This window comes from Rhamphochromis sp. 'chilingali' (genome assembly GCF_963969265.1).
Source record: "Rhamphochromis sp. 'chilingali' genome assembly, chromosome: 8".
NCBI classification, from domain to species: domain Eukaryota; kingdom Metazoa; phylum Chordata; class Actinopteri; order Cichliformes; family Cichlidae; genus Rhamphochromis; species Rhamphochromis sp. 'chilingali'.
This window is the reverse complement of record NC_137935.1, coordinates 5,001,838-5,073,267: the sequence shown is the minus strand read 5'-3', so window position 1 is coordinate 5,073,267 and position 71,430 is coordinate 5,001,838. Positions and strand designations below refer to the sequence as shown.

Here is a 71,430-nt window from a genome sequence, read left to right as displayed (position 1 = left end):
CACCGAACACAAATGAAAGAGGGCAAAGTACACCTACACGCACCTTTTCACACATGCTGCCATTTGGGCTCCGGCAGAGGTCTGGAACCAGTTTATCTCAGGAAGTGTGTGCGTGCAATGTTAGTGATTTGGAGATAAAGGTTTGGTTGCTGTGGCGATTGCTTTCGGTTTCGGCGTGAAGAAAGTTTTGTATCGGCGCCGTCAGATGGCGGCGGTGGTCGATATGGCCACTGTTGAAACCGTAAACAGTGGGAGGTGGTAGTTTCAGAATGGATCACCTGAAAGGTTGAAGTCAGGCCATGCTGTCTTGGTTAAAGGTTTGATGGGAAGATGGTGAAATAAAGTAGGGTGTGTGTCTCTTTTAGAGTAGCTCTGCATGATTCTGAGTCCAAAATAATCTTTATTTGAACTGTACTGAGCATCAGTGCAGATCCTCAGTTCCTCCTCTGACTGAAACAAGCAGTCAAACTTTCTTCTGATTGGCTGTACCTCACAAACAGAAGGTCTGAAAAGCTGGTGGGCGAATTTTTATCTGATTATTTTTGCAGAAAACTTCTGCTCAGCCATCATCAGCAAAATCCACGTTTTACTGTTACTTTGCTGCATTTCCAGTAGAAGCAAATAAAAGTGTGTGACTGTTTGGCATTTTAACACAGAGCTGTGATATAACGTGTGGCTGACGCTGCTTTGTGACAAAGTGACAAACAGATGCTACACGATTATTCAGTTACTCCATTGGCTCTCAAACCTCCTTCAGAGGCTGGAGAAACTCCCCAGTACTTCCAAACATTAGACAAAGATCCTGGTGGGTTATAATCTTAAACATCTTCATCATTGTTGCTTCTCTGCATTTTAAAAGCAGCTTTCTGAGTTAAATGTGGCTGAAAATGGCAGGTTTTATGCTGCAGACAGAGGGGAGGACGTGGGGCTTTAAATCTTATGTTTTGTGTTTAAAAATCAGAGCGAGGTTCTTTGTCGCTGCAGCTGCAGCTACTTGGTGAGCAGAGGGTGTGGTGGTGATCAGCAGCTGACAGGTGTGGATGAAGACAACAGCTGGCTCGCTCTGTAGGTGTTCTCTGAAAAATAAGGCGGACAGGCTGGTTCACAGCTGACAAAAGCAGGGTGAAGGTGTTTGCGTTCACAGCTGGGGTGTCGTTTTAATCAGAAAGGTTTTGGCAGGTGGGGGGACTTCTTCCTGGTGACCGTCCGTTACCTGTGTGTGTGTGTGTGTGTGTGTGTGTGTGTGTGTGTGTGTGTGTGAGAGAGTGTGAAGATGGCCGCTGGCATGTTTGTGTGTGCTTTCTCCTCCTCTGACTCTCTGTTGTGTCACCAGGAAGTCCGGTTTGATGTCGGCCTCAGTCCTCTCTCCATGGCCGTGTGGACCCGTCAGTCTGGTCTGTGGACTCTTCCTGCTGGCCTCCTCACCACTCCTCATTGCAGGTACGACCTCTGACCCCAACAGGGTCGCTTTTAAAACACACAGCAATCTCCACTCAACCTTTTTGAAAGAACTCAAGCAAAAACTCTGAGCTGATGGCAGAGAAATGACACACACTTTGATTCAGTGTTTGAATATTAGAGAACTAACAAAGTGCTCATTCATCTCATCGTGGTGGTTTTACATTTTGGACTGAAAGAAGAAGTAGGGAAAAAGATTGCCAGTGTCAGCTCTGCCACTTCCTCTTAACCCCTTTATGACAGAAATTGCTCTCAGATGATCCAAAAGATACGAGGGGTGAAGAACCTAAACAGAAAGTGATTATTTCTGCCTGCTTCACACATCAGAGTTTAGTTTTCACAACTGTTATGAGTAGTGTGCATGCAGGCCAGTTCACTTTGCACATAAATGTTCATCTAAAGCAGTGGTGTCAAACATAAGGCCCAGGGACCAGAATTGGACATTGAAACATGTAATGACTTAACTTTTTTTCAGATTTTTTTATTTTTTTTTTTGGCTTGTCCTACTGATAAACACCTCCCCCCCAACATTCATACTACACCAAAGTAATGAAGTGATGGATCAACATTTAAATGACAGAAAATTCCCATTATTTTTCTTTCAAAAGTCTTTTTATTAGACAAAGGTTCCAATACAATGTATACAATAACACAAAATGCTTCAGAATATTCCAAAATTTCAATCTTGTTCCCACCCCAACCCTTAAAACAACAAATTGGCAGCCTGCTGCCCAACTAAACAAAAAAACAAACAAAAAAACAGAAAAAACAAACAAAAGCAAAAAACAACAAACAAATTCCCATTATTTTTATTTGAATTAACAAAACTTTCAACTTTATAATTAAAAGCAATGAGAAACCAGAACTTTTGCACATTTCTTATGCTGAGATAAATGTGCAGTTAAACCACTTTACCGTGACCGAAAGGGAATTTTTACTGCCCACTTAAGATCAAAGTGGGTATGTGTGTGTGGCCTTTGATGTAAAGTGAGTTTGACATCCTTGATCTAAAGCGTGCTGATTGGTCAGTTTGATGACGGTGCTGTGATGTCCCTGAAATTCACAGACATGTAAATCTGTTGCCTCAATAAATTTGATTAAAAATATGGAAGGAGATGGGCCAGAGCTCCACCGAGCCCCATTTATTCTGGACTGTTTCAAAGCGCTCTATGAACCAGGGAGCCCTCAGCCTGACACATCATAATGCAGCTTTGTCAGGCGCCTCCTGTGTTTCCCCTTCATGCAAAAGGCATCATTGAGCGTCAGTTGTTCCAGCCGCAGCTCTATCGGTACCTGACAGGTCACAGTCCTGTTTTTGCAGGACTTTTTTTGTTTTGCCCAAAGACTGGGCTTGGTTTAAAGCTTGTCTCTTCACAACAGGAACCCTGGTATTTGAGAAATGACGAGTTGGGAGTTGCCGATTATTCTCACGAATGTCGTAAAACCCTGTGTCTTTGTATTGCTTCAATTCCCACAATCCTTCTGCAACCAAAGAGCTCCAAACACAGACGCATGGCGACCCCGGCTTGAGTTGCATAAGCGGTTAAATAAACTGATATAATCCTATTTTATTCAGCTCACCTTATGTGTACCAGCAGGAGTGAAACTGGAAACCACTTTTTAGTGAAAGTTTTTAAAAGATAACTTTATTTGGAAATTCAGATTTCCACCTGATCTTACCTGAAGAGAAATTTAACATGATATTTATTAAAGCCACACAAACACTACAAGATTAAAAAGTCACCCTTATTTAAAAAAAAAAAAAAAAAAAAAAATTCACTGAAAAGGCCACATAAAGCCTCTGCAGCAGTTTGGACTGAAACACACTTATATGACACCTTTACCATGACTGATTTTGAAACACTACATGAACTTTAGGCAGGATGTCTGCAGTTTCTCTTCAGGTCACTGTGTTCAGTCTGTTTTGGAGGTTTGAAACTAGCTGTCTGGCTCCTCCTGTCCTAATAAGAACCGTCTTGTCACGCTCTTTAGCTCGTATAGGAACCAGCTGCGTTTCGTAACACTGCAGTGCAACTTTGTGGCTCAGATGCGTCTAAATATCTGTTTCTTTGATTTTTAGAAGGCGAGTGAAATCCCTTGAAAGTGTCTTACTTTATTCATTCAGGTGTCATTTTGCGCTCTCAGCTTCACACTTGCCCTACTCTCAGCACGTTAACGCTGAAGAGGTGGAGGAAACCATAATTCTGCAGACATACGTTTTTAAGGTGAAAGATGAAGAAATAGAGGAAGTTGGGAACACAGCTGGGTTTCTGGTAAAGCTGCCTGCTGTGGGCGAGTAAATAAAGATCATTAAAAAAAAACGGAACCACATCTCTGTGGAGCCTTTTAGCCACATATCAGCTCTTGTTTGCTGTAATAATATCCCCTCGCTGTGCTTTCATGTGGACACAGCTTGTGTTGCACTCTTCATCCATCACCCCTCACCATGAAACCTCGCCTGCATGCTTATCTTCTTCGAGTGTGTTGGAATAGCAACTTGCACTCCAGGCCGACTTATTGCCCTTTGGTTTCTTTTTTTGTTTAGTTATTTAAAATCCAGACAAAGGATGCATGCAGGTCCTCTTTCATTATCCATAAATTCAGTGAACCACACAAGTGTTTGCACAATGACACATTTAAGAACAGTGCAAATACAAAGGGGGCAGAAAGCTGCAAAATCATTGGCTAGCACTGTGAAACCAAAGGACACTGTGGAAATAACTCTAAAGCAATGCAAGCCTGCAGGAGATATAAACCCCCCCCTGAATATTTATGTAATGGGGGGGAAAAAAAACCCTCCTCAATCCAAACAGAGCTAAATCTCTCTTAGTTTCAGCTGATGGCAGCTGGTGGAAGGAAGGAGTGAGAAAAACACCTCCACAATGTTTATCCTGTTCTTTAAAGCCAAAAGCAAACAAACGCACATGGAGGAGTGCTGCAAAAATGGAGGAGGGCCGAGGGAGAACATAAACAATATCCAGCAACAGTGATGGATCCTGAACAAATGTCCAGGTCTAGGGCCACAGGACCGTAGTCTAACAATGGATGTCCAGAGCTTTCTCTCAGGACCCACCTCCTTCAGCTCTTCTGGAGCTGCACTGAGATGCTCCCAAGTGGCCATCTACTCTCAGCTGGATATGGCCGAATGTCTAACTTAGGAGGTGTCGAGGAGGTCTGGTGCTTGGAGAAACATGGCCCCTTCTCATCACTGTTTTGTTTTTCTGCAGGCAAAATGAACTGCACTCACCCTCTGGTGCCAGAATATGGAGGTTTTCGCTGCGATCCCTCCCCGTGCCAAGGCTTCCCTCACAAGACCACCATCCGCCTCTTCTGTGAATCAGGATACCAGATGAGGACCTCACTGTCCAGGTGCCGCAACGGGAAGTGGGGTCCTCCCATATCTGCCTGCATCCCCATGAAAGGTGAGAGTTTGACGGCCTCCAGTCAGAGTTATAGCGTGTTGTGTTTTTGTTTGCGCTCCAGCAAAGTGATCAGGGCGTGGTGTTGATGTTTGTGTGTTTTGTTAAGTGCAAAGAGCAGTGGTACATTAAACTCACACTCTTAGATGTGTTTAATGGAGCTGATAAGCCAGTTTGAGTTTCCATGCTTACGAGTTTTGCTCATGCATATTGTCAGCAGGTTGTTAGTTTCGATTCGAGCCATCCAATCGCCTCTGAGGCTTCTGGAGTTACTCAGTTTAGAAGTCGTATGATATGAAACTTTCCTTCTTTAATAATAAGATTTTCTTAGACAACTCTTAACATTTCCCAGCAGTAGCGAGCATCACAGCGTTGCTTAGAGATTATTACTTAAGTTTATAATCTACCTGTGACTCATCTCCCCGTCAGCCCAGCCAGTCTAAAGGCTGGTTAGTCATTTTAGTCACCGCTCATTTCTTGTTTTAAGCATTCAGGAAGTAGATGGCGTGTGTACCAAGTACTTGTCGACAGCATACAAATATGTGTTAATGCTAATTTCCGATATGAAGAAAGTAATATGAAGCTTCATCTCATCATCTTCATCTAATTTCCATCTCATCATTAATACCAATGAGTATCAGCCACTGTTACATTTTTTCTTTTAATTTACAGCCGCTGACTTTATGGCACTATTGAAAATGATTAAGAAAACAAATTGTACTTGCGTGGCTTTTTAAAGTGTGCAGTACTCAAAGAGCTTGAGTCACATGAAATCAATACAGCATACCACGCGTTCAGCAAATTATGAACTCAAATTTCCCAGATTTTACAATATTTAAAACAGATAGCCGAGATCACGTGCCCCATACACCGCACAGTTTCAGAAACACTGGTTTCATGAGGAACTGGATGACAGCCTGATAACAACCCTGGACACAAGCACGGACTAGGACTCAGTAACCACTCCAGGAGTTAAAGCTAAACCAGCGCTCTTGGTCAATGAAACACTGACAGCAGCATCACACGGCCGCAAGACTCAAAGTCTCAGCAGAATAAAAGAAAACTATGATCATAACACACTAAGTTAAGCATTAACAATCTAGTGAGACTGTGCATGTGCCACTGCAGATGTATCCCTTAAAAATAATTAAATAACACACTTGTGGATGACTGTGCTTCTCAATATTCACGAATAGGTAGTTATAACTAGACTAATATAAATGTATTAAATTCAACATCTTTTTAAAGATAATATTATAATGGAAAGCTCATAAAATGGAACCAACGAGCATAGATTTCTTTTAGAAAATGTACAGTATTTACATTATGTGTTAAGAGACATCTTAGTTTTGGCCACATGTTGGTGCCCCATACACCACACACTTACCAAAACACCCATTTCATTAACTTCTGAAACAACAACAAGGGGGGGGGGGGGAAACGAGTCTCTGTCGTAGTTTTCTGTTAATGTGTAAACTTTCATGTTTGTGGCTACATTATTGCTGGAAACCACATTATTCATTCACAAGAATCAACACCCACCAGCAGTGCCACTGAACTGTTGTACTCTTAGTCTCACAATGCCGCCAGTGCTGCAGTGTGACCCGATATATTTACTCTTAGATTCTGCTGAAGTACACTTTTATTGGGCTTGTATTGAAACTTCAAATCTCTACTTCCTTTTCCTTTTTTTTTAATTTATATTATTTCACATTTCAATGATGTGTGATTCTGCACAATGACTTTTATTTTAAGTACTTTTTAACTATATTTTGATGCTCAGAATCTTAACTTTACTGCAGTAAAGAGTCTGAATACACATTTCACTGCTTTGCTGAATAACTATGCAAAACAAAAGGACTTTTAGTTTTGTTTTTGTGCACAGGGCTGCGCATGAACCTGAAAATCATCCCCAATGTTTTCTACACTGACACAAAATGTAGATAATTCAGTACCGATGTAAGTTAAATGCATCAATTATGCAGAAACAGCAGACGCAGCAGCTTTATCGTCTTTATCTTATGACCTACTTAAGAGGTGAACACAGACACACTCTACAGAGGAAGTAACAGCTTTACTTTCCTCAGACCAGTTCCAACTTCCTCTGTCGCCATTCAGTCGAATGTGCTGCAACAGGAAGTCAAAGTGCAGAAAGAGGAAGCGGGCAAAGCCACCATAATAACCATTAAACATTTCCTCTCTGATGCTGTCAGTCTCATGGAAAGCTGCTGCCGTGTTGTCACGGGCACAAACAAACCACACAGCTTGAAAATCTCTCCTCTCGCAAAGATCTTGAGATAGATAATTAATTTCTGCTCAGAGCTTCTACTCAGAACACACAACCTTTCCCAGGGTTATGCATTTAGGTTCAGTTTACCTGTCTTATTGTGGTGACAAAAACACCAAATGCACATCTGGCATTCAGGCACAATTTTGGAAATAATCAGATCTCCTCAAAGAACCTGGATTTTAGTTTTGGAAGCCTGTTCTGCTGAAAACAATCCTGTTAAGTTCAAACCTGCTGCAGAATGTTCTGGTGGCTCTGCTGCATATGCATGGTCTCATGCATAAATGCGACCACACCCAAAATGGCCCAAGATGTTCAGTGTGCACACACACAAAGTCAGGAAAAGGCAACAAAATGTGAAGGTTTTGGTATTTTCAGCATCTGTAATGTCTGTCTTTTTCTTCCTCAGGCAATCCTATCCCAAAACCCGACGACTCAATGCCCAGCATGGCCACGACTGCAGTGGGTGTGTCCATCTTCCTGCTCACCACCACCGCCTGCCTGGTCCTCAAGTCCCGGCTCTACCCCTGTCAATCACAAAGGTAAGAAGAAACGTCTATTGACTTTTTATCCATGTATTTGTTTCTGAGCACCTATTTTTACAGGTGTGACATCTTATGTGTATTTATATGCACATGATATAAATAAACTAATAGCTGTACAGGACAGACACCACTTCAAACACTCTGAGTGTGATCAGCCTATCAAAGCTGTTGCCACATGTTCTTATTATTATAATAAATAACTTCTTAATTAGGTCAACTCCACCTTGTAGTAAGGCAAGAGGGTTAGTAGTATCCATTCTGGTTACTGATAAATACTGATACTGAAATGTGTGTTAGCATCACGTGCTGCCTTGTCTGAGTGTGGGGAGCTGGAAACACAGGCTGAACTTTAGTTACTTTATATTCAGTGCTGTAGTTTCAGGTCAGAGGTCAGGAGCACTTCATTTGTCATCTGAGCATTAACCTCTTACTTTTCCTTCCTCCCTGCAGCCGTCGCTCCTCAGACCAGCTGGACCTGATGGTGGACGGGCTTCCAGTTTCCCTTCCCTCCTATGAGGAGGCGGTGTACGGCAGCTGGGGGCAGCGCATCCCTGCCTGCTCAGCTCCCGGGCCCACGCAGCTCCTCCTGGCTCAGGAGGCCCCGGGCTGTCAGCAGTCTTCCCCGAGCAGCCAGTCAGACGGCAGCCACTGCCCGCTCCTATCGGGCCAAAGCCCTGACAACCCTCCACCGCCTTACGAAGAGGTCCAGTCGCCACATGCCAGAGACAGGATGAATGACGGGGACGTCCTGCAGCTCCGCGTTGCACTTTCAGACGATAAGGACACATGATGACGGACGGAGAGACTCAGAAGTAGTTTATGATTTTGACAGGTGCAGTGTTCACTCTGCAGATAACTGCTCAAAAAACATAAAAACAGGGGCTCACGGCAGACTCCTGTACTGCCCGCACTTTTCCTGGTTGGCTCACCAGCATCAGGACCTATCACATGGTATTTTAGACGATAAGCTCTGATTGGCCAGTTGTTGGGTCAAAAAAGACCCGAATGAAGAGGACTGAAGTGCATTTATAGCTGAAACGTTGATTGTATAGTGTGTTTGTATAAACGTTGATTGTATAGCAAATGTATGTGACACAGGGAGGGGGTGTGTTGTGCGGTATCATCGCTGTCTTGTGAAATCCTGAGAGTGTGAAAACAGGAAGGCTTTTACCAGACAGCGGTGACATGAAGGTGTGTGTGTGTGTGTGTGTGTGTGTGTGTGTTTTCAGTGTGTTTCTGGAGACGTCGTCTACCTTTTCCCCTCAGTGACGGGGCTCATTAAGGCTTCGTTTGTGAAGTCAGTGGCGTGTTGTTTCTTTTCACTTCTGCATTTGTGTCTGAGACTTTTGCACAGTGTTTCTATTAAAGTCCAAACGGGCCGAGGCGCACGGGCTGCTGATTTAAAAGCACACACACTCGGGTCGTGGATGGTGATTTTGTTTTTTTTAAATAAAATGTTAATTTCATGTACGGCAAAGTGCTTGGAAACCAAATGTTCTCTCAAAGTGTTTCTGCTGTGTTCATTCAATGCTGATGGAGGAAAAACTATTTAATATTTAATCGCTTTCAATCTACAGTTATGAGTCGATTGGTTTACTAAATGAAATCAATATATTTAGTAAATCATTGGAGATTTATGTAGGCACTTTAAAAAAAAAATCAATTTAAAATAAAATAAAAAGAAGATTTTAGGTGCAAATCTCTGAGATGACCCGGATGCCTTTGAGGATCATCTTCATGTCCTTACTGGGTTCCTCGAATGACTGACGCCTTCAGACCTTGAATGTATTTAATGTTTTTGTTTTGTGCAGACAGATCTGAACTAATATATATATATAAATATGTGTATATAAATTGTAATATTTACAAAATCATTATTTCTATATTGTGTTATTGCACAGAACTATGTGATTAATAAATGTTGAAGTGTTTCTTTATTTGCACGTCTCCGTCTCATTTGTTGCTGTTGTAAACACCGCTGATATTTTGTGCAGCATTTGTCTTTAGCTGCTAGTTTTTACATAAATCTGAAAGTTTTCACACAACTGTTTGAGATGCTCTGCTAAAAACAGCAGGAACTCTTTTTATGGGGTTGCAGGGTTTTAAATTCCTGGTGGTGAACTTTTTTTCTTCTTGCTGAACAGTTTTTCCTGGCTGGATGAACCTTTTACCCCTACATGCTGCAGGTTAGCCCACAACAACAGCTGTCAGCAGTAAAGTTGATGATTGTGTTCCCAGAAAGTGACTGAGAAACAGTGTAACTCAAGCACGGTGAAGAAACAGCACAGCGAGTTGTACTGTTTGAAGTTGTGAAAACAAATGACACAAAATCTGGTCTTTCCCTTTTAGGAGACTGCAGGTTAGCTGGCATGAGAACTTTGCCCATGATGCAACACAACAATCAGACATCTGATGTCACGTCGCACAGCCAAATCAGGTCAATTTGTTTACAAGGATGGTTAAAAGAAAAAGCTAGACATTGATCATGCACAGCTAATAAAACAATAAATGCATTAAAACATAAAAGTACTATGACCTAAAAAGTAAACAATACAAAACAAAGCAGTCTAGTTTAACCTGTTTTCTAGGCTTCCTGCTCGAAAATGACATCCCCAAAATGAATGGAGTATTTCTCTGCAATCACAAACTGTGTAAACAATCTTGGTATCAAAATAAAGCTTACACTTGTTCATCAGAGGTGTAAAAATTGCAGCAGATGTTACTGTGTCAAAGTTACTCAGGCTGGAACACAGAAAAAGTTTTTAGTGTAAAACCCTTTTAAAAATACGCTTTAGATCTCATTTTAATCCAGAAATTCAGTAATCAACATATAAACATCATCTGTGCAAAGATTTGTGCTTCTAAAGTAAAACAGTGAAAAATTGCAGCACTTTTAATAAATAAATATTTAGACATTGTACAACAAGTCCAATCCTGACACACTCTGGACACCATATGTGAGTAAAAGTTTTAGGTATTAAACAGCAGAGATTATTTAATTTCATTAACATGCCTAAAAATGCTTGTTTTTTGAATATTTTTGAAGAATTAACCACACATTCACAGACAATGGGCCCTTTCTGAGGGGTTGCCGCTTCCGGCTTCTTTTAGCCTCTTTTAGCGGATTGACACTTCTTTTTAACTGTTTGAGCCAATAGAATCATGGTAACGATGTCACTTCATCTAATCAGAAGTTGCAAAGCCAGACCCCACCTGGGCCCAATTTATGTCTGTAGCTAGGTCTAAAATGACGGAAGTGGCTCTGATGCGCTAGTTAGCCGCGGTAGCTGCTGATAATCAGGGTGCTATCGGCTACCTGCGAAAATAACGGAGGAAACTGGGAGGTAAGCCAATTTTGCGCTGCTACGCGTTTCTTCTTTTGCGGCTGGTTCAGTGACTTTTGGTCGGAGCGCGGTGAAACTTAGTGTTTGGAATCTGTGATAGCTCTCGAAGCTAACTAGCCTTTGTTTAGCCGGTTATATGAAGTCTGGAGAATTTCTGGTTTCGGTTTTGTTTGTTTACAGGATTTTTTCGCATTTACATAACTGCTCTTTTAATCATCGCTTGTTTTCGCTGTGTTTGGTGGTTGTAGAAAGGTTTCTGTGAATACTACACAAGTTGATATTTGATTAAAAGGCTCTACGCCATGGCGGGTTACATAACTCTTGAGCCCCAACGCCCCCGGTACCGGGAACAGAAGCCCCGCCCACTGGCTGCTCAAACCTTCTGTTTGTGATGGACAGCCATTCAGAAGAATGGAGGTTGTTTTCAACATATGAACTGAGATGCTGTAACGAGATCCAATTCAGGATAAATAAGAATTATTTTAATATGTGATTCATTAAAGCTACTCTAGTACAGTCTGAGGAAAAAAAGAGTGGAGTTGGAAATAAAGGCCTCGAGTATAATTAAACACAATTCAATTAAGGCTGATTGGACCTTATTAACATTAGGATGCAGTTACCTGTTCAGGATACAGCAGATCACAGACCACACCTCTGAAACAAACGTTTTATCCCGTCTCGGCAGATATATGTAAAAAAAGTCAGTATTTCTCTCTGAAATGATAAAACCTTAAAATAAGCCACAGACAGAGTAAACGTCTCTCTGGTCTCTTAAACTGAAAATGTAGGATCATGTTTCTTTTTTTCCCTCCTTGGATTTTCTCCAGGAAAATTCCCATAAAGATAAAACACATAGTCTCTTCAGTGATGTGTAATGCACCCATTTCCAGGAAAGCATTATCGGTCTTTATCAGTTTGTGACTTAGTTCAAGGACTCTGTGTCAGATAAGCCTGGATGTGTTTCACCTTTTCCAGTCAGACTAAAAGGAGAAGCTGCTCCGATGAGTCCAAGCTGTCCAGAAGTGAAACACAGACTGCTGCAACCAGTCAGCAGTGATTAATTTTCTGCATCAGCCACAGTGTGACAACATCCCGTCACACGGTGGAAGTTAGAAGAAGACTTAATTTCTCAACTCAGAACCAGAAAAGACACCGTGTGATCTTTGAAACTATTACCAGCCCTGAGGGTTTCCCTCCTCCGCTCAGCTTCCTTACAAATGCCTTCTTCAGAAAGTGACCAGCGTGTGACATCACAGCGAGGTTGTGCAAACAGGGTGGATTCACAGTTACCGTCAGCGTTTATGCAAATGCCCACATCTGTGATTTCTTTTTTGATGACAAACCGGTTTTCTTTCATTTGTTTTACTTCCCATTTCTGCTTCTTTGTTTCTTTAAACCCTAAAAGGTTAACAGAACTAAAATTTTAAAACTGCCTTACATCAGCTATTTTGACAGTTTTCATTTTGCCACATAACTGGGGCTACGTTCTTACAGTCAGTTTAAATCTTTACTATAAAGTCACATTTCCACTGGATTATGAAACTTAAATGTAAGTTAACATGTTTATGTTGCCTTAACTCAACACATCACTGTTGTTCCAATGATGAATGATTGACATTATTAATTATGTTTTTATTTTAGTGTTTAGGGCCACCTGCTGACGACTTGAAAGCCACCTGTAACAGACGAAACACACCTGTGGGATGAAGTCAGAGGTAAGGGCTTAAACTACTTCAGTTTTGCACCAGCTCAAACCTTTATGGAAATCAGGAAATGCTCCATGACGCCTTCAAGTTGTGAACAGAAAAACATGATGGCTGTGTCCCAATTCAGGGTCTGCACGCTTGAAGCACGCATTTCAAGTGCGGTTACGTCACCGCCACGCGACGACGGCTGTCCCAATTCGAAGTGTGCTTCAAATGCATACTCCAAATGCGCCGTCGATTTCCCCAAATATCAAGCGTGGTCCGGTGCACGCTTCGTGGTCCCATATATCCCACAATTCATAGCGCGGCGGTGGGTGTGGATAATTTTGCCGCAAAATACGGCAGAAGGGAGCGGCTGAAGAGGGTTTTATTTTTATTTTTATTTTTTTCTTTCTCCAAACTTTATTGAACTTATAAACAGTGTTGGGGAGTAACGGAATACATGTACCGCCGTTACGTATTTAAAATACAAAATATGAGTAACTGTATTCCGTTACAGTTACCGTTTAAAAAGGTGGTATTCAGAATACAGTTACTTTGTTGAAATAAATGGATCACACTGCGGTACTTTCCTGTTTCATTTTGTCGCGGGTCAGGACTGTTTGGGTTTTGTTTGACAGCTACGTTCTGTTGTTCCAGGCGGCAGCGTTACGGTTGCCATGGTTACAGGGCGACGCTCTCTCTCTCTCTGCGACTGTGTGTTTCCTGGGTGAGAGAGCGCCTTTTCGTTGTTGTTGTTGTGCTAAGCTAACAGGCAGAATGCTACAAGCATAGCTCTAAAGAATGTAGCATCATGGCCAGTGTAGTCCGTGCTGCAGGGAGAATGCACTGCCATACACGTTATGTGTCTGTGAGCGCGAGGAGGGAGAAAAAGGAGAGTGGAAAGGTACGAGTTGTCGTCGAGGAAAAACGGGAGCTGGAAGCATGTAAATATAATAATAACCACTGCAGCCAAGAAGAGTGCCTGACGAGCCCAGCTGTAAGTAAGCTATTACGACTAGACTGTACACCGTGTTCGTGTTTTCCTCCGAAAACAATAAGTTCCGTTGGAGCAGTCTTTCAACGCCTCTCTCTGTCTCTCGCAAGAAAAATTGACCCACACAACAAAGTAAAGCTATTTTTCGGCTACGAGCCGACAGGGACCCCGCCGTATTAGTCAGAGGTCCCTTTACTACAGTTCGGAGTCGCGGACCTTCAGTAATAGTAATAAATCACACAGCAATAGTACATTCACGTTGTTGTAAAAAGCACGATAATATATTAAGTAATCCAAAGTATTCAGAATACGTTACTCTCATTGAGTAACGTAACGGAATACGTTACAGAATACATTTTGGGGCATGTATTCTGTATTCTGTAACGGAATACATTTTAAAAGTAACCTTCCCAACACTGCTTATAAAGCGAACAGTCAGTCATTCCAGTTCAGTTTGTACAGTAGACATACAAGGGAAATAAGAGTAACAATATACAGTACAATGAAATAAGAAGGATAAATAAAGGATAAAAAAAAAAAGAACAAAAGGGGGGGGGGGGGGATGTGACAGACTTCATAACAACTTTGTACTTGAAAGTTGTGACAGGTCATTCGTTAAACATTTCTGAATGAATTTCAATCAATGATAAACCTTTTTTTATTGGAAGTTAATTTAAGAGAGTTTAAGTAATATTCAGCTTCAATCAAAAACAAATGATGGGGTTGAGTTTTGAAATTTACATTTATGTATATGGAATTTCCCTAATAAGATGGAGCGGCCGAAGAGTGAACTGTCAAAAGTACTGAATATGACGTCACTTATTTATGTGCGAATGTTTAATAATTAAAGTCAGTCATATATCCACAAACACAACAAGCTGAAAGTCAGGTGTGTGTGTGTGTGTGTGTGTGTGTGTGTGTGTGTGTATATATATATATATAAAACACCCAGCACGCCCCTGCGGGCGGTTTATCCTTCAAGCTCGGGTCCTCTACCAGAGGCCTGGGAGCTTGAGGGTCCTGCGCAGTATCTTAGCTGTTCCCAGGACTGCGCTCTTCTGGACAGAGATCTCCGATGTTATTCCCGGGATATGCTGGAGCCACTCGCCTAGCTTGGGAGTCACCGCACCTAGTGCTCCGATTACCACGGGGACCACCGTTACCTTCACCCTCCACATCCTCTCGAGCTCTTCTCTGAGCCCTTGGTATTTCTCCAGCTTCTCGTGTTCCTTCTTCCTGATATTGCTGTCATTCGGAACCGCTACATCGATCACTACGGCCGTCTTCTTCTGTTTGTCTACCACCACTATGTCCGGTTGGTTAGCCACCACCATTTTGTCCGTCTGTATCTGGAAGTCCCACAGGATCTTAGCTCGGTCATTCTCCACCACCCTTGGGGGCATCTCCCATTTTGACCTCGGGACTTCCAGGTTATACTCGGCACAGATGTTCCTGTACACTATGCCGGCCACTTGGTTATGGCGTTCCATGTATGCCTTGCCTGCTAGCATCTTGCACCCTGCTGTTATGTGCTGGATTGTCTCTGGGGCATCTTTACACAGCCTGCACCTGGGGTCTTGCCTGGTGTGATAGACCCCAGCCTCTATGGATCTTGTACTCAGAGCTTGTTCTTGTGCTGCCATGATTAGTGCCTCTGTGCTGTCTTTCAGTCCAGCTTTGTCCAGCCACTGGTAGGATTTCTGGATATCAGCCACCTCCTCTATCTGCCGGTGGTACATACCGTGCAGGGGCCTGTCCTTCCATGATGGTTCCTCGTCTCCCTCCTCTTTCTTGGGTTTCTGCTGCCTGAGGTATTCACTGAGCACTCGGTCAGTTGGGGCCATCTTCCCAATGTATTCTTGGATGTTCGTTGTCTCATCCTGGACTGTGGTGCTGACACTCTCCAGTCCCCGGCCCCCTTCCTTCCGCTTAGCGTACAGCCTCAGGGTGCTGGACTTGGGGTGAAACCCTCCATGCATGGTAAGGAGCTTTCTTGTCTTTATGTCAGTGGCTTCTATCTCCTCCTTTGGCCAGCCTATTACCCCAGCAGGGTACCTGATCACGGGCAGGGCGTACGTGTTGATGGCCCGGATCTTGTTCTTACCATTCAGCTGACTCCTCAGGACTTGCCTGACCCTCTGCAGGTACTTGGTGGTTGCAGCCTTTCTAGCGGCCTCTTCATGGTTCCCATTTGCCTGCGGGATCCCCAGGTACTTGTAACTGTCCTCTATGTCTGCAATGTTGCCTTCTGATAGTTCAATCCCCTCAGTTCTGACTACCTTCCCTCTCTTTGTTACCATCCTACTACACTTCTCCAGTCCGAACGACATTCCAATGTCATTGCTGTATAGCCTGGTAGTGTGGATCAGTGAATCGATGTCTCGTTCACTCTTGGCATACAGCTTGATGTCATCCATGTACAGGAGGTGGCTGACAACTGCTCCGTTCTGTAGTCGGTATCTGTAGCCAGTCTTGTTAATGATCTCACTGAGGGGGTTCAGGCCTATGCAGAACAGCAGTGGGGACAGAGCATCTCCTTGGTAGATCCCGCACTTGATGGTGACTTGTGCTATGGGCTTGGAGTTGGCCTCTAGTGTTGTACGCCACATCCCCATTGAGTTCCTGATGAAGGCTCTTAGGGTCCCATTGATCTTGTACAATTCTAGGCATTCCAGTATCCAGCTGTGGGGCATTGAGTCATAGGCCTTCTTGTAATCAATCCAGGCAGTGCACAGGTTGGTCAGTCTGGTCTTGCAGTCTCGGCTGACTGTTCTGTCTACCAGTAGCTGGTGTTTTGCGCCTCTGGTATTCTTGCCAATTCCTTTCTGTGTCCCACTCATGTATTGACCCATGTGCCTGTTCATCTTAGCCGATATGATGCCTGACAGGAGCTTCCATGTAGTACTGAGGCAGGTTATTGGTCGGTAGTTGGAGGGGACCGGTCCCTTCTTGGGGTCCTTGGGGATCAGGACCGTCCGACCTTCGGTTAGCCATTCCGGGTGTCTCTCGTTAACTAGCAGCTGGTTCATTTGTGCTGCCAGACGCTCGTGGAGTGCAGTCAGCTTCTTTAGCCAGTAGGCGTGAACCATGTCGGGCCCTGGTGCTGTCCAACTCTTCATACTGGAGACCCTTTCTTGGATATCTGCCACTGTGATGGTTACTGGACCCTGTTCAGGGAGGTCGCTGTGGTCTGCCCTCAGATCCACTAGCCACTGAGCATTGCCGTTATGGGTTGCGTCCTTCTCCCATATGCTCTTCCAGTATTGCTCCGTCTCCAGCCTTGGTGGTGCTGTTCTCTTGCCACTGAGAGTACACCTTTGCTGGTTCTGTGGAGAACAGCTGGTTTATTCTCCTGCCTTCTATCTCTCTGGTGTACCTCCTCAAGCGGCTGGCCAAGGCTGTGAGTCTTTGCTTGGCAGTTTCCAAGGCCTCAGGTATGGACAGCTTGCTGTATTTCTTATGCACCTTCTTTGTCGCACCTTTCTGCAACTCCGTTAGTTGGCTAACCTCCCTCCGTGCTACTTTGATCTTGCCCTCTAGCCTCCTTCTCCATGGAGGGTACTGCCCCTTGTGGCTGTTCAACTTGTAGCCAAGCATCTCACTGATCACTGCTGCCGTATTGTAGATCAGCTTGTTAGTGTCGGTAATCGTGGTTGTAGGTATTGTCCGTAGTGCTGCATTAACATCATCTAGCAGACCTTCTGAGGGTACTTCACGTAATCTTGGTAACCGGCTACGGGGTATCCAGGTTTCAAGCTTGGCCATTATCCTATTTTTCAGGTCAGTTCCTCTCGCACTCAACGATCCTTCTCCTATCGCACTTGGGGCTATGTACCCAATCTCGGGTGGGGGTGATGATATCTCCCCCCTGACCTGGCGTCCTGACTCCTCCTTGCCGTAGCATTTGTGTTGTACCTCGTCAATCTCTAGCTGTGAGAGCAGTCCCTTCTTTCGAATGTTGGAACACTGAGCTACTAGTTGTTTCGCCGTCATTGTGGATGTTGGGTATCGAAGAATCCATAGGTCCGTCATCCTATTCATGTAGCCCCTTCCGCCGGGGTTACTTGCGTAGTAGCATTCCAACAACGCCCTGTTTTCGTCTCTTGCCCACCGATGCCTTCTTGTTCCAGTAGCCCACTTTTCGTCAGGGTGCCCTGGTTCCTCAACACCTGACGCGGACCTTGTTGATCCGGGCGACGTCCAAGCCGGCATGCCTTTTATATTTATCTGTCTCGCTCATGGTAGGGTAGGCTCGCTTAGCATGGGGGGTCTAGCCTTAGGACCCTTACTGGATACAGACGCCCCAGGCAGGAATCGAACTTGCGATCCTGGGTTCCAAAGGCGTGTAGTCTAACCACTACGCTATCCAGCTGCTATATATATATAGTATATGTATATGTATATATGTGTGTATGTATATATGTATATGTGTGTATGTATATGTGTGTATGTATGTTAGGGCTGCCACGATTTGTCGACTAGTCACGATTACGTCGACTATCAAAATCGTCGACGACTGATTTAATAGTCGACGTGTCGTTTGAAGCTTTGTAAGATCGCAAAAGACGCAGGAATAATAGCAGGATTTAAGAGTGTAATAACGGACTGAAACAGAAGATGGCAGCACAGCATGTACAAGGATGCCAGCTGCCGTTAAACCCCGAAGAAGAAGCAGCTGTGTCCCAGAATTCATAGCGCGGCCCAGCTTAGTTTCCAACAATGGCGGCAGCTAGTTGGTTTTAATATTACTCTTATTATTCTTTCTGGGTCACAAAATAAACGTTTAACATATTTTCAGGCGAGAATGTAGCTGTGTAAACCTCAAATATCTGCTCAGTTTATCAGGACACCACATATTTTCAAAAGCGCTCCGACGTTTTCGGAGACGTCTGTTACCCACTAGCTCGATAGCTAGCCGGGGGCTAGGTCACTAGCGCCGTGAGAACACCGGACTCCCGGCAAATTGTTTTCAAACCCACCGCCGTCTTTCGCGACTCAGGTTAAATATATATGAGTCACTTAGATAAATTAAAAATGTTATTGTTTGGCTTTTTTTTAGTATTTTATTTGTTCCTGAGTAAATCGGTTTGGCTGAGATTAAAGTTATAGTTTTTACACAGCTGAATAAACGTCAAGCAGACAGCTGATTATCAGAAGTGTGAGATGCTGGAGAATATACTCCGGTGTCCTGTTATATTTTAGATAGCAAGGAGTTTATTAAACTTTACCGAAACAATCTGCAAATTTCATTAAAATTGAATAAACTATCATCTTGTCTTTATTTTTAGTTAGCACCTTAAAAGCTTAAAGCTGTAAGCTAATGATAGTTATATAAGAGCAGATGCTGCTGGTGCAATAAGCTGTAGTTTTACGTCCAGTGGATGATGATCTGATTAGTCGACTAATCGCATAAATAATCGGTGACTAGTCGACTATCAAAATAATCGTGTGTGTGTGTGTGTGTGTGTGTGTGTGTGTATATATGTGTGTGTGTGTGTGTGTGTGTATACACATACGTATATACACACACACACACACACACACACACACACACACACACACACACACACACACACACACACACACACACACACACACACACACCCCAACCATAATAATCTGACAGTACTATAATATTGGCCATATTATATTTACATTGCCACAGTGAGTTGACTTTAGTCTCATGAACAACATTAGCTAATTGTTATTTACTAACTAATCTTAAATGACTGTTCAGCACAGAAATGAAGCCCAACAATCATGTTTTACAGTCCTGTGGTCTCAGCCTCAGATACTCAACTAAAGTGATGTCATGACAAAAATGAATGACCAACAAAACATTTTTCTCCTTCATTTCTGTCAAACAAAGCTGTATGTGGTTGCTAGGCAACCTGAACAGTGCGACGAAGCGTATGCCGTCCCATTTCACAAGCCTCTCACTTCCGCACTTCTCGTACTTATAGTACGCACCGTATGTAGTACGCGTAGTGCGCGTACTTCAAGCGTGCAGACCCTGGGACACAGCCGATGAGGCCTCCTTTAGCAGGTCGTTTGAACCTTGGAGATAATTTGGTACTTTTGCCTCTGCTCCACACCACGCTGGATTTAAAATCAAACAGTCAACATGTGACTGAAGTGCAGACTTTCAGCTGTAATTTGAGGGGTTTTACAAAAATATTTCATCAACTGTTTAGGAATTAAAGACATTTCTTTCACGCGCAGTCAGACGCTCAAAAGTATTCGGGCAAACTAACAATATTAAGTATAAATGCTGCTTTTAATACTTAAAGATGTGTGAACCAGACAACCACACACACTCACATTAAATCAGGCATTGCTGTGAGGTGTCAGAGCTAACCACCTGCTACTAAACGTTCCCACTAATGTGGTGTTTGTGTCCGATCTACTGCTTCTATGCATTTTTTGCCTCCTCCTTGAGAAAAACAACCCCACGATGATGCAAACGAGCTTGGCTTGCCTGGCTTGATTTTCTTCATACACACGTTTCCTAAAATCTGCTGCGTAATAATGATTTGTGAAACCTGTGCAAATGTGGGTTTATTCGCAAAATCTTTGTGAACATTTCAGCACAGAGGGTTTTTTTTTTTTTTTTTTTTTTTATATATATCTTGCAGTACATAGCTCAGACATACAGGAACACTTTTTAATCAGAGTAGCGTAGAGTCAGTTAAACTTCTGGGATATTGATCTGGTCGGTGATCTATCAGTTGTTAATCAGTTTCAGCTGGATTATCAACAGGCGCACTAGAGGGGCAACAATGAGACAACTCCCAAAACAGAAATGGTTACGCAGATTAGTGAGCTGCCCTATCCTACAGCCTACAGTGTCATTGCCAGGTTTGCTGTGTCTCGACTAGACTGCAGGAGACAAGCGGTTACTCTAGGAAAGCCGGACAGGCCTGGAGAAGGTCCTTAGCAGGATCGGTATCTGCTCCTGTGTGACAGGAGGAAAAGCATGAGCCCGGTCAGAGCTACAAAATGAGCTCCAGCAGGCCGCCGGTGCAAATGTATCTGACCAAGCAACCAGAAACAGATCTCATGAGGGTGACCTGAGGTCAGGGAGAGCATCTCATTAGGTGATGTGCTCCTTTAATCGTTCTGAGCAGCTCTGTGGAACGGGAGGCCGTACTCCGTTGTGCAAAACAAGGGGTTTAAACTATGATGAACGTGCTTGAGCAACGCTGTGATATCCCGTTCGTGTCCACTTTAGTGGCAAGATCATTCCAAGCATGTATGAGCAGGATTTAAGTTATGGCTGAACTGTCCCAGGCATCTTCTGTTGGCCTAACTACTACAAACGGGTGGATCTCCAGGGCTACGTGACCGTGACCGCTCATTATATCACAGCGGACTGCGATATAATGAGCGGTATGTATTATTGTAGGGTCTACCTTACAATATAAAGCGCATTGAGGCGACTGTTGTTGTGATTTGGCGCTTTAAGTAAAATTGAATTGAGTGGTAGATACAAAGACCTATACTACTTTTTTCTTTTTATAATTGCATGGAATGAGTTTTGTCTTCTTTTTTTGCTGATCCGAAAATTTATCCGATCCAAACCGTGAGATTTTTTGATCCGTTGCACCACTAGTGATGAAACACCAGTTTTGGTTAAAAACTTCACGTTCAGGATTAAAAGATATGTGCGCTCTGACACAAAGAACATTTTTCTGTTTTCATTGGTATGACGTGACCTCCATGGTCGTGGACAGAAGCTCGAGGTCCTTCTGTGGCTAATGATCATAAGAAGCTCAGGTAATCAGGATTTACCACACAGATCACACTACAGCTTCTGCTTTTGCTTCATCAGCTTTATTTAGCTCAAGAATACATACAGGATAAAGAGTAAAAAGAAAAGAAAACAGTATGCAACCCCTCTCCCTCTGTGTAAATCATCAGGGGGACATAATGAACAGATCCTGCGTGACGGTAACAGGCCAAACAATGTTTTTCAGCGGGTGAGAAAAAGGCACAGACAGCTCTAGAAGAGGTAACACGTTTGAGATAAAATGGCAGTTTTACAGGGGACACACAGACAGTTCGTAGTTTGCAGATAACGTGTGGAAAAGTAAAAATGATTGTGGCCAAATGAAAACAATCCTCAACATCAAAATCACAATATTTCATCAAACACTGCAACTGAAGGATGCAAGCCTACTTTCAACTCATTTAATTTGAGGTAAAATTTGTTAGAAGTCATAAAATTTGATCTTAAGGACAAAAAAAACTAAAACTAAATTCTAGTGTTTCATCACATTTCTACCAGCATATAAACAAGCTTACTCTACTGATGCTTTAACTAACAATAATGGAAAGATAAATCGATTATAGAAATATATATACGTTTATATATATTCAAAACCACGATAAAAGGAAAAAGCAATACCCATTAAATTTGCTTTTTTTTTTTTTTTTTTTTGGCCTTTGACCACACCCTCAGCAGGTTATCCACGGCTATGCGTCTGAAAGCCAATTGATCACCTCACATTAACTTATAGAGTGTAAGAGAAGATGAAGCGCACAGACCGGGCACCTCGGGATTAAAGATTAGACATCAAGAACAATCTGCGACGAAGAGCGACTCAGGATCTGAAGAGAACGCTGAAGTAAAACTATCAGAACTTTCTAGTAATTGCATCATTTAATAGAAAGAAAAAAATGTTTACAAGTGTATAAAAAACACATAAAAATATGCCACTGAAATGACATGCCACTGATTTCGCAAGTTTGTTTCTTTTTGTTTATTTCTGAGTAAAGTGGAAGAGCGAGTGATTTATTTTTTGTTAGTTGAGACACTGACTGAAGAAGGACGACGGTGATTTTTGCTGACATGGTTGTTCTGTACACAAATTGGATCAAACTGTGAGAAATTTAGCTGCAGAGAAACACGTCTCTTTTTGTCTCACCGTTAAACCCATTCGGGATGATTAATCTTTCACATCGTTCGCATGAGGAAAATTAGCACCACCTGCCGTTTCCGTCAGAACGGACAGACCTCAGTGATGACTTCTCAGATTAAATCCCTGACGAAAAGTAAGTGATGATGGAGGAAAGCGAGCGCTTGAGTTGCGCCGGGTTGCGGGAAGCCAATTTGGAGCATCTTCGCTTTGACTTTTCTAGGCTCCAGAGCGGGTCGCCGGCTTGTTTCACAGTGAGAGACGGACGGGAAAAGCCAACATCAAGAGACCGTTTGGCTTCGGCTACAATCAACGATCCGATGACGAAGTGATGCAGCGTGTGTGAGTCTCGGATCTTTTGCGTGCATGTCTGTAGGTGTGTGCTCAGGATGCAGTGTTTGCAGGCAGATCCAAAGTCGACTTGCTCGTTTTAAGCGGTGAAGTCGGGCCAACTCGTGACTGGCAGGAATTCCTTTAGGTCATAGGTGAGAGAGGTGGCGAGAGGAGAGTCGGGCGGGATACAAATATGTCCTTCATCAGAGCTGCGAGACACAGAGAGAGACACTGTTAGGTCAGAGGACACTTCACAGCTGAAACTCTTAAGCTTAAGAATCTCTTGTGTGTCTCAGACCTACACAGGCAGTGATTTCTGGCTTGTTTTTAACAGCAGGAGGTAAAAAGCACCCCACAGAGTCACAAAAGGTCCCTGCAGGGGTTTGAACTAAGCACTCTTTCGCTGTGAGCTAACCACTGATAAATAAGATCTAACCTGAAAGGAGCCAGAATAGAGCAAAAACTGCCATCTGTGATGTACAGTTTATGCTCCAGACCCATCACGTTTAATACCTGAGTGAAAAAGATCACTCCCTTTACAATCCAACATTATCATAACAGGAAATCTGTAAGTAGCCTATGCACCAACATGATCAGTTATTGAACTGTGTGGAATATTTTGCCTAATTCCCAAACATTATCTCAGTATGACCACTAGATGGCGCCAAATCACCTGAATTTGGGATGGAAGTCACTCAGTGCCCGTTATCCTCTGACGTTAATTTGAAGCAAGTCTGATAATGTGAGCTGAGGTTAGAGATCTTACCTGCAGTGTCACACAGTCCTTGCATGCCTCCTAAGACTGGATCTCTGTCTGTGAGCAGATGGCTGCGACTCTCCGGTCCCGGGTCCATGATCAGATCTGGTTGGTCGGTTTCGTCCAGACTGTCCTGAAATTGGAGGTTAACGTGTGGTCAGGTGAAAAAGTTTGTTCTGAAAACATAATTATCATTACATAGCATCTATTAGTAGAAACCAACTAAATACTGATTTTTCAGATTTTCTAATTTGTTGTTTTTTATTAAAGGTAAAAACTGAACACTGCAACCTCCAATCAAGGCAGTGAAAAGTCATCAAGACAGAACATTTTGGATTAAACGTCTTAAAATCATCCCTCTCGGCTCTTCCTCCTCTTCCACTCACAAGTAGTTTGTGGGTGAGAAGAAGCTCCTCCTCCATGGAAGGATCCTTTTTCTGTCTCTTGTCCTGGAGCATCACTGGTGACAGCATCTCTTCAGCAGAGTCATGAGTCCTGAACGAGAGACAGACTGATTGTAAAACACGTAAATCTTTGTTTTGATGTTCAGATATAAATTTTTAGCTGTGTCTTCACCTACAATAAAAAGCTGGAACTCTACAATGTCCTGAATGGGCCACTGTACAGAGGACAAGAACACGGCCTTCTTACTGGCGCCTCCCTCAGGACAAATTTCCCATCTTGGCATAGGGCCGTTGTGCTCAGTTACAATAATGCAAGGTGAAACTTGGCTTCCTGTTTGCTCTAAGCACACCTTTGCACCAATAGTTTTATAGATAACGCTGGTCTAGCTTACCGTTTCCTGCTTGTTGCTGAAGTTTCGGAAGGTTTCTCAGCTTCCTCGGTCATACTGCTGAGGAAGGTCAGCTGGAAGTCATCGTCCATGGAGATGTACGGAGCCAACATGTCCAGGTCCATCCCCTCAATCTTCTGAGAAAATGCAGGTAGGACTGAATATTTTGCAGAAAGCGGTTGACTGAATAGTTGTTATCAGGATGTCTTTTGTTGATGCCTCATCGGTTCATGCTCTTACCACCGGGGTATCTTTCTTCTGGGCATTTTCTGGCCAAAAGGCGAAGAACTTTTCCACCTCGCTGGTGTCCATCACCTCTTCACTGCGGCTCTGAGACACAAACATCGATTAATGGTTAAAGGGAGGCGCAGACACTTCGACTGATGCACAAAGACTTAAGGCTGACATTTACCTGCTCTGGTTTAGGTGAGGAGCTTGGCGATGATGAAGAAGAGGATGAGGATGCAGATGGAGGAGGAGTGATGGGGTCAAAGATGGGTGCGAGGAGTTTTCTCAGCTGCGGGGTGCACAGATCCTGAGGGTGCTCGGGCACCAAGTTTGGACTGGGTGGACTGGCAAATGAGAGCTCGACAGAACCTGAAAGAGGGGGGGAAAGATCTACTCTGAATAACCACCGACGACATTTCCTCAACTGTAACATAAACGAGGCTTTTAGGTTTATATACTTAAAAAAAAAAAAAAAAAAAAAAAAAAAGGAGGGGGGGGGTTCCTCTGTTGGCCTCACCTGGACTCAGAGGTACGATGGTGTCTCCGGCATCAGGAGCCAACTGCAGCAGCTCCTCCGGCTTCTCCCGCAGCTCCATGAAGAGCTTCGCGCTGCTGCTGGAATCTGAATCCACATCTTCAGCCTCAGTGGAAACAGTGCTGTCAGTTTTAGACTCACACATGTCGGCAGTCCCGGAGTCTTCATCTGCCAGTTCAACTTTAGGGATGCTACTACAGCGGGTCTGCTCCATGGAGAAAATCACATCTGGCTGCTCCACAGAGCTAAAGACGAAGAACACGATGACGTTAAAATTGGGAACAGTAAATGGGCGCACCATCCTCGCTCATGTTGCAGTTTGCGAGACAACTTTGCTGCTTTTTAAAGTACCTGAGGATGAAGTTGAGGCAGACGATGGCATCCGGCTGGGACGTTTTACTGTTGTACAACACCGTGGCCTGAGTCTCCGCCCACACGTAGCCACCGTTGTTTGCCAGGAAACGGTACTGGCTGGTGCTAACCTGACCTTTGGAGAGCACTGCGCAGTGTGGACAGAAGAGAAAGAGGATGATGATGAAGTGCCAGAGCACATTTTCACTTCATTAAAACACAAATTCTGGGAGCTCCTGGTTGAAACACAGCTTTTAATAACAGCTGCAATGTAGTAAAACCTGTGCCTCAAATACAAGCGATGGACTGATGACATATCGAAGAAACACCCTTAAACTAGTTTTATGAGCTCAGGTGGATCAAAGCCAACTTTTCTTCTCAAGCAGGCACTTTGAGGGTGAAATACGTTTAATGGAACTTAATTCAGACATTGGTTCCTTAGTATATTAGTAGTAATCAGAAATGAGGAGCAAATATTTAGGCATAAATATGTTCAAAATTAGAAGGAAAAACCAGTTTTGGACATTCATGTTGGACACCCCTCTCTTTCTCTGCCTTCATCATCTAGACGCCAAATGAGAGAATTTCTTTTGTCCCCGTGTGCTCTCTCAAATTTTCAGACTTTGTTTTAAAGGCCAAAATGCACTGAAGGTGTTCTGACGACAGCTGAGAGCCAAATACCCTGCTGAGAGTTTTATGCTGGATTTTTCTTTAATTCGTCACCCGTCCGTATATGAAAGCCGTTTAGACCCAGGTAAGCGGTGAAAATGATTGAAAATATTACACTGTTGTAACACGCAGACACACACTGACACTCACATGTGTGCAGGCTCTTGTTGATGTGATCTGAGTCGAGTGCGTGAAGAAACTCGAAGCCTGAGCGTCCAATCAAATCATCAGGTTTGTATCCCACCAGCTCTGCAACCCTGGAAACAGCGTGAGAAAAGAAAACCAGGAGTTCAGAGGTTTCTTTCCCCCTTTCTTTCGCGCTACAGTGGAATGGTATTCCTCCTGCTTCCCATCCACGGGGGGGAAGGTCAAAGGTCGAGATCGGTTACATTTTTCCGTCTCACCTGCCCTCGCAGTGGGTGAAGCGCAGGTCCATGCTGTGACGGGTGAGGAAGGTGCAAGTATCCAGAGGGAACTCCACGCTGGATGGGTGTGGGATGGGCTCACACAGCAGGGTCATGACTCTGCCTGCAGGGGGCGACGCAGAGCCGCTGCCAAAGGGACGAATGTGGCCTGTGCAGTGGAGGACCTGGAGAAAGAGGGCGAGGAATTTAAAGCAGAGTTCATCAACCAAGCACGCTTCAAACAACCGAAATAAACTTTTATTTTTGCTCAATTTCATGCTGCTTAGCTGTAGTGAGCTCCTTTTAATGAAAAGTATTCAGTTTGTGTTGCTCTGCTTTTGCCAATGTTAAATTCAGAAAGAATAAAACCTCAAATTTGAGCTGTAATCCCTTAAATGCTCAGAAGAGGTTTTAAAAGAGTCCCTGCTCTGTGGCGCTGGAGCCAAGACACGTCAGTGCTGGAAACCCTCTGACTCTTCCAGAGGTTTTAAAATGTAAGTGCAGCACTTTAGACAGGAATGGTAACATCAGATCACGTGCCACTGTGCAGCAAGTACACGTGAGCGCATGAATTGAAAGTAGTGTGTGTGTGTTTGAACTAGTAGGTGTACCGTTTACAGCGTGAAGGCCGGCTGCCAGCGTTAATTTGACCATATCTCTTTCAGACTGGACTTTAGCTGCATGTGTGTCTGTTGTGCCTATTTTTATGAGGACCAATTATAGCTTCAGAACTAGCCGTCCCTCACTTTGTGACACACCTTCTAAGGCCTGTTTAAAGGGGACGTATTCTGCTCGTTCCAGCTGACAATTTATTATTTTAACTCCTCTTCCTTTCTTGTGGTTGGCTGCCCATCATAAACCGAAGACCTGGGTAAAGGTGGGTGAAGCTTATGTGCTCAAAGCCAGAGGTGTGAGCTCGAGACGTCCTTATTGAAGGTAGTTTATACACCAGCCAAAAGTAAATGTGCACTGCTGTCGTTTGGGCTCGTCGTGCACCTCCCAATTTTTTTTTTTTGCAAACAGTAAGAATGTGTTGGGGAGAGTACAAGCAATCTTCTGTTCCTGCTCGAGCCCCAAGGCTGTGATTTATTTGTTTTTCCTGAGCAGGAACACTTGTCATTTAGAAGAGGCCTGCAGCCAATCAAGTGCATGAGCCAAAAGTTCAGCTTTCACTTGTGAAAGTATATATTTACATAGGAATAAATAAGGAAGCGGTGAATACGTCCACTTTAAGGGTTAAAGACATGCTCCAGCTGGACCTGGCGGTATGAATAAAACAGAGAACATTTCTTTACAGCACTGCAAACTGCACTTTGACACTCTTGCATGTTCAGCAAGTTTGTGTATTCTAGTACATTATTACTCTGTTGCTGAGCAGTAGTTAGCTAGTAGCTGCAGTCCTACAGTTTATGAATGCAGCCTACTATTCTAAGCATTTGCACTGTTTACAACTACTTCTGGATAAAAATGCAACATGGATCCAGCCAAAACTTTAATATTGATGCTTCTAAATAAAAACTAATAGATGACAGCATGGTAGCTGTGTCCATCTTTTATATACAGGCTATAGTTTTAATGTTAAGGCTAGTCCGATGTTAGTCAGAGGTGAGTGAGCATATCTATCTCTATATCTATCTATGAACAGCTGTGTGTAATACAAACCTTCCAGGTGGCAGATTTGATGTTGACGGTGCGCCCCCTGGTGGTCAGTGTGCTCTTCATTCGCATAAAGAAGTTCCTCTCGCTCGTCTGTTCTGTCCGTGCCTTCTTACTCAGACCTGAAAGCAACACGACACTGTTAACGTGGGTAATTCACAGAAGTTTGTCAGGTACCAAAAACATTTTAAAAATTCAAAGAACGGCTGAGCTCAGAAAGCACACAGACGGGCTTTGCTGAGTCTTTGTGACCACAAACAAACAGAACTAATACGACAACACGCACTAAATTAACTCGTTACAATCAATCTGACCTGTAATTAAATTCTGGAGATCAAATTAAGAAGATGCTTGTCTTCTTGTCACATGACCGAACTCCAAAATAAAGATGTCAGTGGGCTCCTGATCCCCGGCTCTGCGTGTTTACCTGGACGTGGAGTCAGCAGGTCTCTGAGCTCCTCTTGATCGCAGGGATGAACAAAGTCATAGATGCTCTGACCCAGCAGCTCCAGCTGTGGACGATAAGAAACCAACAAAACCGCTGAGTCACACACCGACAAACACAAGTATCAACTGCTACCCCTGATTTTTTTTTTTTTTTTGTTAAAGCACAAACATGTAGTTTTTGAACCTGACGTGTTGGTTAAAAGTCTGTCTGTACTTTATTTTCTCTGGTGAATCAATTTTTCTTTGTGTTTAGCAGCGACTGTAATTACAGTTGACGAGGTCGGGTTAAATCGCCACCGCTGTTACAGCATGCTTCACTCAGGACCTCGGTGAATACTCGCTATAACCTCCTCAAACGGGGCTAAGAATAGATCCAAGGAACAGATTCTTTTTCCTGCTCAGCTTTCATAGACACACTATCCTGGCAGCTCACAGGAAATAAAAAAGAAAACAACTCTTATCTAAGAAAAGCTCGTAAGGGCTGAGTGTACTAAAAACTGATGTAGGTCAGGAATGACAAACAACACATCTACAATATAAGCAATAATGATGGCGTTCTCACGTCCAACGAGTACCTCTGGGGTTTAATTACACACCCTGAAACAACATTATTACAGTTCACTGAAAGTAAACCAAGACGCTGTAATTACCCAAAATAAAAATGACACTTTAGCAAATACGCTGCTGCGCAACTACAGAAATAAACTACAATAAATGCAACACAGGAAATGCCTTCAGTTTAGTCCAGTTTCTAAACCCAGTAAGTTTATATATGTATTTATGGGGATTGGGGTGATGTGTCAAGTGTTTCAAATGACCAACACCGCCAAAAATGGATGTTTGGAGACCAACATCTATTTTCTGGTGTAGAAGGTTTCCTAATGTTACACACTGCACGGAAAACCAGAACTGACTTGGAAAATAACCGGAATGCCAAGCTGACGGATCACAAGACCGTCACACGAAGTGGCAGCTGAGTGGGAAACTGAAGCCGGCACGGTTGAAATGAAAGGAAAAGATTTAAGACTAAAGTCTGGAAAATTAAACGTCACAGTTACGTCTCTCCAGCGCCCAATCAGCCATTAAACCAGCAAAGAGTCTTCATAAAGTAAGCATCACCACACAGGAGGGCACATTTCTGGAAACTTAGAAATATTCATACATTTTTAATCAATTGTTGGAATCATAAATGGTAAAATAAAGTGATTGCGGAGCGAGTGCTTGTTTTGTCCTGTTTGTCAGCAGGATTACTCGCAGAGACACTGATGGATTTGCATGAATTTTTACCAGAGGTGCAGCCTGTTACCCTGCTCTGATTTTATGTCACATTTACAGATAAACATTATTTCAATTTCGTCAAGGAGGAAAAAAATCAAAAGGCAAACTGATCCTAAGCCAACGGAGACTCGCTCATGGAGGGTGTGGAGGGAATGTTTTTAGCCTCGGAGAAGCTATGCGGTCTCCTGTTACTCGATGTGTTTACGAGAGCTCTCCGGCCTCTCGAAAAAGAAGCCTCGCTGATTAGAACAAACTGAGTAAATAATTCACTTTGCAAAATGTGAAATTTAAATCGGGGAGCGAATAATTTTACATACGATGCACTTTTATTGCGTCAACAGCACAGGTATCAAAATGTTAAAAACACTTTTAATCAGAGTTAAAAGATATTTATCTGGATATATGATACAGGCGTTAAGCTCTGCTTTGTGCTTTTGCACGGCTACACTGATCCTGGATGCACCTGTAATAAAGACGGTCTGTTTAAAATTCATGCAGGATATTTTAAGCAGTTTCTCAATATACGTGATTGTTTACTTCTATGTTAAAAGAAAGGTGGGTTATCACATAATTGTTTTATTGGTCCATTAACTAAAGTGACCTTCACACCCTTGATATAAACAAACCAAACTGTTTGTGTGCAAACTATAGGTTATTACAGCAATACTCGAACTACATAAAAAGTTTCCAGTCATTAGATTCATGCATCCATCCTGAAATAAAATCCTTCTGCTATAAAGAGCCTGGTGTGTTGGAGCAGTTGATGGATGATCTCAATTATGTGAGCATGACTCTTAAGGATAACAAGGAAATTAATCTTTTTTTATGTGAAGCAAAGCACAATTAAGCAGCGGTGTGACCCACTGTTCAAATTTTTAAAAAAAGAAAGAAAAAAAAAAAAAGTGGAAAAGCCAGCCCTCTACTGGCTTCAGCTGGACCGATGACATCACGAGTCCCCCGCCCCCGCCATGACATCTGTCAGGAGAAGTTTGGCAAATGCTAACACGATGCCAAGTGAGCTGAAAGGGGACTTGGAAACCAAACACCTCTCCGGAGAGGAGCTTGGCTCGTTCTCAATAGTGCTGGAACCGAACCAGATGCAGCACAGATTGTGTAAAAGTATCTGAAGGAGGCCGGGGATACGCGGCAAATGGGCAGAGTTTTCGTTAGACAACACGATCCGAAGAACCGACGGGGCAGGCAGGAACACAGGTTGCCAACAAGCTTTGAAAGCCACAGTTACAGCATCAATTTTTCATTTCAACTTTATTTATACGCCGCAAAATCCCAACAACGGCCTCCTCGAGCCGCTTTATATTGCGAGTTAAAAACCCTACAATAACACAGAGAAAGCCCCCTACGAGCAAGAACTCGTAGCGACAGAAATCATAATATCACCATGGTTACAGAGGAGGTTTTACAGCCATGGATCCACACAGTCCTCACTTTCTCCATTTATCAAAGGACGAGTCAGTGTGGTGAAGCTTTGGCAGCGAATACTTTGGTTTCTTTATCACAAACTACGACTCATACGGCGACGTTATCCGTCCTCGCCTCTACCTAAAATCAGTACTTGGCTTGTTACACAAAAATCAATCAACAGATGTCAGGATTAAATGTCCTGGACACGCCTGCACGGCACAAAAACAAATGCCTTAAGATTTCTGTGCCACCCACAAAGCAGAAGATTACCATTTAAAAACATCAAGACAGTGTGTGTGTGTGTGTGTGTGTGTGTGTGTGTGTGTGTGTGTGTACCTGTGTGATGCCAATGTGCTTGTTGACATTCTCTGTCAGGTAGATCATATCTCCCTCCTCAGTCATCACCATGATGAAGCCAGCCAGCGCCTGAGGATAGAAAGCATCCATCGGATCTTCATCCTTCTCCTCCTCCTCCTCCTCCACCTTCACCTCCTCCGCCACCTCTTTAGGCTCTTCTTTCAGATTCTTATCTGTTGCAGAAGAAAACAACAAGGTTATTATTATTACCAGAGGCCGATCAGGCAGGATTACTTAAACCCAAAGTCTTTAAGGTTAAACCTCTTTTCGACTTCGCACGTCTTTAACTGCCTGAAAGTCTCCTCCTGGATTTTCACCAAGCAGACCATGTTGTAATCTCTTCCTGTAAACTCTGCCGTGTTTATGGTGATTTGTGTCATTCCTGGAGCCAACCCGTTCTTATGTGTAATTACAGCTGTCAGCATAGCCACATTTTCAAATCCTGCTTTGGAGTTTCCTCTGCTGCGATGTGAGCTGCTCTCTGAGATTTGGCTCAAAGAAACGTACTCTGCTGTAGCTGCAAGCCTCTTATCAGTTCACCAACTTTCTGCCTGCATCTCCTCCCCATGGCTCTGCTGGTGTGGGCATTCACACCAACAGCGCAAATTAAAGGTCCTTGATATGCAGACCTCTTTGGAAATGATCATCATCAACTCCTGCAGGATTTTTCCTCCAGTAAATCCAGGAACACACTTTCAAACCCTGACGTACGCGTCATATTTGAATCCCCTCAAAAATCCGATCCAGCTATGAGAATGTCTCACCTCTGACCTCAATCAATAAACCAGTCAGGAGGAGTTCATGACTCTGCTCTCACACCTGAGGCAATGAGCCGACTCATCTTGTTAAGTAGTAACACTGAACACGCAACATGCCAGAGCTGTATTCACATTCACGCAGTGTTCATGCCTGACTGAGTTCATCATTCAAACTGTCACTCGAGAAGCCGTTTAAAGGATTAGAACTCACACTGCTGTTTTTAAAGGACAAACCTGACTCACCTGCAACAACAACCACTTGAGCCACAATCAAGCCTCATATTTGACTGTAGTCATAAAAGCATAACCTTCACGTCTTTCCTCATTCTTAACTCGTCCCGTGGAACTCAGAAGTTGCATTATTTATAGGGATGGGTATTGATAAGATTTTAACGATTCCGATTCCATTTTCGATTCTGTTTAACGATTCGATTCTTTATCGATTCTCTTATCGATTCTTTTTTTTTTTTTTAAAAAGGAGAACACTAAGGTCGATTAGCTCAGAGCTTTGTTTTATATCTTCTCTTTGAACAAGATAGAAATTTAGGAGTAACATGGCCTTACAAACCCAACAGTGAGATCTTGAGAGATCCAGCCTACGGCTCTTCAATGGGGTGTCACAGGATCCCCAGGAAAAAAAATTGTAAATGTAAAATAATAAAATAAATATTCTTGCGAGACATATCACATTGTGACGGGGTCGGGTTATGTTAAAAAGTATAAATTGTTATACTTTGTTCATTGGTTCAAAGGTACCCCACACTTCTTTTTTTGTTTGCTTGTTTGTTCTGGTGTATTTTTCATTTGAACTGTTACTCTGCCAGAGTACTCATATTTACAAGATGGCATTGAACGCCTCATTGGTGTATCAGGAAAACTATTTTGTACGTATGTTCCTTGAAGGGGATTGAAGTCGGTCTTTTTTCCACCGCAGCGAAGGGCTAGGAGTAGGAGAGGAGCTGCTGTATGTTTTTGTTATCGAATCGATCTGATTGTGAAATAAAGCATATGCAGTGAGAAAGCAACTCCAGGAGTCATCCCTGCCTTAAAGCTGCAACATTCTTCTGTAGCAATAACAAAGTATAACATAAATTGTTCTGTGGCAATTACACAAGAATATCCAGTAATGTCCCTGCCCACAATTAAACACATTCACTTACCAAAAATCGGGGGCATCTGCTGTGGCAAATGGGTGCAAGCCTTTGACCACAAACTTAGACACTGCTCGGTGACATTCGTCTATCCTGGCCTGAAAGGAGACGCTACCGGTAGACTGCAGCGAGAACTGCCAGCATCTGAGCCAGACTCTGTCTGTCTCTCTCATCATGGTCACCTACATGTACAGTAATGGCAGGTCTTGTAATAAGGCAGATTGCGCTAACATAATATGCACTGTTAGTTGATTATTTACCTGCCGCATTAACGGGAGAGGACGTGCAAACGTTACCGCTGCTGCTGGGTTGAGAGTCACGAGTCCGGAGCGGAATTAAAAACGCGTGTCATCGCGTGTTTTGTGAGCAAATGCTTTTGCATATTCGTAGTGTTTCCTCCCTTAAATGAAATATCTACTTTGCAAGTTGCCCTGTTGTCATCGGTTCTCATAAAGTATAATCAAACTTTTGAGCGTTTGAGCCGCTTAGGCGCCATGTTTCCTGCCAGGTAAATGACGCTCCGCAACGTGGTGACGTCATTCGGGGCGACTGGAATCGATAAGGGAATCGTTTGCAAAAATGGCAAACACTTCCAAGGAATTGAAACAGTGGGAACCGGTTCTCAACAAGAACCGGTTTTCGATACCCATCCCTAATTATTTACCTGAGTTAAACCAGTCTTTATGCTTTCTGCCATTAGAAAACAGAAAAAAGAAGCATGCAGGTCATGAAATTAAAGCATGTGCAGAAAAACAAAACCAAAAGAACCAAACCGAGTCTGCAGCTGTGCTCAGTATGCTAACATCCTGCTGTTAAGCAGGTCAAATATTTACAAATTCGACCGCACTGCTTCAGCAATGTTTGCTTATTAGCACTAAAAAAGCAGTATAGATGGAGCTTAACTGTTTTGTAGTTTATATTGTCGAACCAAAAACCGGATCTGCTGATGGTGAAATGACTATTTATCCTCTGGGGCGCGCGATTCAGACCAGGTGACATTTAAGTGCACTGCATCCTAAGCTGTTTTCAGGGCTCGGGGCTGCAGAGAATGTGTGAAAACACCTGCTTTGTCACTGTTGTGCACAGCAGCACATTTGCACCAACGCAAATCCTGCCATGCATGAGCTTTGGTTATAGCGTCTTAGCCTGAATTTAACACAAAACGTTTAATAATTTTTAATCAGGCAATGCTTATTGATCCAGAAAGGATTTTCAGGCCCTGTTGGGACATACTGTCACATGACAGGAAGACCAGGAAACACTTGACCCCTGTTTCAATCCAGGGGGTCAGTGTTGACATTGTGGAGGACTATAAATACCTTGGAGTACACATTGACAATAAACTGGACTGGGCTAAAAACACCACAGCACTTTACAGGAAGGGCCAGAGTCGTCTCTATTTTTTGAGGCGACTGAGGTCCTTCAACATCTGCCAGAAAATGCTGAGGATTTTCTATGAGTCTGTGGTGGCCAGTGCGATCCTCTATGCTGTTGCATGCTGGGGGAGCAGGCTGAGGGTCGCAGATGCCAACAGACTTAATAAACTGATCCGTAAGGCCAGCAATGTTGTGGGGATGGAGCTGGACTCCCTCAAGGTGGTGTCGGAGAGGCGGATGCTGTCCAAGATAAAGACAATGTTGGATAACACCTCCCACCCACTCCATGACATGTTGGTCAGTCACAGGAGCTCGTTCAGTGAGAGACTGAGATTACCGAAAAGCACCACTGAACGACACAGGAAATCATTCCTGCCTGTGGCCATCTCCCTGTACAACGCATCCACTTAACACACTGTTTGCTGCTACAACTACACATGTTTCTTTTCCAAATATTTATTTATAAGTGACTTATGTATGTATGTATGTATGTATGTATGTATGTATGTATGTATATATATGTATACCGTAATTGTCGGGCTATAAGCCGCTACTTTTTGCACCAGCTTTGAACCCTGCGGCTTTTAGTCAGGTGCGGCTTTTCTATGGATTTTCCATGATTTTTGTGATATCGTAAGACGATTTGTTTTGTTTGTTCCGCTGTTGTACGGCACTACGTTGCCTGGCGGAAGGATCGGGGTTCAAGAGTGGTATGTTAGTCACATGTCCGTCCGCCAGGCAACGTAGTGCCGTACGAAGTAGCGCGAAAAACAAACTTCAAAGTAGCGCTACGCATTCAGCAGGAGGCGTGGATGACGAGCGGCGATAAACTTGCGAAAAGCAAGTTATGCTCAACTCCACCGGTGGATTCTGACAGCGTGGAAAAGTGTGAAAACATCCACGATCACCAACGGATTTTGAAGGGCTGGACTGCTGCATGATGGAGAGGAGGACACCGCCACGGCCCTTCTGAGGGTGTTCGACTCTGACACTGACAATGAGGATTTCTTTGGTTTTGAAAGTGACAACGAAGGAGAGAAGAAGAGTGGATGACGAAGCCATCCTGAGCCTGTTCGTTTCCGACACTGGAGAAGAGGACTTTGGTGGTTTTAGAGCGCAGGAAGAAGAGAAAGATGGTGAATGACTGACTTTTCTTCTTGTTAAAGCCGTGTCACTGCACCTGAGCCTAAAAGGTAGTCCGAATCTATTTTTCTGGTGTGCTGTAGGTTACTGTTATGTACTACATGTGCAAATATGTACCCATAACTTGATTTTCAAAATATTAATAAAAGGGGTGTGTCTCCAAACAGCCATCTCTTTCCTGACAATTCCCTTTGTGCATATTCTTTTACATATGATAAGTCAACATTGAAACACCTGCGGCTTTTAGTCAGGTGCGGCTAATGTATGTACAAAACAGGATTTTCCCCTGATTTTAGCTTGTGCGGCTAATATTCAGGTGCGCTTTGTAGTCCGGGAAATACGGTATATTGTACTATTCTTAGTTAGCGTATTGTCTGTCTTGTCTTAATGTTGGTTTAAAATGGAGCACTGTAACAAAAAATAATTTCCCCCAGGGATCAATAAAGTACTCTGATTCTGATTCTGATTCTGATGACTCTGTGCTTCTTACCTGATCGAAGCAGGTGGTGCATTCGCAGGAAGCTGAGGGTCACTCTCATGATGGCGGCTTTGTCCAGGTGGGTGGACACTCGGCGTGGGAGCGGCAGAGTGTGGGCAAGTTCATAAAAGACCTCTGTCTCCTGACTCCGCCTGCATCTGGCCGCATCACGAGAGCGCAGTTTTCTCTGTTCTGTGCTGGTCCTGGAGGAAGGAGAAGAGGAAGATGATCAGGAGGTGAAATTTTTAAAAAAGGAGCAGAAGACTAATGTGGAAAGAAGAAGCTGTGAAGGAGGAAGGGAGGATAATCATTATGTGACAGAAATAAATAAAGAAGAATGGACGAGGAGAGGGAAAAGATGATTAGAGCAGAGAAGGAATGTGGGGCAGTGGGGGAGGAACGGGGGAGCTGAAGTGGGACTAAAAGAAAAAAAATAAGACCTCTGTGTGGAGCCCAGAATCAACAATTCACTTGTAACCAACTTTCCTTCCCCACTCCAGCCCCACCATGTGTTCCTCCTTTCCTCTGCTGACAACGCTTCTTATTGTTAACACAGAACTACAAGGAAGAAGGTCGTAACAAACATGGCTAAAGCTTCAAATGATAACCTCAGAGTTTGTACGAGGAATCTCTGTGAGCGCCAAAGCTCTATACACTCAGTTGCAGATAGCTTTATATAAAATCCTCTTGGCTGTTAATTTTTAATTTAAAATACATCGTCAAATACCTGCACTGAGCCAGTTCAAGATTATTTTTAAAAGAGGCATGCATCTAGAAAACTCTGAACGGCCCCAATAAAGCCCTAAAAGCCCTTCAGTGCTGCAACTGTGCAGTTTTAAAGCCTCCAGCAGTGACCTGCGAGTCAGGCTGGGAATTTTATGAGCAACACTCGGTGCCCTAATAAACTCAAACTGCAACTTCCAGTCTTCTGGATTTTGAAACACACTTGAGGAGCAGTTCGGGACCAGATGCTTTTAATGCAAAACAACCCAACCATCAAATATATAACACACTAATCACAGATGCATGTACAGATTCTGTAAAGAGAAGGCGTTTAATTAGAGGGTTAATCCCACTTTAAAGGCAACGAGACATAAACTCCTTCATGTCTTTACTTTGTGATCGTGCCCACAAGTTTCAGCTCTATAAACACTCCAAAGTGGGAACAGAAGAGAGCAAAAATAGGGAGAAGCACCCAAAAACTGAAGGGAACAAAATGTTTTTTTTATCTCAGCAGCCAGGAAAACGTCCAGATCTACAGGGCTCCCTCCCCCGCTCGTCTTTTCTTCGCTCTGTCTTCATCCATCCGTCAGCTCGCTCTGCACCGCTCAGGCCGAGATCAAAAAACATGTGCTGACAGGACAAAAGCCAGGTTTCACTTCTCTTCCATTCACTGCGTTTTGCAGCTGTGGGTGGATATGCAATCATGTTGAGGCCACACAGTGTCACCTAACACACTCTTTCACTGCTGTGGAGGACCCTAACTAAGAAAAATTAAAGAGAATATTTATAGTGGCGGCCCCTCATGATCATGATTTGGATAAGTTGTTAAGAAAATGATGGATTTCTAAATGTTCACTTATTGATACATTTAGTTCTGAATAAATATAAAACAATATAAAAGTAAATTAGAAATAGATTAGAAAATGCAATTTGTGGGGCGACTGCTGTGTGATGGTTGCTTCTCAATGTGTAAGAAGTTGCAGGTAAACAGGTTGCCTGAAAAAGCTGAATGGAGTCAGCAGTTAATGTTTATACTATAAAAAGTTATTTTGAAAAACTTGCACTGTAAAGCATGCTGGAAAATTCCTATAGCTAGCCTAGCTAAGGGCTTTTATTTTGAAATACTGCACACAGTGTATTGATCTTCCATTAGGAAAAACAGGATTTTTCTAGTTTTCAAGTTGTGGGTGTATTAGTCCTGTCTGGCTCTGCAGTTCACTTTAATAGGGAGAGATTTACAGGTGGTTTTCTTGTACAACAAATATTAAATTATTGAAAAACAGTAAAACACTTTTGGAAAAAGCAAACAGCGAGCAGGCATCTGAAGGGTGTCTTTGTCTGTGTGGGATCACACGGACGTCGCAGAAGAAAAAAAACATAATGATAAAGAATTTAGCTGACGAGAACACACAGCGGGACTGCGCGCTTTAAGTATTTATTTGGTGGTGCTTTTTAATCATGAATGAACAAAGAATGGCATTCAATACAAGGCCTAATTATTTAAACACATATGTCAACATTCCATTACACGTGCACTGTTGACACATAAATTAAAAACTAATAAAGTTGTTTCTTTATTTATTTACTTATTTTGGCACATTGGGTCCTCCATAATAAAAGCTACAGGCTTTAATAACTACCTAAAACATAGTGACCTCTTTCAGTGTGCCGACTCAGGCCAATGAATGATCAAACCGCAGAACAAAAAGAACACAACACAGGACACCAGCTGAGCACGGCTTCAAAAATAACTTCTGCAGCTGACAGACGCCTTTACACAGCGCGCGCACACACACACACACGGTCAGCATCATCACACACACTATGGTAATACGTGTTTAATCACGCTGACAGAAATGTTGCACAACTCTTCACATTGTGGGTTATTCCTTACAGGGGCCTCCACATCCTCTAAAACAAGCAGACTTCGAATGTGAAATTCTGGGCCGATGCTGCTGTTTAAAATTACGACTTTGCCAGTATTGTTTTAGTCTTTGTGTTTATTTTTTCTGTTTTCAGCAGCAAAAACAAAACAAAACAAACAAAACCTGCCGAGACAACAGATCAGACCTCACCTAATACTGCTGCTTAACATCCACTGGAGGAATATGGAGTGAAACAAAATCAAATGAAGGTGATCAATGAATAATAACAATAACAACTAGGGCTGCCACGATTTGTCGACTAGTCACGATTACGTCGACTATCAAAATCGTCGACGACTGATTTAATAGTCGACGCGTCGTTTGAAACTTTGTACGATCACAAAAGACGCAGGAATAAGTGGCAGGATTTAAGAGTGTAATAACGGACTGAAACAGAAGATGGCAGCATTGCATGTACAAGGATGTCAGCTACCGTTAAACCCCGAAGAAGAAGAAGAAGCAGCTGTGTCCCAGAATTCATAGCGCGGCCCAGCGCAGTTTCCAACAATGGCGGCAGCTAGTTAGTTTTAATGTTACTCTTATTATTCTTTCTGGGTCACAAAATAAACGTTTAACATATTTTCAGGCGAGAATGTAGCTGTGTAAACCTCAAATATCTGCTCAGTTTATCAGGACACCACATATTTTCAAAAGCGCTCCGACGTTTTCGGAGACGTCTGTTACCCACTAGCTCGTTAGCTAGGCGGGGGCAAGGCTAACTAGAGCCGTGAGAACACCGGACTCCCCGCAAATCGTTTTCAAACCCACCGCCGTCTTTCGCTACTCAGGTTAAATATATATGAGTCACTTAGATAACTTAAAATGTTATTGTTTGGCTTTTTTTTTTTTTTTAGTATTTTATTTGTTCCTGAGTAAATCAGTTTGTCTGAGATTAAAGTTATAGTTTTTACACAGCTGAATAAACGTCAAGCAGACAACTGATTATCAGAAGTGTGAGATGCTCCAGAATATACTCCAGTGTCCTGTTATATTTTAGATAGCAAGGAGTTTATTAATCTTCACTGAAACAATCTGCAAATTTCATTAAAATTCAATAAACTATCATCTTGTCTTTATTTTTAGTTAGCACAGACCTTAAACACTTAAAGCTGTAAGCTAATGATAGTTATATAAGAGCAGATGCTGCTGGTGCAATAAGCTGTACGTTTTACGTCTAATGGATGATGATCTGATTAGTCGACTAATCGCAAAAATAATCGGTGACTAGTCGACTATCAAAATAATCGTTTGTGGCAGCCCTAATAACAACAACAACACTGAGTCAAAAGAAATGAAATAAAGTGGGTCTGTGAGTGCAAGGACATCTTCTACATTCACTGCCTGACCTGAAAACCTCCTCCCTGCTTTGATTTGAAAGTGAACACAAACCTGTCTGTCCTTTATTCAGACAGTAGCACATAATGTTCCAGCGGGACACTCGGGCACACCCACACTGTTTGTATCAGGACCTAATCCACCTGGAACCCGTGTGAATATCTGAGCTCAGATTAAAAAAACATCTTTGTTTTTGCTGCTGTTGCATCAGCACATAATACCACAAATCTCTTTATTACGGGGCAATAGAACAAGAGTACAAATTTATTACACCATCCGCATCCACGTGATGGCTTTTATTCAACAGACAGCAAACAAACACAGCCACACACACTTTCAGAGTCTCCCCCCTCACCCCCCTCTGAAAGAACAGCCCTTTGTTTCTTTGCTGAATCTTCGTGCAAAGAAGTGAAACAGAGTCACGTTCACAGCATGAACGAAAGCACAGCCTGAAATACTGAGTGTACCGTACACTGCACAGGGATTTGGTTTGTTTACCTCTGGGGTTCAGCTCAATTTTGCTCAAAAGCACACCCAAAAATTAAATAAACAAGACGTTTTCCTCCAATTCAGCAACATCTTTGCTGCAGCTCTCTTCCTGCAGAGGTGTCTGCAACACTTTTACTTATCATTTTTATTCAATCGTTTTGTCTACAAGGTGGCCAAAAAAGAAACAAACAAACAAACAAAAAAACCTTGTAATTTTCCACAGCTCAGGGTCATGAACTTTTTTTTTTGGTGTGTAAGGAACTGACTGTACCAAAGACAGGAAACTCTGGTATGCTGCTTGCAGAAAGACAAAAAAAACCTCTCGGTTTAGCATGTCAGCTTAACGTCACTCAACATCTTTTGGGTACATAAACACTGCGAGGGTCACAACACTGCAGATATATTTCATGCAGCCTCTGGCACGCCATCCCAAGTCAAACGCATTTCTGTGTTTGAGGAGGTGAAGTGCAGCTGGACAGCCACAGATATGGTCAAAGTTTCACACCAGCCTACGTCACCCTCAAACACTCAGCAACCGTTCAGTAGAGATAATGGCGCAGCTCGTTTTGTCTCTTTGTGCTGCGTCTGTGCAAGAAAAACAAGCTGACAAACCGCTGCGCTGGAAGCTGACAATTAGACGACTCACACTCAAACTCGCAGCAACAAAATAGCAAGACGTGAATTCCCAAAGCGCAGCTCAGTGACGCCAGGGGCGGACAAACCCCTTCAGGGGGTTTGCGAGGAATGCATTCCTCTTTTTGCCTTTGAAAGGCAGCCCTTCCCAGCAGGGAGGTCACAGACCCTTCAAGGGGTCATGGGATTAATGTGGGGTGTGTTTGTGAGAGCTTCTTCTGCCCTGGTTTTCTTTAATATCTTAAAATATTTGTCATGCTTACCAATGACCTTGGTAAGCATGTGGACACATGAAACCGTGTCACAGTTTTATCACAAACTAAAAACAGAGCTGCACACGGGTGAGGACACAACGTGTCCTTCTGTTGTGCTGTTACATTCAACTGTTTTGATTAAAACTCAAGTTTTAGCTCCTTTTTGTGTTGTTAACACTGCTGCTTGCAGTCCTTCCGCCACTTACAGAACTACAGACAACTGTTGTTGTCGCCAATATTAGCTTGATACTTGCGTTAGCATCACTGCTGTTGCTCGCAGAGCCCCGAAGCACCTTTAAGGGATTTTATCTTGTGGACTGGATACTTATTTCCTCTCAGGTTTTTTTTATCTTACACAAACAAGACAAACACCCCATGTAATTTACTACAGCTTCATGAGTCTCCAACAACTTCAGTGCTTCCCCTCAGCTGACTTGCTTTAGGGTTTAAGCCTAATTTCCCTCCCCCGAAGACAACAGAAGGGAAACAACTTCAGCTAAACACGCTTAAATTTTTCACCTCTATAACACAGATTACAGCTGTTTGTTAAATACTCCCAATATTTAATCTATCGATCTGTGTTCTCGGGTACAGATTTCCCCTCCTTTGCTGTTTACACAAACACAAATTTTCATCAGATTTATTGACTCATGTCCACAAGCACAGGTGGAAACTTTTCCAGGTTTAAAGGGTAGAAAGTCCACATTTTTTGGATGAACACCACCGCTCGAGCTGCACACGTGACTGAACACTTTTACATTTTCTTTCATTTTACTTTCACACACCCTGACCTTCCAACAGCCAGAATGACTTGGTTAAGATTTGGAAAACAGAAGTTCAGTTCTCTTGGTTTCCGCCAGGAAGTTGCCAGAACCGAAACTCAGGATACCTTTTGATACCAAAACTCCAAAAACGCCCCAGTAGTTGGTTTTTTCATGACCTCAGCTGCTGTAGGTGGTGTAGGTACTGAACCTGCAGCTTTTCAGGAAGTGACGGGGAACACCTACATGTTTATGTTTAAGTGCATTACATAATTTTGTTTTGGTATTGCAGATTGTGTAAATCTACTGGCTCTGATATCATCTACTCAATTTCAGGTATGATGGCATTCCTAGTTCCCTCAAAGCTTCCTCCTTAAATGTCAAATTCCTCCTCCCTGTACTGGAAAACTGCCAAATTCGTGTCCTCACACATGACAGCGTTTCACGTTTTGCCGTTAGACGGAGGTGGAAAGACATTTCCACACATGCGCAGCATCCTTGAACTCTTCTAGACATCACCTGACAGAGGTGTGTGAGAAAAATGTCTGACGTAGTCACTTTAAAATGTTTTGAACCTGCCAGCTCCCTCATAAAAAACTCAGACTGTCAGACTGTGAGAGCAGTTCGAGTAATAGCTCTACCGGTGCATTTACCGGTAGTGAAAGAGCATCCTGGAAGCTCGATCCAGACAACTCCCTCTGGAGCACTTCCAGCGGTTTTAACATGTCTGAAGCAGACGGCTTCCTCCTGTGTGCTTCATGCAATATAAACAAAGCCAACTACAGAAAACATCCTGACCTACTTATCCTGAAACTCTCCAAAGTTTGTGAGTGAAAACAGCTTTCTGGTCCTACATCGTCTCACATATTTATTCTCTGTGCACAAATTAAACAATCGTGCAAATAAGAGGAAATCCCATGAAAAACAGCGCTGACATGATTAGGCTCAATTTCAAGGCCATTTCCCTAAAATAATGCTGCTTTGATAAGGTGTCACATTCACACAAAGAACGTCCTTCGATGGCGGTGGGTGATACATGAGGATATGGGAAAAGCAAAACACGTCCGTCACGCCAAACCTGTCAGTGTTAAGCATGCATGGCTACTGCTGAGAGGTCTTGATGAAACCAGACCGCGTTTTCTAAACCAAACCAGGAACTTTTTAGAGTCTAAAGACAAACCTGTAAAACACAAGAGGTGGACGCGAATAACCCTCCTGGCTGATTACTCCATCACCCCTCCACCAGCCTAACATTAATATTAAAGGTTTTAAAATATGTCCTTATAATAAAAAACACAATAAAAGTTTGTCTGTCATTCTTCATTGTTTTATAACAGAACAATTAAAGTCTTCATGGAGCTTCTGGAATCAAACCAGGAACCTTTCACTTGTTAGGCGAATGTGTAAACCACTACACCACAGAGCCACACACAAAGTACTAACACTATGTTGATGGATTTTGACACATTAAAAGGAGCCGATGTAATTACACCTGGACGAGTCAGTCAGGTACTGCAGCCGCGTTACAGCTGTTTATCACAGGCTGTCAACACACAGCACCCAGCAGCCTGCCAGCGGGAGGAGCCTCAGCGAGCTCCGTGTCCTTGGTCAGAGAGCAGCGCTGCTCTTTGTCGACTTATTGCTCAATACAAGTGTGCATGTGTGTGCGTGCATGTGTTGGGACGAGGTGTACAAAGCCCTGAATAGAGCTCTGCACCAAACACTGTCTTCTGTGTGTGTTCTGGAGTACAAACTGCGGTTACTGAGCCGTCACACATGACTGCGCCTTCCTCTAAAAAACACACACACACACACACACACACACACACACACACACACACACACACACACACACACACACACACACACACACACACACACGAACACTCAGCAGCAGGTCACGAGACTTTAAAGCAAAAGGAACAAATGCAGCGATGAGGACGGGAGAGAGTGAAGGAAAACATGAGGAAGTCCAGGACAAAGACTCCGGGACCCCCTTCGTAAATAATCACACATATCCTGCCAGCCCACTCCACACACAGTCGTGTTTTTACATCTTAGTGGGGACATCTAATTGACATAATGCTTCCCCTAGCTGCTAACCCTAACCATCAAAACTGAATGCCTAATAGTAACCCTGACACTAAAACCACATTTAGAGTCTTAAAAATGCCTTCAAACTCATGGGGACGGGCATTATTGTTGGTCCTGTTAGATTCTAATATTATTTTATGCCATGTTATACCCCGAATTAAAGATTGTGAATTATTATGTAGTTTTAGTTTGCATTATTCTCCTGAATTAGAAGAAGCTGATAACTATTACATTAGTTAAACTGATTTGCATTACATTAAATTGCTGACTTGTTGTGAATGAATGATATTGTTTTATGATGCATTATATTGCTGAGTTATAAGAAATACTGTTCGCAGAAGGTTATTGTCTAATTTGTCTGAGTAGAAGAGAACAGAGTGTGCTGGAGTTTTCTGCCCCATTTCAGCAGGAGCAGATAAACAGGGAGCCAAGGTCGTAGCTCAGGCGCTGTGTGAGAGAGAGCATGTGAATGTTTAGGCTTTTTATGATAAGGTGGAGGCACCAGAGGCTATAAAAGTTTGAGCAATGCTCCACCATTTTGAGATTTTGAGGCTGTCTGCATCAGTGTCCATCTCCCACGCGTGTGTTCATTAAAATCATCGTTTGACTCAACCCGGCCGGACCAGTGTTGTTATTGTGGTTTTTTCTCTTGTCTCCATCCCCAATATTTTGAACCTTAACAGTCCCCACAAGGATATGTAAACTTGGTACACACATACAAACACCAGACATCTCATATCCTTACTGACATGCGCACTAAACTATAAACAACAAAGTGAGCTCAGCTTTGTTTGGCTCAGTACACAATGTCCAAGACTGCTGAAACAGGGAAGGGTTGTTTTTGGCAGCCTGGAGACTGTCATGGCAGACGCACACCTTTGGCCTACTGTGGTCACATTTGAACAACTGTTCTTTTTCCTACTCTCACAGGTTACTTTGGCATTAAACCAACTTTTCTTTAAAGCAGAACTGTCAAACTCAGCTAACGCGCCAATAAAACAGTCTCAGAATAACTTGCCGATCTGTTAGTACAGCAGAGAAGGTTCACACTTAATGAGCCAAAACAGACGATGAAAATCCTGATTTATCTCAAGAATAATGTAATTTCAACATTATGTGCTTATGTCAAGTCTTTTTAAATCAGTTAGTCCCAATCAGAGACACTTCTTTTCAGGTGACCACAAAACTCACAAACAGAACTAGGACACATTAAGTACCAGGAGCAATCCAAGAACACATACTTCCTCCAAGGCCAACAAACACACACCCTCCACAATCTGAGTGTGCAGATTCAGATTAATTTGTGAGATTATCTTTAGAACATCAAAACAATTTATAGCATGTGAAACATCTACATCAGACATTAGTAAAGAGTCCTTCCAAAAACTTCTTGGACTTGGATGCAGAAATTTATGGAAACAAGCCGAGTGTGCGCGAACAAATTTCCCAACAATCTAGCTTCAACTTTCTGAACAAATACACAGACTGGACCAAACACATAACGGCGGTTAAAGTCCAAGACCATTTCTTCATATTCCTAATTTTCCAATCCACATTTTTATGAGACACATCAAAGCTGACACCAGCAACTTTATGGGCTTTATCAAACTAATTTTAACAGACTAATCAATAATGTGACCGAGAGTTCATCCTTGTGAGTCACCTACAAATATGAATAAATGTACTAACACATGACACCTTTTGGTTGAGCACACTGTTCTGGTGGGCTTCAGGTTTCCTCCTAGGCGGAGGTCACAGCTCCTGCTGTGGCTGTCCACTCTGTCCCACATGTTACCACCCCCCCATGCTCTGACAGGAAAGACTATACTTCCAGTTTTAGTGTTAATATTAAACCCTAAAGCCTTGCCCTGACACCAGCGGGATTTGAAAAGAACCTCAAAGCATTACAAAAAAACAAACACAAAAAAGAGACATGACTAGAAATCCTCCATAAATTATCTGCCACTTACTCCAGAACACATAAGTGTGTCTCTTATAACATGAAAATATGCCCTCTATGGCAGCCATGCTCTCTGATAAATACAAATATCTCATATAAAACAATGTGAACCAAAGGTGTACTCAGGCTCTGCTCTAAAGCCTTCGGAGAACACACCGTTCCTTTCTTTGAGGTGTCACTAAATGTCCCCAGACTGTCTTCCACTTTCCACCAAAGCTTCCTCTTTTTCTTTTTTAAACAATCTACTACAATAAGACGCAAAGTCCCGAGAAACCCCGCGAACACGTTAATATTATCTCTCCGCAGCCATCTCTGTCTGTTATGTCTGCCTGCAATAAAAAAGAAAAGAAAAATCCATAACTGGGATGCGGGACATCCATGAAGCAGAGCAACATGGCGTGAACAAAGGCGGCGGCTGTGCTCTGCAACAACAACACAAGACCAGACTGAGTAATACAGGTGTACGGCAGATATCACATTTCATGCATATTTATCTAATTCACAGGCTTGTAAACATGCTGTAATATTAATTATGTCTATTTTTTTTAAGGACATAAGCCTGCTCAGCACGCGCAATTCAAATAGGATTTCAAATTAAAAGGCTGTGTTGAACGCATGGAAAAGGCAGCACTGAGCTGTGGAGGGGGGGAAAAACAGAAGATTTTTTTTTATTTAAATAATAATTTAAAAATAATGTTCCTTGAATATAAACAGGCCGACAGAGAGCTAGCCACACAGCCTGTAGCCGTGCGAGCTAAGCCGCCGTCGTTTCCACCGCCCGCTGCTGCTTTAATGGCTCCCGGACACTCAAAGTTAAAAGCGAAAAAATACAGATAAACATACCGAAGCCTTCACCCGAGTAACCGTAAATCGATAAGTCTTACCGTTTGACCGCAACGACCCCCTCCTTCTTCTCCATCTTCAATCTAAGTGCTGAGCGAAACGATTCGGCTTTTTATTGTTGTTCATCTGACTCGACGACACAGTAAAATCCTAAACCCCTCAAAGGCGTCAGGTTACTCACTGTAAACACGGGCTACTTCCGTCCGAGACTTCAAAGTAAGAGTCCCTCGCTTCCGCTTACGGTTTCTCTCAATTTCTTATTAACAAGGAGGATTTTAATCTATAGTTAAATGTCTTCGGAGGCCTTTACTTTTCGACCACAGGATATTGTGCAAAATTTACCTAAACAGGCAAAGTTATTTTTTATATTTTTTATTTTATTATTGTGTTTTATTTCATTCTGTTCAGGTGTAGAGTTTTCAGTTTGGTTTTGATGAATCTGACTATCAGTTATTATTATATTTTATTCTAACAGTAGGAAGCAGGTATTTGAGGCAAACTTTAAAACGCCCAGAATCGGTTTACAACACAAACACAGCATTGCGTATCATGTTAGGCCAGTCTGTTTTTAACACCGGCAAAGACTAAAACTGGAAACATTTCCTGTTTATTCTCGTTTTAGAGTGATTTTTGTGTCTAACAGTACTTTCCTTTAGATCTTTTTTCAAAAGTCTAGTTTTAGTGTTTCATTGCGTTTTACTTAAGCACATTACCGTTTATCTTTACAAGGAAACAGCAGATCGGATCAAGTTAAAGGTGATGTAAACAAGTGATTAGTCTCTGAGCAGTAATCAGGAGAAGCTAACGAATCAGTTTGATTGTTTGGACACAGTTTTAAAAGATTAACCGGGGATAGAGACTGCTAATTGGCTTTAACTAATGACTCGGTTACATGACGTGTTGTTTTGCCTTTCTGTCTAATCCGCGTTAGGTTTATCAATAATAGAAAAAACAAATAAATAAATAAATCGTTTTTAATGTTGTTCATCTGTCTGAATGGGTGTCTTCTTGATAATTTGTTTTCGAAATAAACCTTCGTTTGTAATTACAGGTATTTTGATTTGCAATGGTTTGATGGGTGTTTATTATAGTTTTACATCCCACACAGTACATACATATGCCTGATAAAATATCACCAGTGGTCGATGACGGATCATTTAGCAGCTGAAATTTGATGCAGATTGGGAAAGTGGGTCACTCGGTCGAATGGTGCCTTTATTTTGTAGACGTTCTTGTTTCCGGTATTACTGGCGTCTCTGCCTTCACCCTTCGACGCAGGCGCTCTGAGGCTCCTTACTGCGTTTCACTCTCGGCTAGGTTGCATCAGCTGGAGGGACGCTGAGCGGGGCGTGTCCGCTGTGACATGGCGTGTCGTCATAACGAATACGGTGATCATGTAAGAAGCGAAACCTGAGAGAGAAACAACATTCAAGAATCCTGAAGGGAATGGAGTGAAAACGGAGGCCGGAATTTTGATTTCCAGGAGAGGAAATATTTTTAAAACTTAGTTTTAGGACAAAGTTGGCAAAATCTTGGGGTTTGAGTGTTGATCGTAAATACGCAGTCATGAATACCCTATTCTATGTGCAATAACCCAACTGTATATACATAACACTATTTATTACATATTTACTTTCTTACACCTTTTTGCATATTTGTACATTTTATATATTTTATCTCTGTTAATACTGTTCTTATGTATATAGTGCTGAAGAACTGTTCCCCCCACCCCACATGTTTGCACTGAGTAGGAGATGCTCTGTATCTCATTGTACAACTGTATAGTGACAATGAAGGCATTCTACTACATTTTATTCTACGAAGCACAGCCAGTCAGCCGCTTTGCTTAGATGGAGCTTCTCCGCCACCTGCCCCTTAACACCAGGGGGTAAGAAGAGGAGGGGGCAACTTAACTGAAGCAGCTGAGGGGTTTGGTGAAGTAAACCTCTGGAATCAATTTACATTTAATACCCACAATTCAAAGCTGAAATTAATTAAGTTTTTTAAATGTTTTCCAGGAAACTCGTGACCTCTCCTGACCTCCTACATGACAACTTTGATTTGGCATACCTCAGCCTTTTCTCTGTTTCCCTTACTTAAGAAGAACTTCTTCACAGGCACACTTACACTCTGACCATTTCTAATAGTTCAACTTTTTAGTTTTGCAAAATTAATGGGAACAAATGTGTTAAAAGAAAACATGTATGTTATGTATAGGCTCAGCACTGGTTCATCCCTTAAGTGTCTTTTTTATGATAGCTCAGCATTCAAGAATCCCGAAGGGAATGGAGTGAAAACTTTAACAAACAAAAACATTTTTCTGAAATTGTCAGGCAAAAGGACTGGACTGAAAATTAATGAACAAGCAGCCAACATCCAAAGAAGGTCCATCAGAAAGCCTGGAGGAACAAGACCACTTCAAAAATTACAAGAAAGTCTTTGATAATTGGAACATGAAGAAGTGAGACTGGAGGCCGTCGGACAGTACTGGAACATGATGCAGAGGTGTTTAACGATTATTTTTGAATCTTGTTTATGGAGACGTGATGTGACTGTGACTCTTTTTTGTCAAACACAGACAGCTGCACTGTTTCAGCCTGCGCATGCTCAGTACACTAACAAAACAGGCTTCTTTATACGCATATTGTTTATTAGAAAGACTAAAGAAGAGCCTCAAAAACCGTGACTCTTCTAGGTTTCAGTGGATACACAGTCTGACACCGTGAGCTCACCTGTACATTCAAACTCTTTCCAGATGTTTCTACGCCTCTCAGCAGCCATCTGAAGCACCTCTGACGTGAGCACTTTTTTGGGGGAGGGAGTTAAAGCGTCATTTAAATGAATAGTTTAACTATACTAGAAAATAAAACAGTAAAAAGTAATAAAAACACTTTGAACCTTTGTTCAGATTAAACAGCCTGGATCAGGGTGTCTAACCAGCTGTGACTGTTGCCTCTTTCCAACAGACGGTTTCTGCATTACAGCCTGAGCGCACCACCCGACCAGAACAATGCTTTGTTACATTAACACACACACACACACACACACACACACACACACACACACACACACACACACACACACACACACACACACACACACACGAATGTTTGATTGGTTACATCAGCACACCGCCTGAAGCTACAATGTTACAGTGAACATCAACACTGTTGCGGCCTTCAGTGGAACGTCATCAGTTATACGACGGAACAGCCAATCACAGTAGAACAAGGCGTCCCTCCGGCCGATCCATTCTACCACCATCAGCCCGAGTGTTTAACGGGGTATTTTCTTCCTCTGCAGGCTCACAACGGAATTACAGCTGATGGTGTTCGTTTGCGTCGCCACTCCACTGATCGTCAGAGACGAAAACACGCTTGATAAAAATGGCTACTCATTAACGCATACAAATCTGTAACAGTCCTCTACAAAATAAAGTACTCCAGTTGCCATGCACATCTTGTGCTGATGGCTCTGCAGGGCAGGCGCTAAGCCTCAGACATTTGGATTTGTAACTCATAGGCTCGGTATCAAAAAAGTGCTGCCTCATTCTTACAGTCACGTCTTCGTTTCAGGGTAACTATAAATAGCCATTCCTCATTACAGGAGCAGATTAGAAGACACATCTGTTTATGTGTGTGTCTCATATTCATATCAAGCACGATGGTGTAGTGGTTAGCGCTGTTGCCTCACAGCACAAAGGTTCCTGATTTGATTTCTCTAGTCAGTGTGGGGTTTTGCCCCATGCTTGTGTTCTCCCTGGATCCTCTCACAGGTTGGGTTTGCTGGCTAAACACATTTTACAGTTTTTTAAACTATCTCCAAACTTTGAACCAAACATCTGACTCTTCTGGTAAAACTCACAAAAACCAAAGTTTTACCTTTGCTCAGATCTGCACAGTGTCACCCAGCAACCATATCACCCACACTTCAACAGAAAAACAAAAACAGTGCTCAGAAAATGCAACTTGAATTTTTCTGTGGCAGTTCCACAGAAATTACAAAAGTATGAGATAAAATCAGAAGTAGGACCTCAGCTTCCGTTATTACAGTGTGATGAACTTATGCCCTCACTTACATAAGAAAAAAAAAAAAACAGAATAAAGCATCTGGTAAAGATTTGAGTTTTATTTATTTTGTATATGTCATAAGACTTCATACCTTACTTAAAAGTGGCCTGTTTCACATTTTTCTCATCCAACATTATAAGAATCAAGTATAAATAGTATGTTGAAAAAAAGAAAAATGGAAAAATTATGAACAAAAACTGGGAAAAAATTTTCACTCAGGCAAATTTCAGGCACTCACAAGAGGTTTGGATAAATAACAAAAAGCTTTTATGTTACTGGGCTGAAGACATTAGAAAAACACCTTTGTTCCTTTCCATGAGAGTTCCTGTTATTTCTTTAAACATTATGTTAACTCAGAACAAAGTGAAATGAGAATAAATCTAAGAGACTAGCACTGCCACTGAAAGCAAAGTCTAGCACAGTTGCTCACATTTCATCTGAAAGGACTCCTAATCTAACTCGTCCTCATCTTCCTCCTGTGCGTCTCAGATTTTTTCCTTCCGTTGCTGGCATCAACTTTCAGCTTCCTCCTCACTGGCTTGAGCAACAAGAGTGAACGATTTAGTGTTTAAGTGAAATCTGAGCACAGTTGCGTTTAACTTCTGCTGGAACGCATGACAAGCTACTGCGAACAACTCTGGGAACTCTGCTGTGTTTGCCCTATTTTTGTGGATTTACCTTTTAGCGTTGCAGATAATTGAAACAATCTTTCAAAGTCGATACAACTGCAAAAATCAGGTGTTTGTCTCTCTGGAGTCATTAGATTTCAATATTTTTCTATTTTATCTGTCGTTCCATCTAAGAAATAGTTGTTTTACTACAGCATGTCAGCCTTGACTCTATGTCTAATTTATAACATAGAAACTTCAGCAGCGCTTCTTTTTACACATAAAACAAGAACAAACAAAAGACAATTGCAGTGACATGTATGTGACATGTCACTGCAGTGGTCTGATGACTAATGCAACCACTCAGTGGTTTGCAGACCGAAGGATTACCCTTTGACCCCTTGATAGCAGTATGACGCATACAATTAGGCTCAGACATTTAACATTGATCCAGTTTACTCCTGTGAACATCGATGAATGAGTCCTTTACCTCTGGTTTAGTTCTCTACTGCTAATGCGTAGGAGTGTGAGGAGCTCCGGGAATATCAATGTCCTTGTTAGAAAGACAAGATGGCTAGACTTCCCCAGACAGATAGTTCAGGGTATCTTCGATCTGCGGTGATTCTGGGAATGTTAAACAAAGTGTTCGTGACGTTTAAAAGAACTCCTTATATCCAAGGATATAAGGAGTTCTTTTAAACGTCACGAACACAATATTGTCCTCATATGTAAGCTGTTGTGTTCTGCAGATGTTTCCATAGACTCCCAGTGTCTGTGTGCAAAAAGCAGGCTGTTAAATCCTGTTATTCTAGGACATGGGGGGCAGAAGATTTTAATCTGGGAGCTTTCTTTTTTTTTAAAAAATCTTCCAAACGCTAAAAAAAAGGAAAGAAAAAAAAGACTTTAAAGGCCTTAAAGATGCAAAATTACCATCTTGGTCCCTCCAGCTGTCCTTGGAGCTACTAAAGCTCAGCTACACTTCATGCTTCAAGCCTATATTTAGTTCAAGCACAGAAACATTTAAACCCTCTCTTCATGAATCCACATGAAAAAGCACAGGCTTGTTTTCAGTATGTTAATATGACTCGTTATAGTGAGAAGAACAGATAACAGAAGGTTCAGGTTTCACGTTTTAATAACAGATCTCCATTTACAAACAGTGACGTCATTCAGCTGCTTTAACTTCCATCAGAGCAGGCATAGAGTGTGTGTGTGTGTGTGTGTGTGTGTGTGTGTGTGTGTGTGTGTGTGTGTGTGTGTGTGTGTGTGTGTGTGTGTGTGTGTGTGTGTGTGTGTGTGTGTATGGTGATTAATGAAGAATGCATATTTCAACATTAACAAGCACACAGGAGAAAAACACGGACATATTAAAGTGGTTTGACTTGCTTTTCTTCATCCTGATGAAAAGATTTGTGGAACGCCGTTTGTTCCCTCAGTGCTGAACGTCTGCAAGTCTGGATTTTAGCGTGTGAGTGTGTGCGAGTGTGTGTGGGGGGTTACATGTTGTTTACTCAGGGCTGTTTGTTTTCCTTTTGCTGCCTGCAGACAGTCTGAACACAGAAATGAACAGAGGTCAGTGAACAACACTCAATTTTCTGATTTCAGCGCCTCAAACAAACACCAGTTGCTGCAAATCTAAAACAAAAAATTTCAAATTTTTCACGCTGCTCTCCAATGTCACCTCTGTCAGCACTCACTGCTTAAACCGTTTCTTCCACTTAATGCGGCACAAAAACGCAACCAAATCCTGCTTTTTAAAAAGACAGCTCTCAAAGGAACTGAAGACTCTCTTATTGCTGAATGTTTTATCTTTTATCCCAGTGAGTGTTCAAGTCAAGAATGTGCTGATTTCTAAATAAGCTCTTGCAGTGCAGGATTCATTTTTGCCTCTTTGTCATGGATGGAAACACTGCGAGGAGACGTCAGAGGCACTGCGTTGTTACAGGAAATCTTGAAGCTGCATTAAAACGAGTTTTAACTTGTGACTTTATTGTACTTCTCCAATAAAATTTGACACTAATTCTGCGCAACAGAGAGGACAAACACACAGAGAGACTGTGATCTCTAAAATCATCAAGTTTAAAGAACCAAAACCTTTACAAACCACAGAGACAAAGGCAAATCTCCGACTATATTCGAGTATCCAGGGAGTTTGGTAGGTTTTTGATGCTGCATTGTGAAGCAGGCTTAGTTCACCTCTAAACAAACACCTGGCTGTGAAATACTTAGTTTGAAGATGTTTTTGGAGAAGTTAAACCTCTTAAATAATCTGTGCTCTCATCAGTGTTTCAGGTGAAGGTCCAGATTTTCCCCTCGCAATGCGACATTAATTTGGCCCTAAAGCCGAGACCGACTCCACAAGCTCACGATGCTCATTCGAAGATACCCTCCTCGGGCGTGCTGTTGCTATGACGACAAGAATGAATTCACATGCTGCGACAACGGCGACTCAGACGCAAAGCCAAGAAACCGACGGTTTGTCTGGGGCTCCAAGGGCGCAACCTTGGCTCCTGCAGTGCGGGACGTTTGCTCAGCTATTTATAGGCAGACAGGTAAGAACAAGTTTAAGATCAAACACAGGAAGGCGCTGAATACTGACACCTGGTTTTGAATAAATCAGGCCAATAACCTGTTAATGAATACGCCGTTTCAGTTTAATTTGATTCTTGGCAACATCTGGCCCTGATATCGCAAAAACGTATCATGTTTACAACACAGAAGCATCAGTCAAAGTTTCAGTGTTAACTATTAATGCTATTCTCCTTTTCCTTCTTTTCTGTGATATACCTAATGTTAGAATGCTGGGTGCTTTTATTAAACCTGGACAAAGGTTCAATTTATGAGGTCAGTGTATGTGTAGGAATCCCTGTAAACTAAAAACTCAGTAACAGTTTATTTTTTTTCTACCCTTGGCTCTGTATGAGGTCACCAAGTGAGGCTATTCCTTATATGGTCATCTCAGACAGAGAAGCCCCACCCACCCAGGGATTCACTCTTCAAATTGCGTCTTTATGACGTAGCCAATCAGAAACTACTACTACTGTGTCGCTTTAAATACTCCGAGATACTAAAATTAGCAAATTTTTAAGTAGTCATGCACACAGCATCAGAGTGAACAGAAATACAGTCCGATTATGAGGGGAGGATGGTTAAGGTGCAGTCCTGTAGCCTCTAAATCAGCTGATTATAAATTGTTACTACCAGAAATGTCTGGATTACAATCTGGGCTCAAACGTATCCTCACTACACACCATCTGGATCAGCAAAACTGAAGAACTAAAGTGACGTACAATCACATCTCTGTACTTTATCGGAAATATCAATAAAAATCTACTTTTGAAAGTTATGTGAGTATCATACAGGGAAGTGCAAGGATTCAACCAGGAATTATTTTAATACTAATAACACGCCTGACAGTTAAACTTAGTAAAAACTCAAACTCGCAAAAATGTTAATAATTGGAAGTTTTAAGATTGGCTCAATTGATCCCCAAGCAATTTGGAATTTTCTGGGATCTAGGAATTTTTGAAATTCCCGGAGGGGTAAATTTGCCCGTTGGCTTTCCATTTTCACAGATACAAATCAAGCTGAACCAAAAGAAAAACATTGTCTAGATGGTTTTGTGAAAGTATAGCTCCTTAATCCAGATGCAGATGTCCTTTTGGATCCCGGGACTCAGTGAATGCTAAATGTGAGGGAAACTTTCCGTCTTAGACGTGGTTTAAACTTTCAGGCGCAGCTTTTGGCAGGTTTATGGCCGACAGTGAAAAATCAGACAGATTTTTGCTTTCTTTTCTATCGTCAGGAATAGGAAGGCAGAAAAGTCAAGTCGAGAGTAAATTCAGTCACGCAAAGGGAACAAACTTCATCACGGAGATGTGCAATTATTAAATTCCTTCCAACTAAACGTGTGCAGTGAGTGTCGGGGGCGTTATGGGAGCCGTTTTGCCGCTTCAGTCAGATCGATAAACAGAAAGTACACCCCTGAATGTGGCAGCTAACAATGAACTGTGGATTTATTTTATGTGCAAATTCTTGCAAGAGGCAATTCAGGTGCGACAGGAGAGTCCATAACACAGAATACATGATGCTACACCAAGAGGGGGACTGTGTGTGCGTGTGTGTGCTTGGAATGTGCAACAGTGTGCGTTTGTTGGTGCCAACATTACTCATTAGGATGCATGAGGATTAGTGACGATTCAACTGATTAGCTTGGACAGTCAGCTGAAATGATTGCTCTCTGTGCTCGAGTCGGGTCGGTCACCCCGACACCAAAAACATCAGATTAAACCCAGACTGCTTTCAGGGAGAAACTCTATAACACAAAATAAAAACACATCGACATCTTCATGTTCCCTAAAACAGCAGACATTCGATTTATAACCGTCTCGTTTGTATGTACAATAGAAGGATCTTCATATATTAATAATCTTTCCTGCTTCGTCTTCACCTCATCATCGCTGCCGAGTCCCTACACGTTTGTCCGCTGTGTATTTATAGAGTATTTTCATTATTTACAGTATAAATTACTACACAGTCTTGTGATAAAATAAATAACATACATACAATGGCCGTGGCTTTTGCAGTGTCTTTAGCATGAAGGGGAAAAAGGGAGGGGTCCGATGGAGGAGGGCCTGCCGTTAGCTCCTTTGTTGCTTCGGGGTTACAGACCAAAGGATGAAGAACGCGGTTAAAGCAGTCTTTCTGCAGAGAGACACGGAGGAGGGAGGGCGGAAACAGTGGGAATAAACCGCAGTCCCACTTAGGGGGGGGGGGGGGGGGGGGGGGGGGAACTCTTCCTGAGAAACACTTTTCTCACTTCCATCATGGACAAAAAGCTCATTAAATAATAAAACTTCCCAACTTTCTGGACTTAATTTTGGCTAATCTGCACTTCAAGACTGTCTCCTTGTGCACCTCTGTACCGCCTCCAGGCTTGCTGCGTGTTTTAGATCACTCAGTGGAAGTTTTCTAATAATGATTACAAACGTACACATCTGATGAGAGCTATCAATCCGGCTACAAACGAGCAGTTTTCAGTGGAAGAGTCTGCAGAGTCCAGGCTAGATGGGAGCACATCAAGTGAGGAGTACGACCACGGATGATGATCTTCATTTTTTTCCAGGAAGCTGAGCAGCATGAAATGTGTGAACCAGGTTTAGAGGCCCCCGTAACATCCCGAGGACTCTGAAGGAGGAGCATTTCACCCACAGAAACATCATCTGTGCTCGCTCCCTGAACGGTCACCCTTTAGACTCTCTGAAGGAGACTTCCACAGAGAAATCTAAAAATAAAGCTGCCCAAAGAGACACATCCAGTTTATACTTTATCAGTGATGGCAAATTTAAACCAATTGATAAATGTTTTTTAAAATGGCCCATTTTAAAAAACTTCCACTTCGCTACAGTGAAGAAATTCATGTGGAAAATGGGACCAGGTAGAGCTGACGTGCTCGAATAGTCCAGATCAGCAGAACAGGTTGTGAAATTTGAATGTTTCAACAATAAGGCTGGCTTTTTAGGTCCATCATATGGTCAAAAATACATGGACACCCGAACACTTCACCCGTATGTGACTCATACTCTGCTGCTGCAACAGCTTTTCCAACACATTAGTGGCGTCTAACACTGATTTCATAGTTCCAGTTGATCCTAAACGAGGTCTGGCTGGTTTCCACGCTGCTTTAAAACATTCCTCAGAAAATAAACAAAAGCAGCAGTAAAAGAAAACAAACAAACAAAACAACTAAAGGGGTGTCCACATACTTCTGTCATATACTGATATGGTCTACTGTGGCTTAGTGCTATATTCAATGTGTCATTTGTTCCCAAGTTTTCCTAAATGAGTGTTTCAGGAAGAGTTTCCCACCTCTGAGTGAAGGCGTGTACAGAGAGTTATACTGAGGGTTAATACTGCAGTGGTAGGTCAGGTATAGTCTCTGGTAGTTGGCCCCAAATTCTGACATATTAGGACGACGACGACGAGGGAAAGGATGGAGGGATGAGTGCAAAGCTTCCCCTCCAGCTATACCACCGTGCCGCTCGGAGAGTTCCCGTTCTGTGCTGTCAGGTTCTGAATGGGAGAAGAAGAAAAACACAAAGTTAGACGCACTGAAAATCCTCTCCTGTCTGCACTCAAACCGAACTTTACCCTGGTTCATAATTATACTGATAATTAAATAAGTGGGCAAACCAGACCCAGTGTCTGTTTAAAGGGTTTTATCAATACGCTAAACTCGATTCTGTTCAATATTAATTTTATCTCTTTATTAGATTATTGATGTGGTCCTCCACATCAGTCCCAGTTTCTTATATGAACTACTCTATAACTCCTTTTCCATTAGAATACTTGGATCAACTCGGCACGGTTCACCACGGTTTTCAGGGTTTAGGTCATAGTACCTGGTACCTGCTCGCCGGGTTTCCACGCGATCCAAGCAGGTACTAAACTGCGACATCGTCAGACTGCATGCCACCAATTGGCTGGTCAGTAGCATCACTCGAGAGTCTGTTGTTCATGAAAATTAAAACCGCCATTTTTAAAATGGCTACAAAAAACAACACCGTGTTCCCACGAATTTGACGAAGCCACAGACCCAACAGCAAGTATATTCTTGTTCAACTGCTTTTTAGCATTCGTGTCACATTTTAATGACGTCGAGGGACGCTCAGACACGTTGATATGATGAAATATGATATGATATGACGACAACCACATTAGGTAGTACTGAATTTGATCAGTATCAATCTGAGCCGAGTAGTGCCGATCCGTGGAGTCAATCCGAGTAGCTACTAATGGAAAAGAGGCTTATGAAGCTGGGCAGGCCACAGAAGGTCTTTAAGCCATCAGCACGACCAGTATCTGCTCCTCAGTGAAAGGAGGAACAGCATGAGCAGTGCCAGAGCTGTAAATGTCTCTGACCAAGCAATCAGAAACAGACTTCATGAGGGTGACCTGAGGACACGACGCCCTCTAGTGGGCCCTGTGCTCACTGCCCAGCACCTTGTAGCCCAAACTGGCATTTGCCATAGAATACCAGAAATGGGAGGTTGTGCTTTATACAGATGAGAGCAGGTTCGCTCAGCACGACCAGTTTGGTGGTGGGTCAGTGACGGTCTGGGGAGACGTATCCATGGAGACCTGCAAAGACCTCTACAGGACAGGCAGCAGGACCCTGACTTAGGAGGATCTGGAAGTGAAGCCGAAACCTATCTCAGAAAACCCCACCACCTGTTTGACCTGCTGCGGGGTCAGGTCAATCAGGTACACACCTCCAGACTCACTAACAGCTTCCTCCCCTGAGCCATTCGGACTGTTAACAAACACCCCCCGCCCCACACCTGCCCACCCAACTCACCAATCTGAGCCATGGTCTGAGTAACCCTCTTCATTCAGGCCTCTCACACATGGACTCAATACTCAGACAGAGTCCTTTTGCACTGCTTCCCTTTCTCTTGCTTTGAATATATTATAGTATATATCTGTTCTGTTGGCCATTTATTCCTGATGTCTTTACTATTCCTGATGTATTTACAATGACAATGAAGGGCTATTCTATTCTACCACATACCCAGCCCATATCAGAGCACCTATCCAGCATGGTTAATTTTTTCCAATGAGAGCTGATGCGCTTTCAAACTGTACTTTTAATTTTTGCCTTTGCCAAATCTTTGATCTCAGCAGCAAATGTACACACTTCTTAGCATTCAACTTTTTTTAATAACACACCTGCTCCTTAAAGTTCAGAGAACAGACAGATTTAGACTCCAGGTGTCTGTTCGGCCTAACCTCCACTAATTCATAAGGCTCCTCGGGGCTAGTGTCTTCTGGAACATTTTTGGGCACCACTGCTATAGCAACACCATGCTAGGTTTCCTTCTATACATAATAATGAGACAAGCATGTCTGAGAGGCGGGAGTCAGCCTCCAATGATGATGAGCTACCTCAACAACCTCCAACAAACCACTGAACTCTGAAAAATATGCAAGAAAATGGTTGGTGCTGAAGGCGAAACGACAAATGTGTTTCACATAAATACTACTGTTTAAGTGTTTAGCACTACTTGGGCTACCCAAAAACTTGATTCTGTTCGTCTGGACGCAGCAGTTTCAGTGGGAGTGGCGCTCATCCAGGTGACGTCTTCATTTTTTCAGAACAAAAAATAAAAATAAATAATTGGTCCACCCCAAGGATCAGGTCCCCTGGCATAAACAGAGGATTGCCAGGATTTATACATCGGGGAAACCAAACAACCTCTGGCGAAGCGGATGGCAGAACACAGAAGAGCCACCTCGTCAGGACTCTGCAGTCTATTTACACCTACAGGCCAGTGGACACTCTTTCAATGATGAGGATGTACACATCCTGGACAGGGAGGAACGCTGGTTTGAGGGCGGAGTCAAGGAGGCCATTTACGTGAAAAGGGAAAGACCATCTCTGAATCAAGGAGGGGGCCTAAAGGTACATCTGTCACCATCTTACAATGCTGTGATTGCAGCCATTCCCCAACTCTCTGTGAATGGTACTCATGGTTATTGATCAGTGGTTGTTGATCAATGATCATGACAATTTGCATATTAATGATCAAGGAACTGACCTTCCAGCCCATTGGTCATTCAGTGGTGCTAGCTTCAGTTATTGTGCAAATGTACTGTTTATAAGATTTGGGGAAACCTGCAGTCAGCTGAGACTGAAGAAGTCACCTGGATGAGTGACGAATCGTTTCTCCCACAAAAACGCTACGTCCAGACGAACAGAATCAACCTTTGGGATTTTCTTCCCTGAAAGATTGAGCGTGCATCAAGACTTGGGCTACTCAGAAATACATCACAACTTTTCTTGAAATATACACGAGCACTCAGTGTTTCTCTGTCCTCTTTTAAGACTAACAAATTGGTTCAAGACACTTTGCTCCAACCTTCTGAAGAGGTTAAATCCTGTTTAGAATAAATTAGATGATAAAGTAGGGTTTGCTTTCAGGTGTAGAAAATCTGCAACTGGGAAATCAATGCGTGCACTGTCCTTGATTGAGCCTTCGGTTGTTCTGAGTTTTTCATGTCCCTGGTGGCATGTGCCATAATTCATGAGGACGAGAGTGAGGCTGAAATGCCTGCATGAACTGGGCTGTTCACTCTTTGCAGCAGCTTTGATGTCTCACCCAAACATGGTCCCATCTGGCTTTAAAACACCAGATTAAAGGCTTAGATGATACCCTGTAAAATAAAAGATGATGTGATGATGGCTTAGTCCATCTTTGTGAACAGTCTCTGTTTTTGCCCTGCACTGTAAATTAAAACCATGTTGGACTGGAGTTATGAAGACATGTGAAGCGAGTTATTCTCTAACATCTAAGACCGACTGCGAGACTAAACAACTAGAGAGAAAAACTATGACTTAAAAATGTTAACAGGAGACGTACCGCCTTCCCCGGCCGTGCCCAGGTACAGATGAGGCCCTCTTGGCAGGCCGTGATGATGCAGTCATCCATGAACACCAGGACCGTCAGCCTCTCGTGTGCAATCTTCTTACAGACCAGCGGCTCCAGCAGCGGCACTTCGTGCATGCGTGGGCACAGCGTAGTGCCCAGCACCTTGGCGGCGTCCAGCCGGTTGCTCCTCGGCGCCACATTGATCTTGTCGTTGCTTTTGCTGATGTTGCCCAGGCTGTGGTACCGCTTGTGCTCCTTCTCCACGCCCCCGCTGCTGCCGGACTTATCCGACTTGCGCTCCTGTAGGGAAAGAGTGGCGAAGCGGCCGATGCTGAAGGGGGTGCTGTTTCCTCCACCGCTGCTCCCTCCCCCTCCTCCTCCTCCCCCACTGCCCTCTGAGGCGCTCTGGCCTTTGGAGGCGTTCGCCACAGCGGGGTGGGGCAAAGAGTTGGAGCGCGAAAGGGAGCGAGGAAGCGGTAAAGGGAGTGTGGGTGGGTTGGAGGTGCCGGTGTTAGTGTTCGGGGGGTGATGATGTCCCTCCACACCTCCACTTCCTCCCCCACCTGAGGTGCTGTTGATCCCCCCGCTGCCAGAGTTGGACAGCGAAGGCCCAAAAGTGTTAGTAAAGGCGCGGGACAGCGGCAGGCGCGGGTACAGCACGTCATCCGTCAGGTCCCACAAACAGAACTGGGTGTCCTGCCCCACCGAGCCAAATCGGTAAGTGACCGATGGCGAGCCGCCGCCTTTCGAGCTGTGCCGAGAAAGGCGGGATAACGTGCTGCTCGTTCGAACCCGCCCAAAGTGCATGGAGTTATTTTGTGCCCCCTGGTGGAGGTCCTCCTCGCTGCCACTGAGCTCCATAGGCTCCTCATCTTCCAGGGAAGTCGTGAAGGGATCGAATGCCACCACGTTGACCCAAGACTTGTGGCCGTGCCCCCTCGCTACCACTCGGCTTTCTGCAAATGACCACACAGTAACCAGATCATCCTCCCCTCCCGTGGCGAGATATTTCCCATCTGGGCTCCACGACACACAGAGCAGCCCACCAAAGTAGCTCTTCATCACGCCCTGAAGCTCCATCGAATCAAAGTGGAAGACACGCAGGCATCCGTCCTGGCCCACGCACGCCACGTGCACGCCATCTGGGGAGAACGCAAACTCGTTGAGGCCTCCCTCCCCGACGGCCCACCGCAGCAGAGGGTTGCGCGGCGTCTTGGTTTTGCAGGCATAAACGGCGAAGCCTTCGCCCTGCCGCAACAGAGAGTACTGTGGTGCCGTGGTGCCGCACGGGTGGTCCACGTTGTAGAGGTAGAGGTGACCGCTGGCATGGGAGGCCAGGAACAGGTTCTCCGACTTGGGAAGCCATTTTAGACACGTTACCTTGGATTTGTCTATCAACCTCTGTGAAAGAGGAAGGAGGTGGGGACAGACGGAGAAGGTGAGAGGGAAGGAAGGGTGGAGAAAGACATTAGAAAAGTATGAGTTTTAGGTTTTGTTGAGTTTATTAATTAATAATAATAATAATTAATTAAAATGTGAAATAAATAAATAACTAATTAAATGTGTCAAATATTTATTTAATTAATTATTTACAATTTTAATTAATTATTTAATGGTGTATTTAATTAATTCATTATGGCAGTCCTGGCCTTCCGTAGTTTTAAAGCCATTTTTTATCATCTGTGTACCGATGACATTCAGCTGTGCCTCTCATTTAAAACTCAGTTGCATTACTGGAACACATGGTTTTCTTGTCTATCTAAAGCATCTATTGATCAAAACGCTGCTGTAAGGTTTATAACTCAATGGTAAATGGTCCGTATTTGTACAGCGCTTTACTTAGTCCCTAAGGACCCCAAAGCGCTTTACACAACATTCAGTCATCCACCCATTCACACACACATTCACACACTGGTGACGGCAAGCTACATGTAGCCACAGTTGCCAGTGCGCCCCAGTTTTTATTTTTTTGACAGTAGAGGCAGGAAAACATACAGGAAATGGGCTAAGGTGGAAATACACCCAGCCATTCTTTCAGCATAAAAGCCTTTACATACCAAGCACATTGCAAAAACAAACAAACAAACCAGACATGAAATTATGAACTTTTCAGATGCAAATTTGTCGTGTAAAGTATATACACCCTGAAAGTGTCCTCAAAAATATGCACGTTAGGAAAAAAAATGAAGTCGAGATCAAGCGATGATGAGCTGATTCTGATGTTTCTAAACAGGAAAAGGAAGAGACAGACGCTGGGCTCATCCAGTTCTCATCAGAACACAGCAGCAGGGACAGTTTCGTGGTTTCATCCCGGAGCTGAAGCTACATTACGACAGCTTTTCCTACATATTTCAAGATCTCAGTTTGAGCTGTTGTGAGCTGAGTTGGGGCCACATCTGTGAATGCAGAGAAATCACTTCAGAGAGCCAATTGACCCAGAGAACGTTTAGCTGCATGTCTGAGATTTGGCTCAAATGCAGTGGTCTGACTGGTCAGATTTGTTTCTTTGCATGTGAATTAAAAAAAACTGAACTTGATTCAAAAAAAATAATTTTGTCCTGCAAAATTAAGAGCTACACCAGCCTCAGCCCTCCACCCTTCATTATATCCCTGAGATCTGATGAACATATTGTTTTGTTTTAATTTGCCACATAATCTGCACACACCACAAGCCTGTTTGCCAGGTCGGCTCTCTGCAACAAACCCAGATTAAAGCCGAGACACAGATTTATTACCTCCTCGTTAAAGAGTTTACTGGTTTCCTTCTTGATGGGGTCGAGATACTGGACCTGCCCGGCTGAGAAACCCACGATGAGAGCTACGCTCTCTGCTGTGGCCGAGTACTGGTTGAAGTCGTGACACGTGGGCTGCGTCCCCTTGTAGATCCTCTTGTCTATGGGCTTACTGAGGTCCACAGCCTGCAGACAACAGCGAGGAGAAAGTTTCAGCGACATTCAGAGAACCAAAACAACAAACATCACACTTCTGTGCCCATTCTTATGTTTCTGTCCTTCTTTCTTTTTTTTTTTGACAATCCAATCATCACACGTTGAAGTGTTTCCATGGCAGCTGCAGTGGAGCTTGATTTGAACGTTTTTCACATCAGGGTTTGCCATCTCAGCGAAGGAGCAAAGTTTCTGTGCAGGGCCGCTGTGTTCACCGACAATCACCAACCACAGAGAGAACCCGTTAAACAGGGCAGGGCTGCAAAGATCTACAGCTTAGAGAGGTAACTAAATGTTTTCAGGGTTATGGAGGTGACTCCCTTTCTGTGAAAACTTACGCTGCAGACCTAAAATGCTCTGGAGGAGGTTGTGTTTGAGAGATCATCATCATCATGCACTAAACTGCTGCTCCAATGGAGATCAGCGGGCTTAAGCTACTCGAGTCGCTTTGGGGAAGGGGAAGCTGTTTACATGCGTCCTGTAGTTTCTTTAAACAGGTTATTAGCGTTTCTCATTAAGAAGCACGAGGTGCTGCAAGCTGGAAGCAGATCCAGCTCCAGGGAAAACCCTCAGCGATGATACTTTTCTTTTTTTCTGTCATGCCAAAAACACTCTTTTCCTTCAATGGGTTCTGAAATATAACTTATGCATTCACGGTGCCACACAGGATTTAGATGTGTCCTTGATCCGCACAGCTGATTTAAATGGCTAAATTACCTCCTCAACATGTCTTGAAGTTCTTCAGAGGCTGGTAATGAACTAATCATTCGAGTTAGGTGTGTTGACCCAGGGTGATATGTAAAACTTGCAGGACAACGGCCCTGAGACTTTGAGCTCCCCACCCCAGATCTATAACAATGCTAAGGTAGGTGGTATGTGTCAAAGTAACATCCACACGACAAGCCTCTGCTGGCTCGCCTTCTTCTCACAGTGCATCCTGCTGCCAGGTGCTCCCCAGGTAAGCAAAACACATCCGTCCACGTGATGTAAAAGAAAACATGATCCATTAGATTGTCCCACCTTGTTCCAGAGCTTCTGTCTAGTTCTTGCGTGCCTCTTCTCTGTGCTTTCGGCACTGGACGGGGGTCAGCATGGGCCCCTGAGTGGTCTGTGGATATGTCGTCCACACGGGCCAGCCTTCATTCCCCTTGTGCTCCAGTGAGCCTTGGCCGCCCGTGACTCTGTCGCTGGTTCCCCACTGCGGACCAGGAACATCTCACAAGGGCTGCGGCTTTGGAGATGCTCTGACCCGGCTGTTTAGCCATCACAATGTGGTCTTTTGTCACTAAAACCCTTAGTGTCATGATGAAGAGAAAAATCACCTGTCAGTGGTCAAAGTTAAGCCTGAGGAGGCATTTATACATTTATGTGTGTTGTGATATTTTTATTTGTATAAATGTTTCCTACCATTCATCTACTTCTACAACTTTTTTCAGGAACTGGTCCATTTGTGTGTCAAAGATCACAGAAAGCTTTGTACAAATGTGTGTTTTCTAACATGAATCGCTACATTGTGACGTTCTGCGGTGACCCACACATAACAGGCTCAGAGTAGCAACTTTGCCTTCAGCAGAAATTTTGATCTTTCTGTACAAAATATTTGAAATATTCTACACGTGCAAACCAGATGTTTGTTCAGTCCGAGTACAAAACGGGAGTAACAAGTGATTAAAATCCGCCCGACTATGACGACTTCATTGGAATTTGTTGTTCCTCAAAGTATTATGGAGTCACTGCTAGTGTTATTTAAATGTTGATATTAAAATGATAAGAGCATACTGCAGTACATGCATTATTAAAACTAAGAACAATATGTTTTATGGAAATAAAAGTAATTTTGTTGGCAATGTTTGTTTGCATAAAACCAAACTTACAGACATAACAGCTAAAAGCATGCATCTTAGATACAGGAAACTGTAGCTGTGATCATCATAAATACACATTAAAAAAAGAATAACAGGGTTATAAATGACCGCACGTGGACATTTTAGTCACTTGAGGGTCAAAATGATTAAGTTTCAGTGGTGAACAGCTGCTGCATGAGCATCTAATGAGATTACATCCTCAAACAAAAGACATAACCTCGTCCTGATGTGAACCAGAACCACCACCTCGGTGCCCTCAGCCTCTCGTGTGTGGAAGGCAAACACAAAAGAGGACAGAGGACAAAATCAGCTCTGTAATTGTTTTGATTCGGCAGAAAATGGGAAAAGTCGAGAATAATTATTTGGAATCAATAGCGAGTGTCCGAGGGCCTCACTGCATTATATTACTTCATACTTTTAATTACTGATGCCAGATGTTTGCATTTCTTTACTTAAAAACTTAAATGTTGCAGAAAATAAATCCCAAAAGCTGAAACTGTCCTGTTTTTAAAACCTATTTGATCAAAACATGATATCGAACTACTGATATCGAACCTTCAAAATACCTGCCCGAGCAGGTGCTGTGAGGGAGGCGGCTGCTGAGTGGCAGGTCTCGTTTCTATAAGGTCATATCAGGCACACAGCAGCTCCACCCACCTGCTGTTTAAATCTTCTGTTTGAGAGGGGCAGCCAATCAGAAGAAAGCCGTTTTAACACTTTCCCCAATAAAGACGACATCTGACCAACCTCTCCTGTCCCCTTGATGACAAGCTTTGACACCTTAGCATACACATCTATAAAGACGTGTCTGATCACCACTAGAACGATTTCCAGGTGGCTGCACAGGCAGAACACCCTCACTGACCTCTTGATGCAAACCCAGTCATTCTGTTCTATGGCAGAAACCACTCAGTTTGGACAAGAGTGTCAAGGGTCACTCCTAGCAGGCTTTGATGGTGTCTTGTTTCCAACAGAGGACAAACAGAGGAGCTGCACCAATACCAGGAATAAGACAACTAAGGATTATAGGAATCATGCAAAGCTCTCCTAGCAGTGCTGAAGAATAAAAATATGATGCTAAACAAGAAAAACTAAAAGGTCTACTTTAAACATGCTCCCTATATGCACAGAAGCCCCGCCCACCTGCAGTCACAAACCTTCTGTTTGTGAGGGGCAGCCAATCATGAGAAAGCTGGTTTAAAGGAAGAGAGGAGGGGCTGCAGTAAGGCCTAGGATAACATGAATAACAATGATTCATGCAAAGCTGCTCTAGTAACAAAAATATGAAGCACAGCAGGGTCCCTTTAGATAATATGATTAAAATAGTCAAATTCAGCCCACTCTGGATGGAGTCTATTTTTGACACATGGCCTTGTAAATGAGGGGACAGGGAGGCTGCAGAGCCTGTGATGGTTCATCTGGATTGTTCTGTTGTTAAAAAGCAACATTTTGCAGAAAGTAAATGATCTCGTAGTGTGCCTCCAAATTACAAGCCTTCAGCTGTGAGCGCTGGCAGGCAGCCCCAGCCAAGGACCAGGCTTCAGCTCCCAGCAAGGCTGCAGTGAATGGAGAGCCGTCAGAGCCTTTCTTCTCGCCGTTTCCTGCTCCTTCAGCTCCTTCTGACACTGTGCATCCGTTTGCACGATGCGCCACTCACCACCTATTCAGCCAAATGAGCAGCAGCTCCATTTTGCATTGCATAACAAGCAGAAAGCTGTGGTGGTGGTGCAGCAGCAGCAGCCGCCGCTCGGAGAGCCTGAAAAGATGACGAAATGCGAAGCAGCAGCATCACACTAGCAGCTTAGCACGCCAGGCTAAACTCGCCCCCAGCCTCACCTTCTTGATGTTGGTGTACGTGTAGAAATACAGCTCCCTGCCGATGTTGAAGCACACCCGCTCCGACTCCTCGCTCGGGTCTTCGGGCTGCAGCTTCACCATGGAGACCCGGACCGGCGGCAGGAAGCCAGCCGGGGAGGAGTTGGCTGCGGCATTGGAGGAGGAAGAGGCGGCAGCGGCGGCGGCTGCAGCCCCGGGCCCCTGCAGCAGCCCGACCCCTCCGCCGGGTATCGGACCCGGTCCGGCCCCGGGCCCCAGCGTGGCTCCGGCGGACGGCCCCCGCGGCAGCCCGCCCCGCTGCAGCGAGTCTGAGAGGGTGAGCAGCTTGTAGAAGCCCTCTCTGGTCCGGAACTGGGACTTAATCTCATTGATATCCTTCAGAGCGCCGCCATCTCCGGCCATTTTAGTACAAACACGCCGCACAGGAAACGGAGATTCTGACCTGGAAACAAAAACGCGCTAATCACAAGTCCTAGGAGAGATGCGTGAGAGGCGAACATGAGGCGCAGCAGCCGAGCTCAGCAAGGCCGACCCGCACAGCCCGTCCGCCCCGCTGCATTTTACACCGGCACCCCCACTGCCTGCTAAATAAACCCCCGGAGACAGCCCCACCGAGCCGGTGTTAGCATCCTCCTCCGCCGGGTCTCTGCCTGCCTTCATCCAGCGTGCGTAAAGTACGTGTGACGGTGCGTCAGCTGCTGCTGCTGCTGGCCCGGCCTGGCACTGCGCACTCCCACTGTGGTCGGGGGGCAAAGAGAGGACATCCAGCCCCCGTCAGCCTCAGTCAACCACCCCACCCCCAACACTTAACAACCAGTGGACCGGCCAGGACCACGGGCGTTTCCAAGATTTTTGTGGGCAGAGGGGGCGAGAATAAGGGGGCGCACTGGAAATCTGAGTATTTGATCAGAAATAAATTCAGACTTATGATGTGCTGACAGGTGTGTTACATGAAAAGTAGCACTGCTACTTAAAATTATATTTAAAAGTGGTGAAACATCAGATTATCCACTGGGTCTTCTGGGTAGGGGGCCAGTGCACGGCTGAGTGCCCATCCAAGACACAAGCAAAAGAGGGAAAATCATTGAATTTAATTACATATTTTAAATTCTTGCCCTTTAAACCACACATACAATACAGTAAACTTTTCTGTGTTACACCTGCCGTTTCTCCGATATGCTGCTGAAGGTGTCCACCAAACTCAGCTCAGTATTTCCAACGTGAATGAAACAAGCACAAGATGGTTTAGCAAATAAAGTATGTCCCGTATGCTTCCTTTAGTTATTCCAAAAGAGCCTGACCGTCAAATCAAGTTGGCTTGGGCCCATCAACCGTTTGTGGCCAGACGTTTGTAAGAATGGGTGAAAGATGTATCAGCACTTTCATATGAAAATCATAATCCTGCTGAAGTAACCGTACAAAGGTTTCAGCACAAGCATACTGAGAGCAATAAATAAATAAAAGTACCCATTATGCAGAATCATGGCTGTGTGAGGTGGAGATGATTGGTTTCACCACAAAATATTGCTTGTTGCTAGTAATGAAGAAAGAAAGGCATTCATTGCATAGTATAATTCCAGCATTTACTCTGAATAATTCCTTTATTCTAATGTTTTTACTGTTAGAAACTCTTTGGTGGCTTCAGATAACGGTTTTGTTTTTTGTTTTTTCAAAACCATGCCTGTTAAGCCCATTCCTACCCTGTCACTCTTCAACTTTAACTGCAATTTTTGTATAAAATAACGATGCTTTTGTGTTGTTTAGCTTTGACTACACACAGACACAGGGTGGGACAAGCCTGCCCAGATATCTAAGAAATTCACATCATAACATATAATTAGCACATGATCTTGTAACTCATATTTCACTGCAGACTGAACAAGTTTATGCCATGAAATTCAAAATTCCATGTTTGGCTGTGATCAAGTATCTTAAGTGTTTTCCTGGAATGAGCCAAATGTTTGACGGTGACGTGTGACGCTCCCTCCTCAGTGAATAAAGGACCTCAAGAGTTTTTCTGAAGCACCTTTAAATTCAGCAGAGAATAACTCCGGCGTCTTTTTAGGAAAAGATTAGTGCCAGCAGAGAGGCTTCATTAGAAGTGCCGAAACCTGACGCTGTCGCTGCTCACACTGAGCTGCTGAAATTACAAAGAAAATTACAGATCAGAATAAATTAATTAAAATGAAGGATTTGTTATGCACAAATCCAGTGGCCTGAAATGAAGATGCTAATAGAAGTGACAGTGTGTTTGCTGTAAATCTATAAATATACATTCATTACCACCATCACTGTGTTCTCTATCCACGCTTAACTGGACTCAGTTTGATAGATTTCTGAAAAATAAATATAATCTGTGCCGGCACTAATGGCTTGAGCTTCTTCATAAGGCAGCGAGGAACAAATTGAAATAATTTACGGCTGTAGGGCTTTGAAATATTCCACATGAAGCAGGGACACCGGAGACAGCATGTAGAGGATGTATTTGTTCCCTCCAATAAAAACACGAAAGAATGGGAGGAATTATGAAGGAAAACTGCTGTAACATCACTCGGCGTCTGTTTATAACTCCTAAATTCTGAATCAGAATTATGAATTCAAACTAAAACGTTATCGTGCCTGAGCACCATGGATTTGTGCTCTCAGTCAGCACCTCCTCCTCTGGCTCTGTGTGCACACAGGAGAAGGCTTCTTAAACGATCTGAAGCCATGAGCAGTGTAGTCGAGTACTTCTTCATTAACAGCCTATATTTACTCATATGCTTTGAGTGTTTTATGCCATATGTTCATATAAGATCGTGTTTTAAAAGTTTGGGGGCATCCGGGGATATTGTGTCCTTGCAGAAATACAACGTGGCTTAAGAGACTTAAG

The 71,430-nt window shown here is 43.3% G+C and overlaps 3 protein-coding genes and 2 long non-coding RNA genes across 6 annotated transcripts in view; 2 read left to right on the top strand and 3 right to left on the bottom strand.

Moving 5' to 3' along the window:
- LOC308401738 (sushi domain-containing protein 6) overlaps positions 1–9,595 on the top strand; it is a 12,989-nt gene extending 3,394 nt beyond the window's left edge. The window contains exons 2-5 of the mRNA XM_080890117.1: positions 1,334–1,440; positions 4,686–4,880; positions 7,574–7,706; positions 8,160–9,595. Coding sequence (XP_080746243.1) covers positions 1,347–1,440; positions 4,686–4,880; positions 7,574–7,706; positions 8,160–8,499 — 762 coding nt within the window. The 5' untranslated portion in view covers positions 1,334–1,346 and the 3' untranslated portion in view covers positions 8,500–9,595. The remainder of the gene's footprint in view (positions 1–1,333; positions 1,441–4,685; positions 4,881–7,573; positions 7,707–8,159) is intronic.
- Positions 9,596–21,552: 11,957 nt separating this feature from the next.
- On the bottom strand, positions 21,553–48,002 carry hif1al (hypoxia inducible factor 1 subunit alpha, like). Of its 2 annotated transcripts, none has more exons than XM_080890048.1 (15): positions 47,848–48,002; positions 36,802–36,992; positions 31,863–32,056; positions 28,807–28,891; positions 28,386–28,501; positions 26,724–26,908; positions 26,470–26,576; positions 25,651–25,798; positions 25,282–25,544; positions 24,949–25,133; positions 24,777–24,866; positions 24,540–24,673; positions 24,130–24,238; positions 23,753–23,876; positions 21,553–23,195 (listed from the first exon to the last, which is right to left on the bottom strand). In XM_080890048.1, exons 1-15 carry the CDS (start codon positions 47,880–47,882, stop codon positions 23,128–23,130), a joined length of 2,034 nt encoding a protein of 677 aa, XP_080746174.1. In that variant the 5' UTR covers positions 47,883–48,002; the 3' UTR covers positions 21,553–23,127. The 2 variants fall into 2 exon arrangements, with proteins under 2 accessions (XP_080746174.1, XP_080746175.1); XM_080890049.1 differs by having other exon boundaries at positions 24,540–24,670.
- LOC308401705 lies at positions 23,781–24,238 on the top strand. The gene is made up of 2 exons (XR_013972593.1): positions 23,781–23,904; positions 24,014–24,238. It is a non-coding gene; the product is annotated as an uncharacterized lncRNA (long non-coding RNA).
- Positions 48,003–48,896: 894 nt separating the features above from the next.
- LOC308401872 lies at positions 48,897–50,766 on the bottom strand. The gene is made up of 3 exons (XR_013972635.1): positions 50,705–50,766; positions 50,539–50,610; positions 48,897–49,216 (listed from the first exon to the last, which is right to left on the bottom strand). It is a non-coding gene; the product is annotated as an uncharacterized lncRNA (long non-coding RNA).
- A 2,835-nt stretch (positions 50,767–53,601) lies between these two features.
- On the bottom strand, positions 53,602–69,384 carry LOC308401511 (WD repeat-containing protein 20). The gene is made up of 4 exons (XM_080889757.1): positions 68,559–69,384; positions 64,648–64,830; positions 61,904–63,313; positions 53,602–58,556 (listed from the first exon to the last, which is right to left on the bottom strand). The coding sequence occupies exons 1-4, from the start codon at positions 68,958–68,960 to the stop codon at positions 58,509–58,511; spliced, it is 2,043 nt and encodes a 680-aa protein (XP_080745883.1). The 5' UTR covers positions 68,961–69,384; the 3' UTR covers positions 53,602–58,508.
- Positions 69,385–71,430: the final 2,046 nt, after the last annotated feature.

What these genes read in the sequence shown, in the direction of transcription:
- hif1al (XM_080890048.1), bottom strand. Translation starts at nt 47,882, where the DNA reads ATGGAGAAGAAGGAGGGGGTCGTTGCGGTCAAACG. An exon ending in TCAAATCTGCCACCTGGAAG is followed by an intron (nt 26,909 to 28,385) that starts GTTTGTATTACA and finishes CTCTTTCTCCAG; the next exon opens with GTCCTCCACTGCACAGGCCA. An exon ending in AGGACTGTGTGACACTGCAG is followed by an intron (nt 23,196 to 23,752) that starts GTAAGATCTCTA and finishes TGTGTCTCGCAG; the next exon opens with CTCTGATGAAGGACATATTT.
- LOC308401511 (XM_080889757.1), bottom strand. Translation starts at nt 68,960, where the DNA reads ATGGCCGGAGATGGCGGCGCTCTGAAGGATATCAATGAGATTAAGTCC. An exon ending in CGTACACCAACATCAAGAAG is followed by an intron (nt 64,831 to 68,558) that starts GTGAGGCTGGGG and finishes TGTTGTCTGCAG; the next exon opens with GCTGTGGACCTCAGTAAGCC. An exon ending in GGGCACGGCCGGGGAAGGCG is followed by an intron (nt 58,557 to 61,903) that starts GTACGTCTCCTG and finishes TCTCCCATTCAG; the next exon opens with AACCTGACAGCACAGAACGG.